The following is a 72,089-nucleotide window of genomic DNA, read 5'->3' as shown; positions in this document are numbered from 1 at the left end:
GTAAAGGAGGTAAATATCTACTTCGACAGCCAAGCGGCAATTAGGGCCTTGGGTCGTGGTTTGTGCAGTCGAAATTAGTCGAAGAACGCCTGATTTTCCTCTCGATTGCATCGGAATACTTCGATATTAGGCTCATTTGGGTTCCCGGCCACAGCGGCAAAGAGTGAAACTGCAGAGACGATGAGATGGCTAGACAGAGGACCCTTGAGATGGCTTCATTACAAAATGGGAGGATTGGAGTTCTCTTGAGAACCTGTGCTCTGATTCTGAAAAGATGGGCCTCGCGTCAACTCAGCGAGCGCTGGGTTTGTCCGCAAACGTACAAAGTAACGAAATCCTTGTGGCCGCGGGTAGATCGGGGGCGTTCGAGAGTACCAACTTCTGAGGTGAACAAAGCCACAGCTATCGAATTTGGTAGGTAACCTCACCGGACACTGTCCGTTAGGTGTACATGCTGTGAGACTTGAGATTGCTTCAAGTCCTTCCTGCAGAAGCTGTCTGGAAGATGAGGTGGAATCATCTCAGCATCATCTTCTCAGTTTCATTTAAGGTTTAAATATCTGAGCTATCACTTTTTCGCTGCACTGGCGGATATTGCGGGACCCAGTCCAAGTCACTTCTTCCTTTTTTCCATCTGTCTGGTTCCAGCCGGAGGCGCTCGGGCGAGCTTCTGAGGCTGACAAAATATCAGCTCTCCAATCTAGCGGGTTTTCTCACAGGACACAATGCGCGAGGAATGCATGCTGTGAGACTTGCAATCATCTCGAGTCCTTTTTGCGCTGGATGTATGGAGGATGAGGTGGAATCATCTCTGCACCTTCTCCTTAGCTGCGCTGCTCTGGCGGGGCTAAGATCCAGGCATCTTGGCTCTTACTTGTTTGCTGTGCCTGCTGATAAAGCTGGCGCTGACATTAAAAATCTGATGAATTTCATCAGCAGCACAAAGCGGTTGACGCAAACATAGTCATCGTTCGTAAGCCGCACGCTCCTAACCATCCCATCACCACCTCTCCCAGCCCTTTCTCTGCATCCCATCGGTCTTCCCCTTTCACCTCACCTCACAATGGTATCACAAAGGACGAATCTTTCTTCGTCCAAGTGCGCTCACTCCCTGGGCAACCATACCAACCTAACCCTAACATAACCTAACCTGGTTCCTCCCCCTCTCCTCCCGAGCACAGATGTAAGCAAAACTGCACACGGCAAACTTTTTTTACCATATTTTTGCTCTTGCGACCACAATTTTACCTCTTCAGTTATTTACACACAATAACTTTAAATAATTTCAATTTCGAAGTTCGAAGGCCCATATCTCGATTTCGGTGGCAAACTTCGACTCACTACTTTTTTACTTCTGGCTCAATCTCCGTAAAAAAAATTGGTTTGGTCTAATACCCAGAAAAAAGTTGATTTTGCCGTATTGTGTAATTCGCTTTCTGCATGCAAGCAGTTGCAAATATTTAAGCTGTCTGTAAGCAGCTTAGTGTGAAATAAGCTAGACTCAGTCATGGAGACGTGATGTGATTTACTTGAAATATCAGCTAATGTAAATATAAATAGACATATTGCGGTTATATTTGTGTACATTTCGCTGATCATTTAGCCCAAGGATGTATGTATGTATGTATGTATGTGCAATTATTTCATAGGATTATTTATGTTATTGGCATTCTTATTCTAGTGAGAAAAATGAGAAAAAGTGAGAAAAGCAAGTTACACCTGGTAGGGTAGCGATTTGGCACGAATAGAAACACAACGAGAAAGTGGCAAAACTCGAAAGTACTTCTCATAAACACCAGTTACAGTCTTTAAGTTCCCCTAACAAAGGATGCGCGTCAATTAAGTATTATACCTACATTTATGCCTGGTAAGTATATTAGGATGGCCCAAAGCAAAGTTCATAAAAACACTGAAAGTCACAAAATTAAAGAAAAAATTTTAGAAATTAAATTCTCAAGGCATCTGTAAAAATAGTTGCATTTTTTTATTTTTGTTTTTTCAATAAGTTGTTAAGGGTTAATAAGCGTTTAATTTTTTGGATATTTGTGAAGACAAATTAGAGTACGGGGTTAAATAATATCGACCTGTAGGCATTTTACACCAAATTCACAGCAAACTATGAAATAACTCAGTCATCTCGTAGAGAGACGTGCGACATTTCATGGCTACCTTTGAGGTTTCGACTGTTTTGTGAGGGATTTTTGTCCAACTGGCTATCCAGAACTGATGAGTTGTTAAGAGAGCCACAAGCAGACATATTCAGGATTACAGGTCACTAGCCTTTGGGAGACCATGCCAGGAAGATGGGGTGGCCGTACAACGATAAATGCAGAATCTGCAATCAAGAAGAATCTAAAGAGACTGTCCTTCACTATCTGTGTGCGAGCCCAAGTCTGGGTGCTCTACGGCATAGAATGCTGGGGGAATTCTCGACGGTTAAATTGAAATTAAAAGCAGTGGTTCTCCAAATGGTGTATTAAAATTGCATCTTTTGTGTTAATTAGACCTGGGATATGTCACTCAGACAACACCTCCAGCACTACCATCATCAGTAAAAATGTGAATGTCTTCTCACGGTATCGCCTTATACGGTACCAGTGTGACAACTTTACTTATTGTCATCAGTTTAGCCGGAGAGAGACCACAATAATCGGGGAGGCGATGGAAAAAGAGCAGCATCGTTCGGTAATTCGCTTTTTGATTTGTGATCGAAAAAAATGGGAGGAGTTCAAAGCAAAGTTGGATGCTCTCTATAAGGCTTCGCCATTTACGATCACAGTTAGATATTGGTTGAACGTGGGTATATTTAAACGTGGGCGAACATTCGTTTTTTATGAGGAGTGACCAGCACGCCTGGCAGACGTGGTTACCGAGGAAATCAGTCAAAAAGTCTACGACATGATTTCCGCTGATCGATTGACGAAAGTACGCAAAATAACAGAGGCCAGGGATGTGTCGACCGGAACGCCAATTCATAGTTTACATGATGAGTTGGCGATGAAAAAATTGTCGGCCCGATGGGTGCCGCGTTTGCACACAAGCAACAACAAGCGGATGCGGCTGTTAACTTTAAGGCAGTGTTTGGAAGAATTTAAGCGAGATCCGAGAGAATTTTGCATCGAATTGTCAACGTTGATGAAACCTGGATTCATCATAATACACCAGGCAACTAACAACTAAGTAACAATCAAAAAAAGGGTTTCTCACGCTGAATCTACTCCAAAGAAGGCGGATACAGTCCTATCGGCCGAAAAGGTCATGGCGACGATTTTGTGGGATGCGAAAGGTGTCATCCTCATTGACTTTTTCGAAAAAGGAAGAACGATCACTGGACTACACTATCACTACAGTGAAATATTGGACCGCTTTCGGAAAAAATGGAGGGAGACACGGCCGCATTTGGCGAAAAAGAAGGTGCTGCTTCACCACGATAACGCACCAGCACTTTCACTCGGAGTTGTCGCCGCCCAACTGCATGAATTGCTGCCGCGCCCCTCGTATTCACCCGCTCTGGCTTCCTGCGATCGTTTCTTGTTTTCAAACATGCAGAAATGGCTCGCGGGAAAACATTTGTTTCAAACGAGGAAGTCATCGCCGAGACAGAGGCGTATTTTGGAAAGTTCGACAAGTCCTATTTCTTGGAGTTTAAAAAAATTGGCGGAGGCTTGGGAGAAGTGTATCTTTCTAAAAGAGGGCTATGATGAAAAATACATTTTTTCTTTGAAAAATTGGTGTCTTCATTTCTAACACGAGTATTAATTGAACCCCCTTCTTTTACGCCATGTATAGGCATTCGTTAACATTGTTCAACCTTCTCCTATTTTGTTGAAGAATTCCTGCTGCTAAACTCGTGCATTATTCTAAGAGGTGTAAATTTATCATAAGCTGCTCTGATTGCGCGGTGAAGTTCCAAGTTTCCGACCGTTCTATAGATGTATATTCTAGGGTTAAGGATCAGCTTGTCATGCAGTGCTTCAAAGCCAATTACACCTCTACCTCCATCTTCCCTAGACAGATTAAATCTGAACACTGAGCTTTTAAGATGATCGCATTTATGTTTCGCATTATTCGTTCCAAGTTGTTCAGTTGAGTTGTTGGCCACTTTACTATACCAACGCTATGCGAAATGAGCTACACAGCTATTGCAAAAGAGTTGATGACTCTGATTTGGTTACTGCCACTCAGATTTGTCTTGCAAAGTACGTGGCGGCGTCTTTTGTACTCGTTTATAAGCACTGCAGCACTGCAAATGCAACGCGTTCCTAAATGTCATTTCTGCATGAAAAGTCGCGCAATATTTGCAGGAAAAATTTTAAGACTGCCATTTAACGATGTCTGATGAAAAGTAAGTATACCTGTAATAGTAATTTTTTAGCTTTTTATGGAAAAATATATTGAAAACACGATAGTTAAACTATATTTCATTATATTTTTCTTTATTTAACGATTATTTTAGTACTTCCGAAGTGAAATTGCTGCTCAGAGTAAGACTGAGCATGGAAGGCGAGTTCTCTTCGGGAAGAAGGAAGAAGTGCGTCCTCTGGAATAAGGTTGCGGAAGAAATAAAAAAAGGTAGTAAAGACATGAAGATCGACAGGAACATCGCCCAGCTAAAGTTTTCAAATCTAGTAATCACATACAATCGTATAAAAAACGAAATAATGCATCTGGTAGGGAAGCAACATCATGGCTTCACTACGAGGAATTTGATGAGCTATACGGTACCAGGCACTCAATCAATGTGCCCACTGAAAATTTACAAAGCTCAGTCGAGCTGCCAATGACGCCATTAACGGAACGGAATCATGTTGAGCGATCAAATTCTCCACCAACTCCAAGTCGTAGAACCGGACAGTTCCGAAGAAATGGAAGTGGACCAATTCATTCGAAAATGAGAAAAAAATAAATCAAAAAAAGATTTTTTTTTCGGTATTTTTCGTTTTAATAATAAACTTCTTATAAAATATGTCCTTCTTTTAAGCTTTACGCGGTTTTTTTTCTTAAATTTAATAAAAAATTATCAGTTTTTGACTCACAGGCATTATCGGCTACTAAAGTTAGTAATAAATCCATTTTACTGCAGATCGCGTTCTTAAATGCAGCAAATTTATTTGCAAAACGTCAGCAAATCTATCAATTGCATGAACTGTCACATTGGCAGTGCTGCCAACACTGCAATTACTGCCCATTTTAATGCGTTTCTGAATATACCCGGTTTTTCTTGGCCAGCATATAACTTTAAGTCATCTATAGTACTTCAAAAAGATGGCTGATAGTAAACTTTCCCACATCGCCATATTTTAAGCCATACCCATAGTCCGTTTTCTTAAGAATATCGCTGATGCGGTTCATGCTTATTATTATTATTAGTTCCCACGCCACTCGCCCCCCCTCCATGGGACGCGGGGGCCCATTTTCACAAAGCACGACAGTCGCTGCGGCCTGCAGATCATGTTGGCACTTTTGTGCTTAGGGGTTTTTTATTTTGTTGCTTGGTTGAGAATTAAAAATATTACTTTTTATATTTCGTTAAAGATTTCACAATTTCCTTGTTATATTGCATGTTTTAAGAATCACTGATTTTTGGATTCTGTGATGAATATGAGGGTATATTTCTAAATTATTAGTATCATTATTGTTATTATTTCGCGAACCTCGCTATTAAAAACTATGCCAAGGAAGAGCATTTCATAATGAACGATCCACTAGTAGGATAGTAAGCAGTTTAAAAAGTCACTAAATTTGAGTTAGCGATGCTTCGAAATTTGATTTTTTTTATTAATTTTGATTTTTGATAAATAAGCAATAAGTAAATTTTTTTTGTTATTTTTACAGGCAATTTGAATTATTTTTTATAATTTTTTTTGCATCCAAAAAAGTTCTTCCTATTCCGACTATAATACAAAGATTTAGTTTTTATTTACGCCAAAACATGTAAAATTAGTCAGCGTAGTGTCTTGCAAATTAATGCTAAATCTAAGGGTGCACTTTGAAGCAAGGACTAAAGCGTTTTTTTTAATATACAAAAAGTTTATATGCATTTCTACTTGTCAAATGATGTACCTTCACTGAGTGACAATTAGCTTATCTTCCAAGTATCCGTAAAACATTACTTCTGCAATTTTTCTACCATACGAATATTCTCATTTGTCCTGAACGCCCTGCGTCCCGCATACATACACACATACACTTACATGCGCACGTTAAAGTACACAATAAATCAATAGCAGTTGGCCTTGAACTGCAACCTTTTGACAAATCGTGACAAACGGTGAGATACTCGAAGGGGTTGGGACATTATTGGGAATTGTTGCTAAAAATGTACAATACCAGAGTATAAAAGTAGTTTGTCATGTCAATGCATTTCCTCGCGATTCGACAAGCAACTGGTGAAGCGTGCAGAAATACAAACTGACAGGATGCAAGGCGGTGGGCGTTTGTACAGTGGCGAGCATAACTGAGTACATGATGAGTTTTCTTTTCTTAAATATTAGTTTGGGGGAAAAGAAATCTTTTGTTTTCTCGGTAGATAGCTGTAGCGATCGATATCTCGTAAAACAATTTAAAGTTTTTGCTCGTTGGCAAGGCGACATTTCGCACTAAAAAAATGCGTTTGCTGTTTGTTCCATTCTGTGTGTTACAGGGTGTTAGAAATGGAAGTCGACCAGAAGAAAATTCAGCACATTTTACAGTTTTTCTTAGATAAAGGGGAAAATGTAAGCCAGGCCGCTAAAATTGTAAATGGTATTTATGGCGCCGATACAATTTTGGTTTCGTCGATTCCGTTCAGACATTTTTGGTGTTAAATAAAGTGTAGAAAACTTCAATAAACTCACAGAAATAATCAAAACTGTGGAAGTGAGCGAAAATTTGTAGTCGTAACACCGCCCAAGAGCTAAAAATTGACCATAAAACAGGTTTAAACCATTTGCGCGAAAACTAATGGATTTCTTTTAAGTCAGATTTAGAATTTCCTTACTTTTTTTTAAACTTAGTTTATTCTTTAACCAAAAACCATGTAAGTAAAACTTTCTAACTGTATTCAAAATTTAGAAAAATTCAACAAATTTTCATCTAAATTTCACATTTTTTAAACAAAATTTTTCGAGTATGCCGAGTATGCAGTTTTATAGACTATTGAATTTTGGTAAGATAAAGTGCAAGATTTAAGCGGCTAAAAAATCGTGTTGAGCGATAAGGTGCAATTTATTCGGTTGGGGAATAAGTTGATAGCGTTTTTATATTTTCTTTTATTTTACAACAATTTCTTCGCTGTTTGGCAAAGGCTAAGTATTTGACAGAACTCTTTCTGCTCTACAAAACTGTGTTAATTGTATTTTTGAGTTATTTAACTTTAGTTTTGAGGCTTAGAAGTGGAATACCCAGGAGACAAAAATCAACATTTTCGACACCTGCTCTTCTTTGCTTATCATTGAGGTCAAAAAGCTGACGAAGCAGCCCGGGACATTTGCGACGTGCATGGGAAAGTTGTCATAGGCGAGTCTACAGCACGGAAATGGTTTGCAAAGTTCAAAAATGGCGACTTTGACGTCGATGACACGTCCCGTAGCGGAAGACCTTCTGAAGTCGATAGAGAACGTCTCAAATCACATTTGAAAGGGAACGATCGCCAGACCAGTCGTGAATTGGCGGAAAATATGAACTGCGATCATAAAACGACTCTCAATCACCTTCATTCAATGGGATTTACCGAAAAATTGGGAGCCTAGGTATCTCACGAGCTCAACGAAGAAACAAAGAAAGTCGCCTTCGAATTACTTCTCAACAACTCGTCCGTCATCAAACAACACGCGGTCGTAAACAGCGCTTTTTGTACCGAATCGTCAAGAGATACGCCAAAGCCGAGATTTAATTCGGATCTTCATCCAAAGAAGATGATGATGAAGATGTTTGGTGGGACTGGAGGGACTGCAGGGTGAACTGGAAAATTTTCGAAAAAAAAAGCCACGATCAACAAGGAGCTCTATAGTGCCTACAGCTACACCTTGTGAATGAGGCTATTCGACTGAAAATACCTGATCGACATGGTCAAACCATATTCCTTCACGACAACGCCAGGCGCCAGGCTTTATGTTGCACAAGTGGTCAAAGCCGTACTCCAACAGCTCCAGTGAGAGGTCCTTCAGCATCGCCGTATTCTCCGGACCTGGCACCGACCTATTATCATCTTTTTCGCTCCCTATCAAACCATATGATAAGGAGAAGTCCTTCGATAACAAAGAATACCTTAAAAAGTGGCTCAACAACTTCTTTGACACCAGACCATGGCATTTTCGGCGGAACGGCATCAACATATTGGTCGAGAGGTAGTAAGAGGTTGTAAAGAGCAACGGCCTAGGGCCTCGACAAGACTTGCCTTGCGTTGGTTTCGTGAATCTATTTGATTTCTGACAGGGTAGGGGGTTAGCCTGCCGCTATCAGTCCTAAGTAGTGGGACTGCCCACCTGTTGTTGCTTAGGAACAACGCCTTCTTACTGCTTGGATCGCCATCTGTGTGTCACACTTTTCTGGCAGAAGGATCGCACTGATGGTTCAGGACTTCGCTAAATTTCGTGAGTCTGCGCTTTTACCGTGGGTGCTCGCTTCTTCTTGCTGGCGCCACTGATGCAATGTGCAACTGTTTGTTTTTCTTTGTTTTTGCTTGTTTTAGCAGCCACAATGCAAATAATGCGCAGACTATTGTGCGGGAGTAAGGATGGAGAGGTTACGTGTTTGGGATTGAGGAGTGGAATTTGAGGAATTATTTAATTTTTTTTTTTTTGGAGAAAGAGTGAAAGTAGGTAAATTTGGAAAAGTGGAATTCGAACCCACAACCTCTGGGAAGCAGGCTAGTGCACTTACGCTAGACTACCGAGGCCGGTGGTCTGATTTACTGATTGCCATAATTATTGTTTTTGTTTAAATTAAAGTCTTCGGTAAAAACGCTACGCACTTATTCCCCAAACCAATTTAAGAGCTCGGTTAATTTTTTTCAATTTTTGCTGCAAATGGTCTGCCGCCTTTTCTTCGACAAGAAATTGATTTTTGAACAATACCCAAAAAAATGTTTTAACTAATATAAAAAAAAAAGCAAAAATACAAAATAAAAAATCATTGTGCACTCAGTTGTGCTCGCTACTGTATGTATCACAACATGAGAGTCATAAAGTTTAAAATCAGCGGAGATGTAAAGAAGAGTAAATGTCGTGTATTTGGCGAAGGAGAAAGAAGAAGCTGTAACTGTTGCTCTTCGACCAAATTAAGTGACACCAGCCGCCCTTTCACTAGGTAATAAATTCTTCAGAAACTGTTGGCTAGCCGTTAATCTCAATGGCATATCGACATACTAATGCAAACAGAGAAATAAGAAAAAGGGACATGAAGAAGCTCAGAGAACTAAAAATAGGTTAGTAGCAAAAATCGTTGTAAAGGGTGATTTTTTAGCTATTATCTTTTTAAACAGTTGGTTTAAACAGGTCACGCACGTTTCGTGTTTTGTTTCATTGTCAAACATCTTCAGTTTGGTCTATAATTTAACCATGAATCGTCTTACAAACGAACAACGCTTGCAAATCATTGAATTTTATTATAAAAATGAAAAGTGAATCACGTACGACAACGGCAAGCGAAAAAGATCGTGGTCGAGAAGCGGCGAGCCGGCCCAAGCCATCGCCAAGCCCGGATTGACCGCCAGGAAGGATTTGCTGTGTGTTTGGTGGGATTGGAAGGGAATTATCCACTATGAGCTGCTCCCCTATGGCCAAACGCTCAATTCGGTCCTCTACTGTGAGCAACTTGACCGTTTGAAGCAGGCGATTGACCAGAAGCGGCCAGAATTGGTCAATAGGAATGGTGTTGTGTTCCACCAGGACAACGCTCGTCCTCACACATCTTTGCTGACCCGCCAGAAGCTACGGGAGCTCGGATGGGATGTCCTATCGCACCCACCATATTGTCCGGACCTGGCACCAAGTGACTATGATCTCTTCTGGTCCATGCAAAACGCCCTCGGTGATACCAAGTTGACCTCAAAAGAGGCTTGCGAAAACTGGTTGTCTGAGTTTTTTGCAAATAAGGAGGGGGGGGGGGTTTATAAAGGGGGGATAATGAAGTTGCCTTCTAAATGACAACAAGTTTGCGAACAAAACGGGGCATATTTGACTTGAATCGGATAATTCTAAGTACGTTAAATAAAGCGTCAAATTTCGATCATAAATACGACATTTCGTTTTTTCCCAACCCAATATGACGATGTCGAGACAAAATAGCCAACATCAGGCAAACTGCAAATTAGCGATTATTCGTTCAAAATCCTGGAATCCTGTTTACCTACTTACACCGTTTTGAGATGACCAATATGGCTCCATATTGACAAAAATACGTATTCAGTTTTAATTTTTTTTTTTTTTTTGGAAACATATGATATCTAGCTATCTAAGAAAGTTTTAGTTTTAGAGGAATGCTCAGTTGCTCAGCTGCCAGTTGCGGCCTCAGAGTCAACTCTGAGTCAGAGGCAAGTCTTTTATCAGACGGAGCTGAGACTATTTACCAGAAAATGTAAACCTCTACTTTCGTCTTCTCAGATTAAATAACCACGTTCTCTCTCTTTCAGCAGAAATTAAGTATCCATTGAAAGTTACACATTGAAAAACGACGGGTAAAGAAGGCCAGGAGTTAAAGGAGAATTGAACAACTTATTTCCCAGGAAAGCACAGGACAGATGGAGCTCCATTTACTCGTGTGCTATTTCAAAAATCCTATGGCCTCAGTATAATAGACGCAAGACTCTGAAAGTTCTGGGGACTCCTCGCCATTCAATTTCCAAACTCGTAGCTGTGTTTACCGGTCATTGGACGATCGGCTCACATGCGAAAAAGCTAGGCTTACCATTTAATCCTCATTGCAGAGCCTGTGGTAACCTTTCAGAGAAGGAGACAGTTGGGCACTTTCTTCGTAAATGTTCGGGTTTGGCAGCTAGACGATTAAGGTCACTGGGTGCTCCTTTCTTCGACAATGCTAGGTTAATGCGCAAACGTGCAAAGTCACTTGATCTTTCTGGTCACGGGTAGATCGGGGGCACTTGAGAGAACTTCTAAGGCGAACAAAGTCGTAGCTCTCGAATTTGGTTGGGATCCTTACCGGACATTGTCGGTTAGGTGTTCATGCGGTGAGACTTGGGATTGCTACAGAGATTCCTTTCTGCAGAACCTATTTGGAGGATGAGATGGAAGCTTATCAGCTGCCTTGCTCTCGTCGATTTAGATTTAGGTATCTGGGCTTTCACTTTTTTGCTGGCGGATATTGCTGGTTCAACTATCACCGAATCTGAATTTTATCAGCAGCTAGGAACGGTTAATATCAACATATGTATTTAGCCACTGTTGATCGTCATCCTCTAACTCAAAGCCGCCTCTTTCTTTTTCCACCTGTTTGGTTCCTTTCCTTCTGTTCCCCCTGCTCTATGTCCAAATGGTCCCCTCGCAGGGGAAGTCACTGATCCTTTGGACAGTAATCTAAATTGTGTTCAAGCATATTGAAGGTTGCATCCATCTCTTCGGAAAAATAGCACCAATCTTTACTAGGTTCCGGATGATAATTGGGGTTTGGGAAATGTCAAATGCGTGAGGCAAGGATCTTAAGACAAAGCTTGAGAAATCTAGTTCAAGTATTTAAGTAAGGGTTTGGCAGCTAGACGATTATGGTCATTGGGTGCTCGCTTCTTCGACAACCTGGAGCAGTGCTTCAACCTAAATCCCATCAATCTTCTCCATTACATCAGCAACTCTGCTTGGCTGTAGATATCTGCTTGTTGGATATCTTAAAACGGTGGCAAAATTGCGCTTTAGTGCTACTCGGGGAGTGCTAGAGTGGTACTTGAACCAGTTCAGCTACCTATCCAGGAGGATGCTGCTGACGTGGAAGTCTCTGTACAGCTATAAATCCGGTAAAACTTAGAGTTGGGGGAATGAATAACTTTCCCCCTCCTATTCTTAACAAATTGTTTCGGCTCATTTTCATTGAAATGGTGGTAATAGGTCTGGTCTATAAGACGGGCTAGTGTTGACTTGATGCAGCACAAAACTCTTCCTTTTCACTAATTATGGTCGGTCGTCCGTTTCAATCAAATCAGTTAGTTAAAGCAGAAGTACAAACTGAGTGTTTGGCCCGATGAGAGCAGCTCATAGTGGATGAATCCCTTTCAATCTTACCAAGCATATCGTTACTCTGTTTCGTAATTCGTATAAGCTGTACTGTAGCAGCTTATGTGCAATAATTTTGAAAATAATTGCAGACCTTTAATACAAATATTTTACTTTTCTACTTTTGAAAATATTTCAAGCGCATTTTTAAAACTAATTAACCTAAATATGTACGCCATATTAAAAATACTCAAAAGTATACAAACCGAAAAATTAATTGCCATAACAAGAAATGCAACAATATTTATTTATCTGTAAATACCAGCGAAATTGACATGCGTTTCAGTTTCAGTATAATTCTATTCAATTAATCATGCCCGAGTTGTTGATTTGTTTGAAAGAAAAAAAAAACAAAAAGTAATATATTTTGCAATTTTAATGAATTAACTCACATGGAATTGCAATATTTATCAATTTGTTTAAGTCAAATATTTGACAAAAGCAATTTGTTTTTGTTTTCATTGATATGCAAATTCCCACAATTGACTAAAGTCATTAAGCTTAATTAATTCGCAATAAATGCAGCCAAATAGACTTCGTGTATTACAGCATAATATTTCATGGCGCTCGCAGAATGTTGAAAACCAAATCGAAACAAGCATTAAAATGATTATAAAAATCATCATAATAATGGAGCGTTAAACATAAATAAAATAATTGGTGACAGAATTTATCTGCAAATTAGTACACAAACCTGAAATTTAGCAGGATAGCTGGCAATGATGCATACGCATGTATGTGTTTGTACATAAATTGTGGTTGGTCGTGTGGCTGACTCGACTGACAATTTAGTATTGCTGAAGGCAGATAAAACGCCCCCACCCCATTGGCACATCGATGGAGTAAATAAGGTCATACCAGGAGCCGACAACATGCGACTACGCGGTGGAGGTCAAAACATCAGGTGAAGTATACAAACGAGCCTACGCTCGCGTATGTAAGTTTCTCGTGGACACTCCATCCGCTGTTAAAACCCATTGAAAGCATAAGCACGAGAGTGCCCCCCTTGCAAAAGTATAATCGCTCACGCAAATTTTCGTTTTTGCTATGTGCATTCACATTAACGTGCACTCTCTCGGCATATTTATGATCTCCAGCGCAGCTTTGTTGGTGCAGCAGCAATCGCTTCCAACGCCTACGCCATAGTCAACATTGTTTTTGCTGTATATTCACTACAGTTCTACTCTCATCGTCAATAGTTTTGTCGCTCGAATTTGTGTCACCTAATTGTTGCAGCAGTAAACAGTTTTCCCTAGGATATAAATGACAAGACAATACTCGTAGAAGGTCATTCCGAATTTTTTTCTGTAGTTTCAAATGCATACCTACATACATACGTACACACATATTATGCTAGTTGTAAAAAACGCAAAATAAAATTTTTGACTGTCAAACTTATGGGGGTTTTCCATGCCTAAATGCGACATCATTACACAAATTTGTAGGACTGGTGATTGAGTCTGTATGTTAGTTATTCAATTTGTGGACTAATAGCTTTCGGATTTACATACATATTTACATACATATTCTCGTTGGATCCAGTGGGGCGCTTCGAATGACTCCTACTCTGGCGCTCAACGCAATGTTAAATGTGGTACCCGTAGACATCGCAGGCAGAATTGCCGCTACACGTATCGCAATCAGACTGAGGGGCTGGAACTATGTATAAGCTCAACCTCACTTATGGGCACTCAAGCATCCTTAGAAACTTCGAGTTCATCCCTCTGTCAACAGACCAGTGTATACCCTCGTTTAGTCCAACCGGAACATTCTCCACTCACATCCCGTCAAGGGAAGAGTAGGCGGAGGGCTACACTTGGGGGTAGGGCCTGGTGAACTTGTTCACGGATGGATCGAAGTTGGGAGGAAAGGTTGGCAGAGGAATCTTTAGCGAGGGGCTCCCCATCAGACTCAAATTCAGGTTACCGGACCACTGCAGTGTGTTCCAGGCAGAGGTAGCCGCAATCAAGGAGGTAGTTGATTGGCTGCTTAAATGCGTACTAACAGTCAAGAAAGTAAATAATTACTCCGACAGCCAAGCGGCAATAAGGGCCCTCGGAGTGCATTCGGAATTGGTCAAGGAATGTTTGACCTCACTTTCGGCTGCGTCCGAATTCTTTGACATCAGCCTCATCTGGGTTCCCGGTCACAGCGACATTGTGGGAACCTGTGAGACGGATGAGCTGGCCAGACAAGGGACATGTGAGGTGGTTTCCCCGCAAAGAAAGAGAATTGGGATCCCCTGACTAAGGTGGGCAAATACACAAACGTGTAAGATCGCGAAATCCTTCTGGCCACGTGTGGACCGAGGGCTCTCCGGTGAGCATCTGAGGTTCACAAAATATCAGCTCTCGAATCTCGTGGGTTCTCTCACAGGACACAATGCGCGAGGAATGCATGCTGTGAGACTTGGAATCATCTCGAGTCCTTTTTGCGCTGGATGTATGGAGGATGAGGTGGAATCATCTCAGCACCTTCTCCTCAGCTGCCCTGCCCTGGCGGGGCTAAGATCCAGGCATCTTGGCTCTTACTTCTTTGCCACGTCTGCTGATATAGGTGGCGCTGACATTAAAAATCTGATGAATTTCATCAGCAGCATAAAGCGGTTGACGCAAACATAGTCATCGTTCGTAATCCGCACGCTCCTAACCATCCCATCACCACCGCTCCCCGCCCACTCCCTGCATGACATCGGTATCACAAAGGACGAATCTTTCTTCGTCCAAGTGTGCTCACTCCCTGGGCCACCATACCAACCTAACCGAACCTAACATATTTGCTTTGTTTGAATGCAATCTATTTATGACAATATTTGTATATATGTACATATACCCCCATTCCAGAAATGTGGAATTATTTCACAGAAGGACACTGTTGAGCTCTTTCTCTGTAAATATCCGGGTTTGACAGCTAGACGATTAAGGCCACTTCGACAGTTAGGGCAGTGCGCTAATCTAAATCCCATCAATCTTCTCCATTACATTAACAACTCTGCTTGGCTGTAGATATTTTCCTCGCTGCAGGTCTTATAATGGTATCAAAACGGCGCTTTAGTGCTACTTGGGTGCTGCCAGTGTGGTGCTTAAACCATTTCATCTAACTACCTACCTACAGTACATATGTACATACAGTTGCGGATATAAAAACACACGGTGGAGAGAATACAGCAGATGTGATCAACATCTGACTGATGCCAGATTTGTTGACGTAACAAGTGATGTGGCAGCCGAGCCCCCGATGACGAGGCAACCCAAGGTTTATATATGAGATTGAGTGATTTACTAGGTTTGCTCTTTAACTATGGTGTAAAAGAAAATTGTGAGGGGAATTTCGGCTGCCACATCACTTGCGAGGTTCGTCAGCTGAATTCTGCACGAACATTTCACATTCAGACGGCAATGAAGTGTGATTGGTTAATTTTTTTCGAAAATCACTAATACAAATTCAGTTTGTTTGTGGCCACATCCCAAGAGACGTCAGCCCATCAGCTGATTCTGGCAAATTCGCTCAGAGCCGAATAGCGGTCTGCTAAAGAGCACAGCTCTAAAAATCTTTTCTTCATGGGGAAAACGAAGTTACTCTCACAATTTTGCTTCGGATGCGCTCAAACACACGATGGAGAGAATAATAAGGTGACGCCGATCGTGGTACCGCTACTTTACTCTCAACGAATTCGGTGACAGAATCACTGTGTGTTTTGATATCGCACTTGTGCAATTTCTTCGCTTGTTGTTTGTGTAATTTCTTCTTCTTCTTGCACTTTTGTTCACACTTTCACATTTCTCTCTTCCAATTTGACGCTACCCTCTCTCTGATGGGCGCATTTGTGTTTCTATAATTCTTGGCAAAAACCTATCATCCTTGAAAAAAATACGCTTACCAAGAAAAAGAGGAAGGTTATGCTGCATTACTTTTTTAAATGAAAATATTTTGATAACATTTGGTTTCTAGTTAATAACTAAGTTTATGTGAAATTGCTTATTTATAAATATTCTGCGTACTTTTAGTTGGTCGTGCAAATATGCAAATTTCATTTATATTTAATTTTATTTGCTAATGAGCCGAGATGAGTAGCATGGGGAACAAATTTTAGAGGTGTGCTCTTTAACATACCGTTATTTAACTATGAGCGAGTTTGAGAGAACCTGCTGATTGGCTGACTTCACTTGGCATGCGTGTACAAAAAAACTGAGAACACAAAAAAAGAAAATAGAAAAACATCAACCAATGACACTTCGCTGCCGGCTGAACAACGATTGATTGGACGAGTGTGTGAATGCATGTGAATTGATCGTTCAACATTCGGCTGACGAATCGCCCAAGTGATATGGCAGCCGAAGTTCCCCCCACAATTTTCTTTCCCATCATAGTTAAAGAGCAGACGTCGTAAATCTATCATCCTTGCATGAGTAGATACTCCTCTCGCTTGAAATATCTAAGTTACATGTAGACTTGAACGTAAGGGTATTTCGTAGTGACTCTGAGTGCATTCTTATATGCGCCTGTTCACTTTCGTGAAGCCCGATGTAGGTAACGTAGACCTGGATGCCACTTAAAAAATTAAATTTAAAATATGTTAAGACAGTTGAGCAACGGAGAACGTAGGTTCGAAACACCAAAATGAGAAAAAAGTTTTTTTTAATTGTGGTCGCCTCTCGGCAGGCAATGGCACATCTCCGGAGTGTATTTCTGCCTTGAAAAATCTCCTCGTAAAAAATATCCTCCGGTTTAAAACTGTATGTCCCTTCATTTGTGAAACAACACCAAGAGGCACACCACAAATAGGAGGAAGAGCTCGGCCGAACACCCAAAAAGGGTGTAAGCGTTTTCTCGAAATTCATCTTCCTTACGGGCAGTAACAGTTAGACTTTGAGTTCATCCCCATTGGATCATTTTACACCCTCGCTGGGTCCGAGTGGTACTTTTTCCATACATATTCCCTCAAGGGAGGAGTGGGCGTGGTGGAATAATGGTGACAGAGCATGACAAACATGTTCACATCAAGCTCAAGTTTAGGATTCCGGACCACTGTAGTGTTTTCTAAGCGGAGGTAGTCGCAATTAAGGAAGCAGTGGATTGGTTGCTTACTTCTGTAACTATTGTAAAGAACGTAAATATCTAATCTGATAGCCAAGCGGCAATTGGGGCTTTGAGCTCGTTGTTTGTGCGTTCGAAATTAGTCGGAGAATGTCTGACTTCCCTCTCGATTGCATCGCAATACTTTTATTATTAGACTCATCTGGGTTCCCGGTCTCAGCGGCATAGAAGGAAACTGCTGGACTGATTAGCTGGCTCGACAGGGGACCCTGGAGACAATGTTATCGCAAAACGAGAGGATTGGGGTTCCCTTGAGAACCTGTGCTGCTTTTGGAAAGATGTGCCTGGAAACGTGCAAAGTCACTAGATCTTTCTGGTCACGAGTAGATGGGGATCGCTCGAGAGAACTTCTAAGACGAACAAAGTCGCAGCTCTCGAATTTGGTAGGAATACTTACCGGACATTGTCCGTTAGGTGTTCATGCGGTGAGACTTGGGATTGCTACAGGGATTCGCTTCTGCAAAAGCTATTTGGAGGATGAGATGGAAGCATATCAGCTGCCCTGTTCTCGTCGATTTAGATTTAGGTATCTGGGCTCTTACTTTTTTGCTACACTGGCGGATATTGGGGGTTTAAATATTACACACCTTCTGAATTTCATCAGTAGCTTGAGACGGTTAATATGAACATATCTATTTAGCCACTCTTGATAGTCATCCTCTAACCCAAAGCTCGCTTCTTCCTTTTTCCACCTGCTGGATTCTTTTCTTTCTGCTTCCCCCACTCTATGTCCAAATGGCTCCCTCGCATGAGAAGTCTAATTTAAATTGCGCTCAAGTATATTGAAGATTGCATCCATCTCTTCGGGAGAATAACATCAATCTTTACTAGGTTCTGGATGATAATTGGGTTTTGGGAAATGTCAAATGCGTGAGGCAAGGATCATAAGACAAAGCTGGAGAAATTGATATTTCACTTTCGCTTTCTATATTTTTCTTCTTCTTTATTTTAGTTTACAGAAAACTACCTTAGATATACACAGTGCACTCGCGATAACTCGAACTAATTAAAACAGGCGCTGTTCGATTTATCGAATTTGTTCGACTTATCAATTGAGTGTGCTATGTGAAAAAAACAGTCATCGATATCGATTTTTCGATCGATTGTTGAAAATGGAAGCCAGTAGAAAATTTCTGTAGTATAGTTTCGTTATACGAATTACATTTTGGTCCATTGGCTGGATCAATGGTGTCACATTCGACGGCATAAACATAGTTAAAATTAAACCATCCTCGGACTTTAATTCGATTTCGTTGGGATGTGATGGGGCATTATCAATTAGAAGAAGAGCCTTCTCAGGTAGTCCCCATCTTTAAAATTTTTTCTTACCTAAATATTAAAGTCATTTAACTTGGTTAAAACAATTGTTTTAATGAATCTGGATTTTACCTGCGGCACGAACGAATTATGAAACCAGTCTTTGAAAATCGCCGAAGTCATCCAGGCTGATTTGGAATTTTTGTACTCCACCGGACAGTTAAAATTTTTGAAAACTCGAGGATTTCTTGCTTTGTCAATAACGAGAAGTTTAAGCTTATGGTTGCCGGTAGCGTTAGTGCAAGCCATAAATTGCCTTATCTTTCTTTTTTATAAGACTTATGGTGGACTTGGCTACCCCATATTCCTTCGCTAGAGAAGTAACACTACGTCCACGTTTAATTTTGTTAAGGACTTCAGCCCTCTCTTTTAATGTTAAACACTTCAACCTTTTACGATCCATTACTCACGTGCACTGATATACTACAAATGACAAATTTAAAGCAATTTGGTCAATGCAAGATGTTGTTCCCAGAAAACTAACGGGATATTAACGCCGAAATATTCATATGGACAATACACTAGTATACATATAATTTATATACATATACTATTACATATGTATCTATGTACAAAATATACATGTTTGAAAAGAATGTGTGTACAAATAAATTTGTTTTTTTGTTCGAGTTATAGCGCTTTTTTATTGTTCCAGTTACAAAGAAGTCAATAGGGGGAAAAATGTGTTCGAGTTAGCATGTCGTTCGACTTAGCGGCTATTCGAGTTACCGCGAGTGCACTGTATATATAACAGGCGCGTACACTCCCTTTTGGGTGTTTGGCCGAGCTCCTCCTCCTAATTTGTGGTGTGCGACTTGATGTTGTTCCACAAATGGAGGGACCTACAGTTTCAAGCCGACTCCGAACGGCAGATATTTTTTTATGAGGAACTTTTCCATGGCACAAATACACTCGCAGGTTTGCCATTGCCTGCCGAGGGGCGACCGCTATTAGAAAAAACTTTTTCTTAATTTTTGATCTTACACCGAGATTCAAACCGACGTTCTCTCTCTGAATTTCGAATGGTAGTCACGCACCAACCCATTCGCCTACGGCGGCCGCCTGCTAAAAAACTACTTACACAGCTATAAAATTAATCAAATACTTTAAAAGGATTAAGTTTAAATTTTATAATTTTAACGCTATCAATAATATTTCAGTTCATGCAGCGAATTATATGTTTTGTTGGTAGGATGAACAAATAAGCAATTATATCTGAGAGAGCGCGGCGAAATATGATTATGAGAGAGATTAGCGGGCACATGGCAATTGATATTCCCGTTAATGATGTTGTAGGGGAAAATTAATGAGAAGTAGATTCTCCTTTTAAGAAGAAGCGCCAATTAAGAAGAAGATATGCCCCTCTCATACAATGACTGTAGGCCGGCAATTTATGTAATGGAGAGCAGCGTTTGGCCAATTCAATTTATATAAAGAAAATCCTACTCAATCCACTTGAAATAATACCTAAAAATTACCCTAAAATTACACTTAGCGAGGTGATTGGCTCAAGTGAAGCAAAGCATCGATTTTATTTTTGTATTTTTATTTATTTATAAAAAAGATTGTTTACATTATTTTAGGTACATTAAGCCTTACGGTGCGAACACATACATACAACAACTATGGATACTCGTTACGAACAGTCCAACAGCTAAACCAACTGAATTTACAAATTGGGGCTGTAGTATTTAGGGTCAATAACATGGGCGACCTCAATTGGATAGCGCTTAGATGGTCCAGGATATTTGCTTTCATAAGCATCTGTAATTTTTTTGAATGTTAGAAATTATATTTTTGTACATAATTTATTTTCACTTACAAATGATCTTCTCAATCGCCGTCTTCCAGTCAAGCAGCTGTTCCGCAGGAGCGGCCTGTGTGAGGGACAAACAGCAGATGGCGGCCAAGAGCAGAGCAAAACACACGATTAATTTGGACATTTTTGGAAAAAAATAATTTTAAATTATCTTCGACTGAAATACGGCCGTACTAGAACCTTTAGCTTGCAAAGTTAGACTGCAAATATTATCAAATACAGGACGCAAGCTTTATTTATACGAACGTGAAACGGCTGAGGAACACTAAAAAATTGTGGATTGCAGGGCGGCTATGTTTGTTTGTGTTGTTGTTCTATTTGTTAATATATTTAATTTCACTTTGTCAGCGGGAGAGTGGGCTGTTTGTGAAAGAAAAAAAATGGCAAAATTCCAAAATTTCGGAATTCTTGTTTTATATGCGCGAAAAACTCGTTTCACGTGCGCAAAAAGAGCAAACGAAGCATTTGAGATATCGCAAAATTTTCGCAAATACTAGGCTTACCGACTACGACGAGTCTTCAAGTAAAGCAGCGGGCAGCGGGCAAGGGCGCAGGCAAGCGGGCAAGCAGATAGGCAGGCACACTCTAGACCAGCTAAAATCAAGAAAAAATACAAATAAAATTAAAACAACAAATATTTATAGTCAACGTAATCCCGTTCGAAATACTCAACATTCGAATATATTTTCATTTATTAAATTCATAAATCAGTCTTAGATTTAGTAATTAACCGATGGGCGTTCTTTTGCAGCGCTCCCTCTAGATGTGTGTGTGTGTGTGTGTGTTCGCATACTCGTGGATGTTCTCAGGTTACCGCTTTGGCTGTGCACAATACATCTTTTCTCCCTTTGCCAAAGCTAACTAGCGCTTAACGCTCTTCAAAAATAACAATAGAAAATAAATTGAATTCAAGTTCAAAGTTGACGTTAGCGCAATCGCGATCGGCTAGCGCACATCTCGGAATTCCCTGCGCACCACTCGCCTGCCTCCTCCAACCCGGCGAAGTCCTGTGTGCGCAGCTATTGCTTTCGTCTGAGCCGCCTCATTTGCATAGGTATGCCGGCCCCTATGCCCCTGTAGTGTCTTTATGTAGTCACATTTTTTTCTTTCTTCTGTTCGCCTAAGTTCTCGTCTAAAATACAACCGGGAATTTCCAACGCTTGTTTTAGGCTACCTGTTATTTTAATCAATAAAAAAAAAATAAATAATTGGCGCGTACACTTCTGTTAGGTGTTTGGCCGAGCTCCTCCTCCTATTTGTGGTGTGCGTCTTGATGTTGTTCCACAAATGGAGGGACCTACAGTTTCAAGCCGACTCCGAACGGCAGATATTTTTATGAGGAGCTTTTTCATGGCAGAAATACACTCGGAGGTTTGCCATTGCCTGCCGAGGGGCGACCGCTATTAGAAAAATGTTTTTATTAATTTTGCTTTCACCGAGATTCGAACCAACGACCTCTCTGTGAATTCCGAATGGTAATCACGCACCAACCCATTCGGCTACGACGGCCGATAATCCGGCCGATAATCAATACCAGCGCATAAAAATTACGAACAGTTGACAAAAAAAAAAACAATAAAAAACAGCAGACTTGTTGGGCCAGCAAGTTCATTGGACCACTTCTACCTAAAAGTTTGCAAATGTTTGTGTATTTATAAGCTTTAAAGCATTTTGCGTGTGTGATAAAAATGGATTGGGAAAAATGCAGGCACACTTCCCGTGTCCAGAAATTCGAAAATACTATTTTAAGAGCGAAATTGAAACATTTTACTAAAAATAAACTATTTGCTAGCGCACAGTTAAATCCCGACTCATCATATTAACACACCATTAGAATTCTTCCACTGATTCGTTTTGAATTCTTAATAAGCGAATAGTTTTGCTTTTTTTGTATCAGCTCTTTTCTCCTTCTTTCTTCTTCATAAATAAAGTTCCACCTCCAGTGACGCATTTAACTTAACGACCAAATTAGATGTGTTCGCTCTGCGGATTAAGTTGCCTATTAGTAAATAATTAATTAAATGGCACACTATTAATTCGATAAAGGCATCAAATGATAGAAAAAAAATAATAGCGCCCGCCTTCGGCAGACAGTGCCAAACCTTCCAGTTCATAAAACTATCTACCTTTCGTAGTCGGCATAAAATTGTGACGTCATTCATATGTGGATGTGCTTTGAGCTATAATTCATATCTACTTTCAAATGCCAATATAATTTTAGTGGTCGGACACTTCAAAGCCATTTGGAAAGCCAGAAATCCAACAAGTAAATGAGAGATGTATTTAATTCGCAAAATTACTAAGTCTATCTAGTTCTAGTCCTATCTTCAGCTCCTGACTATACTAAGAAAATGAAAATGAAATGAAATGAAAATGGAAATTAAAAGAAAATGAAATGAAATAAAATGAAAATGAAACGAAAGTTAGATTAAAATGAAATGAAATGAAATTGAAATAGAATTGAAATGAAAATGAGAGTAAAACGAAATTAAAATTGAACGAAATGAAATGAAAATGAGATTAAAATGAAATGAAATTCAAATGAAAATGAAAATCAAATGAAAAGAAGTGGAAATGAAATGAAATGAAATAAAATGAAATTGAAACAGAATTTAAATGAAAATGAAACGAAAGTTAGATTTAAATGAAGTGAAAAAAATGAAATTGAAATGAAAATGAAGTGAAAATAAAAAGAAATAAAAAGGAAATGAAATGAAAATGAAATGAAATTCAAATGAAAATGAAACGAAAGTTAGATTAAAATAAAATGAAATTGCAACAGAATTGAACTGAAAATGATTTGAATATGAGACTGAAACGAAATTAAAATGGAACGAAGTGAAATGAAATGGAAATTAGATTAAAATTAAAATTAAATGAAAATGAAACGAAAGTTAGATTAAAATGAATTCAAACGAAATGAAAATCAAATGAAATGAAATTGAGATTAAAATAAAATGAAATTGAAATAGAATTGAAGTGTAAATGAAACGAAAGTTAGATTAAAATGAAATGAAACTGAAATTAAATTTAAATGAAAATGAAATGAAAATAAAAAGAAATGAGACTAAAATGAAATTAAAATTGAACGAAATGAAGAGAAAATGAGATTTAAATGAAATGAAAATGAAAAGAAAATTAAATTAAAATGAAATGAAAAGGAAATGAAATAAAATTAAAAAAGAGGTTGTCTGTAAAGTCGGTTTACTGACGATAGTTTAACGTGATAACGTCATAAGAAAATACTGATTGAATGGTTGCATTTTTCAAAAGAAAATTTTAATTTTATTTGTTTGATAGATATTTTGTATGGATATAGAGAATGAGTTAACATTAACATAACATAATATAACATAACATAACATAACACAACACAACACAACACAACATAACATAACATAACATAACATAACATAACATAACATAACATAACATAACATAACATAACATAACATAACATAACATAACATAACATAACATAACATAACATAACATAACATAACATAACATAACATAACATAACATAACATAACATAACATAACATAACATAACATAACATAACATAACATAACATAACATAACATAACATAACATAACATAACATAACATAACATAACATAACATAACATAACATAACATAACATAACATAACATAACATAACATAACATAACATAACATAACATAACATAACATAACATAACATAACATAACATAACATAACATAACATAACATAACATAACATAACATAACATAACATAACATAACATAACATAACATAACATAACATAACATAACATAACATAACATAACATAACATAACATAACATAACATAACATAACATAACATAACATAGCATAACATAACATAACATAACATAACATAACATATCATAAAGCATTCACCAACAGCTTCCATTTGATACCCATAATGTGCATACACGTCCGAAGGTTACCCGGGTCCACGTTTTGACCTATATCTCGAGACCCTATCTACCAATAGGTATTCAAACTATACGGAAATCATCTTCAATACCTACTTAACAATGTGTGTAAGTTTGGTTTAATTCGGTTCAAAGACACGGCGGGTCCACGTTTTGGCATATATTTCGAGACCCTAGTCATCAATAGGTATGAAAATTACCCCGTATTAAAGCACTTATCAACAGCTTTCATTTGATATCCATATTGTACAAACACATTCTAGGGTCCACGTTTTGGTCTCTATCTCGAGACCCTAGTCACGGAGCGGATGGAAATACTCTGAACTAAAGCATTCACCAACAGCTTCCATTTGATACCAATATTGTACATACACATCCGAAGGTTACCCGGGTCCACGTTTTGACCTATATCTCGAGACCCTATCCACCAATAGGTATCCAAACTATACGGAAACCATCTTCAATACCTCCTTAACAATGTGTGTAAGTTTGGTTTAATTCGGTGCAAAGACACGGCGGGTCCACGTTTTGGCATATATTTCCAGACCCTAGTCATCAATAGGTATGAAAATTACCCCGTATTAAAGCACTTATCAACAGCTTTCATTTGATACCCATATTGTACATACACAACCAAAGGTTACCCGGGTCCACGTTTTGTTCTATATCTCGAGACCCCAGTCACGGAGCGGCATGAAAAATACTCTGTACTAAAGCATTCACCAACAGCTTCAATTTGATATCCATATTGTACATACACATCCGAAGGTTACCCGGGTCCACGTTTTGACCTATATCTCGAGCCCTATTTCCAAAATAAAATATAATCCATGTTACTCGTGGATGATGTAGCTTTCGAATGGTGAAAGAATTTTTAAAATCGGTCCAGTAGTTTTGAGCCTATTCATTACAAACAAACAAAGTTTTCCTCTTTATAATATTAGTATAGACAACATATCTTATATGGTATATGGTAAATATTAAAATACATTTTTTCCTTCATATATAATAAAAAAATTAATAATTATAACATTAAAACAACAGGTATTATTAACAAACTTGGTTTTATTTTAAATTCTTCAAGTGAATCAAATTAATAATAATCAATAAGAAGGCATATGCAAATACAAATACGTGAATTTATATATGTACATATGCGCAAGGTAACTACATATGAGCAAGGTAACACTAATGAGCAAGGTAACACTAAAGAGCAAGGTAACACTAATGAGCAAGGTAACACTAAAGAGCAAGGTAACACTAAAGAGCAAGGTAACACTAATGAGCAAGGTAACTACATATGAGCAAGGTAACACTAAAGAGCAAGGTAACTACATATGAGCAAGGTAACACTAAAGAGCAAGGTAACACTAATGAGCAAGGTAACGACACATTTTTTCGTGCGTGCAGCCTGTTAAATCGAATTATAAGACGTTATCACGTCAAAAAAGGAAATGAACTGAAAATGAAATGAAATAAAAATGAAAATGAAACGAAAGTTAGATTAAAATAAAATGAAATTGAAACAGAATTGAACTCAAAATGATATGAAAATGAGACTGAAACGAAATTTAAATGGAACGAAGTTAAATGAAATGGAAATTAGATTAAAATGAAAATTAAATAAAAATGAAGGTGAAATAAAATTAAAATGAAATGAAAAGAAATGAAATGAAAGTGAAATGAAAATAAATAATAAATGAAAGTGAAATGAAGTAAAAATGAAAGGGAAATGGAAACAAAATGAAAATGAAGTGAAATAAAAATAAAATGAATATGAATTTAAAATGAAAATGAAATTAAAATAAAATGAAAATGAGTTTAAAATGAAGTGAGAATGAAAGTGAAATAAAAAAGGGAAATCATTTTAATTTCTATAGTCTTGCTCGGTAGAGTTTTCCCCAACCTTCAATGTTGGGGAATGAATGGAAAAGGTAACGAGGTGCTCAAACCAGACAGATGACGGCGTGATTGAGATATTTATTGAAATTGTCCGATTTTCGTCCGATTTGTTTCATGTTAAGAATAATCTAGTTATTGAACCGAAATGTTTGTGAAACAAATTAATTTGCCCGACGGCACTGGCAGTCGCATTGCGCTAAAAATTCCAATTTATTACCCAATTGGAGGAAAGCTCTTCGAAACGGCTATAATATCACTAAACTGGAAGGATCCAAAGGCCTGGATGTATTGACATCACCCAAGCATGCAGAACTTGCCCCAGTGCCACTCTGCACTTGATTTCTATCGACTTTTACGTTATTTCCATCGCTGCTCAAAGTTCAATCACGTTAAAGGAAGTTGGCCGCTGCAGACAATCTCTCAAGGGACATGGTAGCATTTTTAGACAGTGAACAACGCATTTCTCTGAGCTTCGTAGAGATCTCTCTATCCGCAAACTGGCGTTTGAGGGTCGTGCTAAGACAATCTTTTTAAGCCGGTAGGATTGGAACGAAGGAAAACCTGTAGCGATGCTTGTACCTCTGTCTTCACTGATGGATTGAAGATGGAATTAGAAGTCGGGGCAGGGGTTTTCTCTAAATCAGCCAACTTATCTACTTCCTTTGAACTGCCGAATACTGATGGTGTTTTTCAGGCAAAAGTCTTCGCGATTCCGCTCGGAGAATACTGAGATAATGCATTTTTTGCGAAAGTCAGGCTGTGATCAAAGTAGTGGTGACACAGGATATAAGAATATAGAGGGAACTTAAATTTCTGATGAGCTTGCCAGGAAGAGTCACAGAAATCTCCTACCCGTTCCATCTGACTGTTGTTAAAGGGGAACTACTCAGCTTATTTCTTAGGAAAGTGCAGAAAAGATGGAGATTCATTTACTCGTGTGCTATTTCGAAAATCCTTTAGCCCCAGTACAATAGACGCAGAACTCTGAAAGTTCTTGTGAGTCCACGTCATTGAGTTTCGAAACTCGTCATTGGTCGATCAGCACACATGCGGTAAAGCTAGGCTTACAATTTAATACCGAATGCAGAAGCTGTGGGGACTATTCAGAGAAGGAAACAGTTGGGTATTTTCTCTGTAAATGTCCGGCTTTGACAGCTGGACGATTAAGGTCACTGGGTGCTCGTATCTTCAACAGCCAGGGGCTTCAATCAAAATCCCATCAATCTGCTCAATTGCATCAACAGCTCTGCTTGGCTGCAGATATCTGATTGTTGGAGGTCTCTTAAATGGCACTTTAGTGCTACTTGAGGAGTGCCACAGTGGTAATTCAACCACCGCCGGTCCACCAATTGGGTTTGTAACATATTTATTATATAAATACAGGATGCGCTATGTCTAGACATTCGAAAGAGTCGTATTTATGGTCTGATTTATGATTTATTCCATGTCCAGAATAAATTAAAAAAAAAAGGTTTTGATAAAAACTAGTTGGTTAGATGGCGCTGGAGTCGAAATAATCAAAATCACTGGAAAAAGGTGATTGCGATGAGAGCTGGTAGCAGAATGGAATTACTATCTTTTAGACTTGGACAAATCCTATTAGGCAAATGCAGTTTTGTGGCCCATTAAATTTTGAGAATTTTTTACTGGCGACCTGATTTATAACCTCCAAAAACACTGTAGCTAAATAACTATTACATAACAGTGGAAACTAACGGTAATGGCAGCGGTATTGAAAAAACCTCAAAAACAAAAACTTTTTGTTGTTCTAATTAAATTTGCTTTCAGTTTTTTTCTCTCTCCAGTAAAGAGTTACAACAAATCTAATTGAGATTCTTCAGCATAATTTTTAACATACATACAATAGCCATCGCCACCTAAACTATTCAAGATTGCAAATCATTAAACCTGTCAGGCTACGCATCATTACCCTTTTAATCAGGTACATCATCCTCGCATTCCCATTCAAGAATGTCACTCGCTGTTAATTGTCTGACGTCAACTGGCGTTCAGAATTTGAAATATGAACATCCCACAGACTGCCCAGAGTGAGTGAAATATAGAGAGTGAGTGGCGAAGGTCTAAGGTCTTAATTGTCATTGTTCAAATTGTCAAAGTAAGAGGGGCAACAGGCAGCTGTTAATAATTAGGTAGTTAAAAGGCGCTCGTGCATACCTTAACCCGATCAACAATGTAAGCTGGCGAACTTAATTACTGCTGACCCACCTCTTGAAATGTATACGGCAATTATATGCATATATGTGTGTGTGAACTAATTTTCAATATACTCGTAATGGTACTTTTGAGCACAAAAAGTGTTAATTGGCATTTAATTCGAAATTGTGTGTCAAAATTCCTTTCTTCCAATTGTATTTATTACAGATGACTAGATTAATTTTTATTGAAACCACTTCTCCAGCAGCTTATTGGCAGTTTCAGGTTTTGTTTCAGCAGGTACTCAGACCATAATCGTCTTGAGGATTAGAATCACTGCTCATTTATACGCAAAAAGTTATAGTGGGACGAAATCACTGCGCCGAGGCGGCTAATTGAAATTGCCAATGCCGCTGATAACGCGATTGTCAAGCCTTTCGTAAAGAAAGTTCGCCATTCACAAGGCGGCTAAAGAGACTAACTGATGAATTGTTAAAAAATTGCAGAGAAATGTTTTATCAATTCACGCATGGAATTTGATCATACTAGCGCATGGCTGACCAATCCAAATATGTAAAAAGGTTGATCTTGTGCTCCTTGAGAAACTATAGCGAAATTAATAATCTTAGTGTAGGGCATAAGATTCCATCAAGCACATTTTTCGGAAAGTCTGGATTCCTTCTTTAAACGAATCATTGATCTTCAGCAGTGTGAATTTAGGCCTTGAAAAGCAGATCGACTCACATCCTCTCTTTGTCTATTCTAAAGTCGTTTTATACCTTCTGCTCAAATATGAACGAGACGTTATCAATAAAACGTTCCGCGGATGACATATGGCAAAAATAAATTTTTTGTTTTTTGGTAGGACTGTTATAAGCTTACATGGCAAATTTCAGCGTGATATGTCACATAGTTTGTTTTCTGTGCTACTGTAAACAAGTCAAGCTCGAGTGTGTTCTTCGAATTCTCTTTTATGACTTCAATTGTCTCAAAATGTTTTCCACGGAGCGGCAACTTGAGCTTGGGAAACAGGAAAAAGTCACATGAAGCCATATCAGGCGAATACGGTGCTTGCGGAACTATATTAACATTATTTTGGTTCAAATAATCGCGAACAAGACGTGATGTGTGAGCTGGTGCATTATCGTGATGCAAGAACCATGACTTGTTGTCCTACAATTCCTTCCTAAGACGAATGTCTAAATAATATTCAGCGTTAACCGGTTTTGCGATTTGTGCGATTTTCAAGCACAATTTCCTTTACTTTTCCTATGTTTTCGTCGGTTACTGATGTTGCTGGACGACGTTTATGAGCCAAGTTTTCAACCGATGTACGGCCCTCTTTGAACGATTTGTACCACTGGAAAACACGTGCACGCGATAGAGCAGAGTCCCCATAGGTTGTCTGCAACATTTTTAAGGCGTCTGAAGCCGAAATTTTGTTGGAATAACAAAATTTCAAACAAATTCTTTGTTCAACTTGAATTTCCATCGTTAAATTCGAAGAACACACTCGAGATTGACTTGTTTACAGTAGCACAGAAAACAAACTATGTGACATATCGCGCTGAAATTTGCCATGTAAGCTTATAACAGTTCTACCAAAAAACATAAAATTTATTTTTGCAATATGTCATCCGCGAACCGTTTTATTGATAACGTCTCGTTCATGTTTGAGCAGAAGGTACATCACGAAAAACGTCGCTATAAAATCCTTCAAGTTCATCCGAATTGTGAAGTACCTCTCCTAGTCTTGTATACCAACTGCGGTTATAGATTCACTATTATGCAATTTGTTAAATCTAGTGTTAGATACGTTGATTTGAACCCCAGACTGAATCACTAAAGTACCAGCTTAGCCTACAAGATAATCTCTATACTTTGGCTAAGCATTTAAAGCGGATGAGGCTGGTGTTTAAAGAGGACCGAAATGAGTATCTATAGCAGGTAAGTCCAGCATTAGAGCTTGCTAGCGAAAACAGCTTTTGTGATTTCACACGCAAATATGAAATTACTTTCGCAATGGCGGCCGCTGTAGCCGAATGCGTCGAAAGTGTATAGATTTGAAACCCTGGGCGCAAAACAACAATTGATGGCAAATGTTTTTTTGTAATGGCGTTCGCTCCTCGGCAGGCAATGAAAATGCCCCTATTGGAAAACCCTTTAGTCCATAAATAGGATTTTTAGAAATATTTCGACGTCAGCATCATATGGAGAGAAATATATTCAGGATAGGGGCTCTGTATTACACACCCATACATATAATTGGCGCTTACACTCCTCCGAGCCGAGCTCCTCCTCTTATTTATGGCGTGCGTCTTGATGTTGTTCCACAAATGGAGGACCTACAGTTTCAAGCCGACTCCGAACGGCAAATGGCTTTTATAAGGAGTTTTTTCATGGCAGAAATACACTCGGATGTTCGCCACTGCCTGTTGAGAGGCGACTGACATTAGAAACAACTTTTTCTATCATTTTGCTGTTGCATGAGCACGGGGATTCGAAGGTATGCACTTCTGAATGGTAGTCAGGCATCAACCAAATCGGCTACGGCGGCAGCTATTACCTGTCGAGGAAGTTACCCTACCTTTCAGTGAAAGTCTCATCAAATTCGATGAATCTGCTTCAGGGAATCTGCATGTGCATACAAAAAGTTTTCAGTAATATTTTTTATTATATTCGTCCTCCCTCATTCGGATTTTTTTTCCTTCATAGCAAATATGTTTAATAATATAATTTTTATTATTTATTGCATTTATTTTATAATGCAAATCATATTTTTTTCTTTTTTCTCATTATCTTTAATTCCTATTTCATCTGTTAATTTAGCAGAGGAAATATTTAGAATAAAGTGCAATTAATAAGTTTGCTATTTTTAAAGCAGAACGAAGCGAAACAAGTTCGATATTTGATTGGGGGTTACCAAAATTCGTAACTAATACGTGAAATATGTGCAATATACGAATGCACACAAACCTGTGCACATCTGTGTGTGTGCGTATAAAAATAGACCTTGACGAAATTTCATTGTGGCCACTGTGGCCCATATTTATCTCTGAAGTAGCAATCGCTAAACCTGATTATCGGTTTCTAATGTTGGCATATACGTACATACATACATACACACATACACGTATATGAATTTTTTTTAGTTATCTATTTATATTTGTTTATTTATCTATTTTATTTCTTGTGTTTTTATTCATATTTTGTTTTGGAAATTATTTAACTTAAATATACAGCCGTTGAAAACTACTTAATAACGATGTCCGGTTGTCTCCTACCACTTCGGGTTTTTATTACTGCAACCATGGAAGGGATGCTGGATCTCACTTTGGCCTCTTCCTCATTGTTACACCGAATCCTCGTTCGCAAGGTGCTTAGTACTCACTCCTTTTCGGACCAAAAGTATATTCAATTCTCTCTCACTGAAATCCGTTCGAAAATATCCTCCTATAGGAAACTGAGGAGAACAGACTGGGATGCATATAGCGGAAATCTGCTGAAACTACTCTCTCTCGGAGGGAGCGATCGATGAGCTGATGGTGATCTTCGCCTCAATTTGTAATAGTGCTCTTCTAAGCTCCTGCCCACTTAGAACGCTCCCTATGAAGGAAACACCATCTTGGTAAACAACTGAGTTTTCTGAGCTTAGGGCTTCGTGTCGACGCCTTTTTAATAGGGCTAAAAGAATTAAGTCTCCCTCAGGAGAGGAACCAAATACTTAGGTATGACACCAGATACCAAGCTTAGATGGAATGCTCAAGTTAAAAAGAAAAAAGAAGATTTAGAAATCAGATTTAGAAATATGTGCTGGCTTATGGGCAACCAATCAGCCCCATCCCTATACAATAAAATTCTTTTATATAAGCAGGTGCTTAAACCAATTTCGACCTATGGGATCCAGCTATGGGGCTGCTCAAGCTGAACCAATATAAAATCTATACAAAGATTCCAAAATAAGGTACTACGATGCCCTGTTAATGCACCTTGGTACGTCCGCAACACCGATATCGAACGCGACCTTGGCATCGAATCAGTTGCCACTTCGATCAACATAAAGGCTATTATTATTATTATTTTTTTATTATAAGAAGGCCATTGCGTACTGCGACCAGAGCTGATCTATTGTGAAAGGCCCATTTTTGTAACCCTAGAGTTTTAGGCTTTTTAAAAATTTTAGCACAATTTTGGGTTTGTTGTTCCACAGATTGCATGGAGATACTAGGATACCACCAAGGTGATGAAGTCTCTGTCTGCCCAACGCAGGACATTCACAAAGCACATGCTCTGAGCTTTCTATGTCCATTTCGCAAAAGCGGCAGACATTGTTCTCAGATAGACCAATATTATTTAGATGATACCTCAGGCTGCAGTGACCTGTAACATATCCTGTTAAAAGACGCAGATCTACTCTGCTTAGTGAGAGAAGCTTGTCAATATTCCTTTGTAGGGTCTTGGGAATAGTTTGGTTTGACGCTGACCGGCACAGTTTAGCCAGTGTGCAGCAAATTTTCTTTCTTCCTATTTCCTAAGGAATTCATTAATGTGGCCTTTTGTGAGTCCACAGAAAGGCTCAGGACCAGTAAGTTGCATATTTGCTACTTGTTTTGCAAGGTCATCAGCCATTTCATTTCCCTCATGTCCTTCATGTCCCAGGATCCTGCCTAGTGTTACTATGTTGAGGTTTCCTAACGTGTTGAGAAGGTTTAGGCAATCATTTACCAATTTAGAGGTGATAGTTGTTGATAGAAGGGCTTTTAGAGCCGCTTGGCTGTCTGAAAGTATGTAGATGTGAGTACCTCTCATTTTAATGCTAAGGCATTCTCTCACACATATTTCAATGGCATGTATTTCTGTCTGGAATATTGTTGGAATCGGAATCGATTTTTTGAATTTAGGCCCATTGATTTCTGCCCTGTTCTACCATTTTCCAATTTGGACCCATCAGTAAACCATAGCTGAGAGCCACGTTTGAAAGTGATAGAATTAGTTCTCCAGTCTGTGCGTTCATTAATTATAACTTGGAAGTTCCTGAAGAGAATTGGTTTGGGTGATTGTATAGGTATCATCCTTATGAAGAATGGGACTATGTGGGAAGTCTTCTAAGATCTTTAAATGTCCTTTCATATCCCCACTTTTAAGTTCAGATATACTTTTTAATCTTAAGGCACTCGAGCCAGGTTCCCTTTCAACCAAGATTGGAAGCGGTGGTATGTTCAGGAGCACACCCAATGCATCCGTGGGACATGTTTTCATAGCCCCTGTAATACCAACACATATCAGGCGATGCAGTTTGTTTAATTCGTTTACTGCTTTTCTTTGCTTGACCTTGGGCCACCATGCTAAGGATGTATAAGTGACTATGGGTTTCACAACTGTGGCGAATGTCCAGAAGGTCATTCTAGGGTTTAGTCCCCATGTCTTACCAAAAAGCCTTGTACAGGCAAAGAATGCCCTTGTGGCTTTTGAAGTAACTCTCTCAATATGCGAATTCCACGTAAGTGTTTTGTCAAGACTGACGCCAAGATAGTTCGCTTCTGTCGAGAGTTGAAGTGTTGTTCCATTAAGGGTCGGACATTTGAGATTTATGTTCCTTCTCCTAGTAAACGGTACAAGTGCTGTTTTGGATGGGTTAATGGAGAGCCCTTTTTCCGTGCACCATTTGTTTATTATTGTAAGGGCTTGCTGCTTGCCATCCGAAATGGTTTCCTCAACTACTAGGTCATCAGCGTAGCCCTGAGTGTGAAATCCTAGGTTATTCAGTTTGTGGAGAAGTTCATCTATGACTAGAGTCCACAAAAGAGGAGAGAGTACGCCTCCTTGAGGGCAACCTCTTGTGGCTTTAATAGATTTGATTGTTAACATAAAGGCTAAGACAACAACAGCAAGAACAGTCCTTTGCGCCTTTCAAGCGGATGACTAAAGTAGGTACAATAATTGTGAAAGCTTTACTTTTTTAAAATTTAATCTATGATCTTCTTGATTTGATCCGCAATATGCCTTTAATAATTTGCAAGTGTCTGCTGGCACACAATCGACACTTAACTTTTTTCAATGAAAAAACCAAAACTAGTACATAGATAACTCAATATTTCTCCTATGGCGCATTCTTACTTTTTCACACTTAATTAGTGACATTTTTTTTTGTACTTCGAACCAACTGTTGGCGATAGCACCAAAGTGCGACAATCATCAGAGGGATAATCTGTGCGCTATGAATCGTACGCGTGCAATTATTTATTGACATTTGATATATTTGAGAAAAATGAAAAATTGCGTCAATATTTGTGGCAATATTTTCTTCTTTTTAATTTGGAAAGTAATAAATATGAACGCACGCGTGCCGAATTCTGCGCCCAATTTGATAAATTTTTGTGCATCACCACCAGCTGTTGCGCAACAATCAACCATAAGAACCATAACTTGATAATGATATCATTACGATAATTGCACAGATGCGCTCTGCTTAAAAAATTTAACAACCCAAATGCAACCCAAAAAACAAAAAAATTGCTAACCTACAAATTCACAATTATTTTGATTTACTGAATACTCGCAAAAAGCGAATGCCTGATATTAAATTTCAAAATCTGTCTATGCATCCACCTTTGAAGTCATCGCTTTGTCTTTGGCGCAGATATTTGTTTATGCAGACACGCAAATATGCGTTTGTCAACAATCTGGCAATAAAGTCGCTTCCATGAATCGCACACAAGCGTATGTGATAGCCTTCACACGAGCTTACATACATACATAGGTGTGTGAGTTAGCTGGAAAATCACTGATCCTTATCATCTTGCCTTCTACGAAATCACATATTTGGTCACAATAGTTGTTGCTGCAATATCGTGAGTATTCGTGGCTTAATTGGAAATTGTTGCGGTGTCAATTTATTGAGCGAAATCTGTATTTGTTTGAGGCTTTGTCTGTTAGCGGTGGAAGTAGGCGCAAATTAAATTATGTTGCATTTTAATTACTCTTTAAGCAATTCAAGGCGCAAGTTGTAGTTGCAGAGAATATGTAAGGGTAGGTATGAGGTATTTGAATGGTATGTTTGAGTCTAGTTACTCAGTCAACTCGTGAATACTCAGTCCTTTACTAAAAGAAATAAATGGCTACTTACATTGAATGCTTAGTAAATCAGACAGACATGACCGAAATGGAACAGCGGTCGATCAAAAAGCTTGTTAAGATTTAACAGAGAAGCTATAAGAAAATGGTAGGGGTATTAACTGGTCATGACTTAGTAGGCAGCCACGCTAGAAGGTTAGGGCGCCCGTACTTCGATTTCTGTAAAAGCTGTCTTAATACAGAAGAAGAGCAAACAGTCAGACACACCTTTATGAGAGTGTGAAAGCTTAGCGACAAGAAGGCTCCGCACTCTTGAAATGACATTTCTAACTGATATGGCGGGCATATTGCATCTAAAACTAACGAAACTTTGCTCGTTTATTACAGCAACCGGATGGTTTGAAAACGAACCCATAGGGTAAGGATAAGTTCCAGTGGTATCACAATGGACCTACGAAAGGTCTAAGTGTGTCGTTGTGACAGCCACCCTACCTACCTGCCTACCTACATTGAATTATACCAAAAACTTAGAGGTGGGCGAGAAGAGGTCTAGTAGCCTACTACACCGAGCCGTATATATATATATATTAGGGCGGGTCGATTTAAAAATCGCTCACTGCTCCGTGAAAATCGTATTCTAGGGATCAAAATAAGAAACTTTGCCGAAGGAACCATAACTCTAAAACGAATTCTGATGTCCTCCAATTTGGGTCGAACGAAAAATTCCACTTTGACCCATTTAGAGTGCTCCAATCGAGTCCAAAAGTATGACCGACCCCCACTAACTTTGGACGGCCGATCCACCCATGCCAGTGGCACACCCCTGGAACTCCCCTAGGGGGTTCCCCACACAATCATTTCAAAATATCACCATTTTTGGCCTTTACATGAAAAAATCAGCTAAATGGCTATGTTTTGTCTTTATTTTTATTTATTTATAATAATGTTTATTATTTACTTATAATAATATCTATTTTTTCTCTTAAGAAATTCATTTAGTCAGAACATATGTAAATGAAAAAATTAATTTAAGTGAGTTATAGAAAAGAAAAGTTCGACCCAAATTGGGGGACATCAGAATTCGTTTTTGAGGGATGGTTCCTTCGGCAAAGTTTCTTATTTTGATCCCTAGAATACGATTTTCACAGAGCAATGGGCGATTTTTTTGCCTCCCCTCAAATCGACCCGGCCTAATATATATATATATTTTTTTTTATATGAGTACTAATAACTTTTTAACATTAGAGGCAGGCTTTTGCTTGTCATAATATTGACTGATTGCTGTTCGGCAAAGGGTAAGTATTCATTCGAGTTATTAAATTTTTTATTAGTTTTGAGGCTTAGAAATACCTAGGAATACCCAGGAGGCAAAAATCAAAATGTTCGCCATCTGCTCTTCTTTGCTTTTCATCGAGGTCATTTGCGACGTATGTATGTGGAGTAAGGTGTCATGAGCACGTCTACAGCACGGAAATATTGGGTTGGCAACTAAGTAATTCCAGACTTTTTTAGAAAATCAAAGACAATTTTTTCATGGAACTACCTGTGGGCAAAAAGTAAGGTGAATTTATTTGTCAAACTTCGCGGGATTAAAATTTCGCTCTAGTTATTTTTTTCATGAGTTGGCAGCACTGTTAATAACATCTGGGCCAACTTTCATGTGAATATCATTATCAGTAATATATTTACGCTTGTGTTTACCAAAGGACCAATAATGCATTTTTCGATTTTTACAATGTCTGATTTGATTGAGCAGAGAAGTGCCATCAAATTTTGTTTGCGGAATGAAATTTCGGCTGCGGAAACGTTTAGCATGTTGCAGAAAGCATTTGGTGATTCGACCATGTCGCAGAAAAATGTTTATAAGTGGTACAAAGACTTCAAAGAGGGTCGAGAACGTGTTGATGACTTGGAGCGCTCCGGACGACCATCGACGTCAACAGATGACCAACACGTCAATAAAGTGAAAGAGTTAGTGCTCAAAAATCGTCGGTTGACTGTTAAAGACCTTACTGATATAATCGAAATATCAGAAGGATCTGAAAGACCATTTGGGTCTACGAAAAGTCAAATCTCGTTTGGTACCGAACACTCTCAATTTCTTGGGAAAAAGTCGTCGCGTTGATGTGTTGAAACAATGCTTTCAGACTATCAGCACAAGCTCAAATGCATCATTACGGGAGATGAGGCTTGGATTTATGCTTACGACTCTGAAACAACCGACCAATCAAGCGAACATCGTGCTAAAGGCGAGGCCAGACCGAAAAGAGCACGTCAAAGTCGTTCAAAAATAAAGGTCATGATGACAGTTTTTTTCGATTTTCGTGGTGTGGTGCACTATGAATTCCTTCCACCAGGCCAAACTGTTAATAAGGAATATTATTTGAGCGTTATGCGTCGTTCACGTCAAGCAATTCGTCTGAAAAGATCAGAATTATGGGCCAACAACTCTTGGGTTTTGCATCACTATAATGCACCGTCTCACACTGCACTCGTTCTTCGAGACCATTTCGCCAAAAATTCCACGCATATCGTTCCGCAACCACCGTATTCGCCTGATTTGGCTCCGTGTGACTTCTGGCTATTCCCAAAACTCAAGAGACCACTCCGGGGAACGCATTTCTAGTCGATTGAGGAGATAAAAGCTGAATCGAAGAAGGTGCTGATGTCAATACCGGAAATGGACTATTTGGCATGTTTCGGGGATTGGAAAAATCGTTGGCATAAGTGTATTTCATCGAGAGGGGATTATTTTGAAGGGGATGAAAGAATAAATAAAGATTTTTCATTTTACAGCCAAAGTCACTGATGAATAATTGGCCGTTTTTTTTCAGACGTACCTGAGCAGCCCCAGTAGTTACGCCAGTAGCGTTAGTGTTACGTCAGGGGATTGATGAAATGAAAAAAATACTTTTTTTTGAAAATAAAGAATTTGTCTACTGACTAAAAACGATTTTCAATTGATACCGATTGTTTTTCTTCAATCTTCAATGCCTTCAATTTTCACGCCTCTAGACCTGAAAGGTGCCTTAAGTGGGCATGTGAAGAGGTAGTTAGTGTCATGTGGGGTATCTTCAAATGTCAGATGTTATCAACGTTGAGTCTGTCGGCTCGATTAAAGTTAGTAGGAACCAGATAAGTAACAGTAACAAGAGAAGATTTGGAATATACACGGCGCTGCGAACCGAGCACGCGTTGCTGTGATTGCTTAGCTGCAGCTGAAATGTAATTTGCTTATATATCTACTCCTTATTATGCATAGCGAAGCGATTCAGAAATTTTTTTTTTATATACCTGACGAGTCTTGTCGAAGCCCTATGCTCCCGAGAGGAGTGAACAAGTAAAACAAAAAAAAAAATAAAAAACCTGACGAGCAAAAAAAAAAAACAAAAAAAAAATTACTTGTTTCATATATTAAAATTTGAAAGTACTTAAATTATAATAAATTTGCCTATAATTGCTGTAGCGCCACCGAGTATTGCGTAGTGCGAAAATTCATGCCTCTGAAGTAAGTGCCAGCCACACATACCGTCAGCGTCTAAATAAAGTGTACATCAGATTTTGTTAAATTTTGACTATTTGTTTATTTATTTTATAATTTCAATTCGTCGTTTATAAAAATATGGTTCATACCAAAATAAAACCCATATAAACTAAGGTTTCGAACTTAACACAAAATTTATAAAAATTCTGCAAATGTTCAGCAAAATTTCACAATTTTTACTATTTCAGGCACGCAGTTTTGTAGATTATTCAATTTTGGTATACCAAAATACAAAATTCAAGTATTTAAAAAATTGCGTTGATTTTTGACAATTTTTTCTGCTGACGGTATAGGATGTTTTTTCCATATAAGAAAAGTGTGCCGAATAGAGAAAATACGCAAGACCGCTTCCTAAAAAAATTGTCAAAAATTAGTGCAATTTTGAATGTACTCAAAACTTGCACTTTATTATGCCAAAATTGAATGATCTATAAAACTAGATAACCGAAATTTTTCTAAAAATTCTAAGTAAAAATTCAGAAATTCTGATGAAAATTTGTCGAATTTTTACAAGTTTTATATTATACAAAGTTCGAAACTTTAGTTTATATGGCTTTTGTTGTAGTTGAACTTTACTTAAAAAAAAAGAATAGAAATTTGAAAATTTGAAAAATGTGTGGTGCACACTTTATTTTGACGCTGACTATATACATTCAGCTTCCGCTTAGGTAGACACAATGAAATTTGTCTTAATTTATTTAATTTATTCACAACACACAAGGGGCTGTTGTAAGTTTCTCGAGAGTGATCTCCAAAAGTAACTTTGCTGTTAAAAAGTTCCGACAATGCAATTTCGGGTGAACCTTAAGCGTTTATTAATTACTAGCAAACCCGGCCCCCTTCGCTGGGCACACTAAAATAGAATAGATATGGTTTAGAACAGAAAATATATGATTTTCATATTATTTATTTCTTTATTCTTTATTCAAGCGCTTTGGCATAAACAATATTTTTTGTTTTTCTATTTGTTTTTGAGTAAATATAAAATATAAATTGAAAATCAGGAAAAAAAGAAGATTGTTTTTAAATTTCAAATCAACGCATATGAATAAGCAATCGTCTTTTTTCCTGATCATCCAAGAATTTTTCGTTTCAATTTATATGTTTTATTAAGCATTGCAGCTTTTTTAACCATTATCCATTTATATTTTTCAAAAAAAAAACGAAAAAAATTTTTTTTCCCACGAACACATAATTTCATTCGGATTTCACATTAAATTCTCAAATTTCGTAAGAAATTATTCACTGTTCCAAAATCCACTCCAAAAAAATTCACAAACAATTTTTACATGTTGCACTTACGTTTTTTCCTTATGGCATCCAAATCAGAAAGAAATATAGACCCATTGTAACTCACACTGTCAATTTGACAGTTCAGTTCCGCCCCAAGCGTTAAAAAAGTAAGCGACATTATGGCTGGTTCAAAAGAACGCTGTACCCGTTGCCAGTGCTCCGAATTACAACCAAACTTTACGAAACCCATTTTCAATACTTATTTAACAATGTGCGTAAGTTTGGTTTAATTCGGTGCAAAGACACGGCGGGTCCACGTTTAGGCATATATTTCGAGACCCTAGTCATCAATAGGTATGAAAATTACCCCGTATTGAAGCACTTATCAACAGCTTTCATTGGATACCCATATTGTACATACACAACCAAAGGTTACCCGGGTCCACGTTTTGACCCCAGTCACGGAGCGGCAATAAAAATACTCTGTACTAAAGCATTCGCCAACAGCTTCAATTTGATACCTATATTGTACAAACACATTCTAGGCTCCACGTTTTGGTCTCTATCTCGAGACCCTAGTCACGGAGTGGCATGAAAAATACTCTGAACTAAAGCATTCACCAACAGCTTCCATTTGATATCCATATTGTACATACACGTCCGAAGGTTACCCGGGTCCACGTTTTCACCTATATCTCCCTATATCCCAATAGGTATACAAACTATACGGAAACCATCTTCAATACCTCCTTAACAATGTGTGTAAGTTTGGTTTAATTCGGTGCAAAGACACGGCGGGTCCACGTTTTGGCATGTATTTCCAGACCCTAGTCATCAATAGGTATGAAAATTACCCCGTATTAAAGCACTTATCAACAGCTTTCATTTGATACCCATATTGTACATACACAACCAAAGGTTACCCGGGTCCACGTTTTGACCTATATCTCGAGACCCCAGTCACGGAGCGGCATGAAAAATACTCTGTACTAAAGCATTCACCAACAGCTTCAATTTGATACCCATATTGTGCATACACATTCGAAGGTTACCCGGGTCCACGTTTTGACCTATATCTCGAGCCCTATCCACCAATAGGTATCCAAACTATACGGAAACCATCTTCAATACCTTCTTAACAATGTGTGTAAGTTTGGTTTAATTCGGTGCAGACACGGCCGGTTAGCGAACACACACAAAAAGTTGACTTAATTTTATATAAGATTTTTTTGAGTTTGTGTCCGAAAAATCCAAATATCTTACGGAACCCTATTTTTTTCCAAAATAAAATGTAATCCATGTTACTCGTGGATGATGTAGCTTTCGAATGGTGAAAGAATTTTTAAAATCGGTCCAGTAGTTTTTGAGCCTATTCGTTACAAACAAACAAACAAACAAACAAACAAAGTTTTCCTCTTTATAATATTAGTATAGATATAATGGCCAAAAACAATGCGTCGGGTGTAATACGAATGTGAAAACTAACTGAGCAGCAGCGCTGAAGGCAAGCGAAGTAATAACAGTAAAAGGGATGGCAAGGAAAATGTCAAGCACTCATAAATGTAGCGGAAAAAATTTTAAATTTCATTTTATACTCTTATATTTATTACATATTCTTGTACATGCACATACACACATGCAAACATGTGTATGTATGAGTATGTATGGATGCATGCTGGAATGGCTCAAGCAAAAATTTGTTTCTTCCTGATGCTCTTCCATAAATTTTTGCTTTTGCCAAAACACTGAGACATTATTTGTTTTTTTTTGTATACCCTATGATCAAAAAGTATCGGGACGGCGATGTTGACTGATTGCCAAGGCGTGTAGTGCAGCATGAGTACCTTCCATCGGGCCAGACGGTCAATAAAGAATATTATTTATCCGTTTTGAAGCGTTTGAGAGATGCTGTACGTCGGAACGTGGGCGAACGGCCGGAAATGTGGGCAAACAGTTCTTGGATTTTGCACGAGGACAACGCGCCATCGCACCGAGCCCAAATGGTGCTGGATTATTTGAACAAACACCAAGTAAATACCATCGTGCAAGCACCGTATTCACCTGATATGGCCCCGTGCGACTTCTTTTTGTTTCCCAAGTGGAAGTTTCTACTTCGTGGAAGGAGATTTCAGTCGATAGCGGAGATCAAAGAGAATGCGACAAAGCAGCTGAAGGCCGGCCATCCCTTCGTCGGCCTACCAGGGCTGCATGGAGGACTGGGTTAAACGTTGGCACATGTGTGTGTTGCTTCAGAGGGGTCATATTTTGAAGGAGATGAAATAAATTTGCCTGAAATTTAACTCTGTTTTGTTTTATTTGAACATTCCCGGTACTTTGTGATCATAGGGTATTTGTCCGTGCCACCAATGCTTTGAGTTTGAATTTGAGGAATTCAATATTTCCATGAAAAGTGCATTTTTTCGCAAATTGTGTAAAACTGTTTACTATTTATTTAAAAAATAAGAATTTAAATCATTTTTATAGGGATCCCGAAAAAGCTTCAACTCTCTGGGTAAAAAAAATAAATTATTAAATATCAACAATAAATTCCTTAAACTGGCATTTGCTATCAAAGGATTAATGGATGCTTATCAGTATGGGTTTGTTGGTGGGTTTGGAAAAATCCCTTATTTTTGCGTAAAATTTTTGAGCAAATGGCTTAAAACTGTTTTATCGTCGATTTTGAGCTGCTGGGCGATGTTACGACTACTAACTTTTGCTCAACTGCGATTATTTCTTTGATTTTGGCGACATTGTCGACATTTTCCACACTTTATTTAACATCAAAAATGCCTGAACGGAATCGTGGAAACTAAAATTGCACGTAGCTGTTGCAGTATCGGCACCTTAAACACCATAAACCCCATTCACACTTTCAGCCGCTCAGAACTGGCTTGCAATTTCGTCTTTATCAAAGAAAAACTATGAAATGTGCTGAATTTTCTCCTTGTTTACTTCCATTGTTTACACCCTGTGGGTAGGTAGGTAGGTATAGGGGTAGTCGGTTGACACACCTAGGCCTGCTGTAGGCCCTTTGTGATACCACCAGGGCTGTCCCCTCTCCTCACTCTACATTGTCTTCATTGAACCAAACTGTGGCTTTAATATATCTGCCAAGGCTTGTTATTTTTATATTGGCTACTTCTGCCGAGTTATTCAGGGAACTTTTTCCTAAAATATCTAACCTTCTTCTATCTCCAGCCATGCACCCGCATAGAAAGTGTTCTATAGTCTCTTCTTCTTAGATGTCGTTACAGCTTCTGCAATAGTCGTTATAGGGCGCTCCCAGTATGTTGGCATGCCTGCCAATCAGACAATGCCCTGTTAGGACCCCGAGAAGATTTTTCATATTTTTCTTGTTTAGTTTCAACAGTCGATTTGTGCGACCCATGTTCCATTCGGTCACGTCATCTTACTTGTTGCATAGGTCAGGGACTGAGTCTACAGTTGGCAGCTCTCATAGTGTGTTAATCTATAAGCATCTTACAAGTTGCTAAAGTTATAGGTATGTTCGCTTGGATGGATCGGTAATGTGGTATCCAATCTCGCCAGTTCATCTGCTTTGAAGTTGTCTTCTAAGTCTCTATGACCCGGCACCCAGAGCAGGTTTATTACAATGTACTGTAATAGGTCTGTCAGAACGCCGATACATTCTTTTACTACCTTCGATTTAATATTTGGTGATTTTAAAGCTTTCAGGGCTGATTGGCTATCTGAATATATATCTATGTCTCTTGTGGTGAGGGCACTTTTATTTAGGGCTAGGAGGCCTTCCCTGATAGCCAGAATTTCTGCAGTGATCCGGTAACCGGAATGATATGCTGGCATTCATTCCTTCAGAGTTAAGATCATTTAGCTTGGAACGATCAGTATGGATTCTGATTCCGCTTCTATTGTCCACACCCTGTAACTCACAATTGAATGGAATAACCAAAAAAAAGAATGCAAAAGAATTTTTTTATTGTGAAATGTCTCCTTGACAATCAGCATAAACATTAAATTGTTCGGCTGGTACTTTACGAGATATCGATCACTACAGCCATCTACGGAATAAATAAGGCATTTCTTTTTCCTCAAACTAATATTAATTTGACGATCACTGTACTCACAGGTGTCGGAAAACGGAAAGACAAAAAGGTTCTTCTTCAGCATGAGTATCAATATCGTGTGAACTACGATCTCAAAAAAAAAAAGTTTTACAAAATGGCGGACATTCAAAGATGATAAACCGTTTTTTGACCGTTTTTGTTGACTTCAAAGGTCCGACAAATATACTAAAAATTTCTTTTTTCGATTGATCGTAGTTCGCACGATCAATTCTATGTCATTTAAATTTCATAAAAATCGGTTCGATCAAAAAGTTGTCAGCCTTCAAAACATGGTCTTCCAAAAACAGGTATGTCCCGGGCGACACGGATTCCAGAACTCACAGGTGTCTGAAATCAAAAACGACAAAAAAAGTTCTTCTTCAGTATAAATGTCGTTATCGTGTGAACTACAATCTCAAAAAAAAATTACAAAATGGCGGACGTTCAAAGGTGAAAATCTGTTTTGTCACCTTCTTTGTTGACTTCAAAGGTCCGACAAATATAAATACTAAAATTTTGTTTTTGAATTGATCGTAGTTCGCACGATAACGTAATCAATTCTACGTCATATAAATGTTATTTCCTTAAAATCGGTTCAGTAGAATCGGCTATATCTGTCTCTATTGTCCATGTGAAGACTATTGTTTCAAGGCTTAACACTTTTTTAACGAGCCTGACCAAAAAAATTTTTATTTTTAAACAAGAGATCAAAAAATAAAATACTGGAAAGAAAAATAGAAAATGTTTTTTTGTTTCTGTTTTACACGCTTTTAAAGAAACACCCAAAAAACACCATTTTAAATGAGGCGAGGGCCTTAAACTTTTTATTTCGTCCCACTAAACAGTCTATGGGGACTCCTACGTAGGTATAATGGAAAAAATTGGTTGCAAAATCTCCCCATACTCGTCCTGAATATCGAGAAAGTAATTTGTTTCGCCAATCGACCCAAAATGCATTTGAAAATGGAAGAAAGACGCCATGCAGCGATTTAGGTCTTATAAACAGTTGTGACAGCCACGCCAAAAAACACACCTCAAATGGCTATAAATAGCGCCTTTGATTCCCACTTATTGGAGTAATAAAGAAATTTTACGATTAATAAAAAACGTACAGCAGAAAATTTACACTGCGTATCGCTCTTTATAAAAAGTACGCTTTTTCCTGGCATGCAGAGTGCACACAAAGAAAAAAGGGAATCATACATTTAGGCGCGTAAAAGCCGAGTAAATGAAAAAGCAAAGTTTCTACGTAAATTACCAAAACATTTATAGCGTTACAGTGTTCAGCCTGGCCAAGGTGGGCGAGGAGTGAGTGAGCACAGCATGTTACACTTTACATATACTTTTAGGCGCTTAGCCAATGTAGCCTGCAGCTTGTATACAAATTTGATATTTTGTATTGGATTTATCAGTGAGTGGTTTTATTTTTTAACACGTGCTGCATTTGTGATTATGTGGATGGCAGTCATTTATGCACAGGAAAAGTTTTTACCAAAGCGAATCGAGGAAAACGAGAAAAACGGGGGGAAAGCAGGGCAAAAAGCAGGAAAAGGGAGCAATAGGAAAAAAGTGTTGTTTATGTACTTTCTTTTTTTCGTGGTTTTTTTCTTGTACTTTGATTGTTTTTTGTTTCCATATCTTTTTTTTGTTTGCTTTCCTTTTTTATTTAGCCAAGTTTGCCACCAGTTTCCCAATTTCATTCACCAGGTCGTAAACAACTGCCTTGCGTGTGTTGGTGTATGTGGTGGTACGCCCTACTGTAAATATTCACACGACTACTGTGTTCCGCATTACGTTTTTTAGACACCAGCAAATTGCGGAAAAGTACCGCAATCCCGTTTTGGTACAATGACAAGTTAATATTTCAGGCAATCGGTGTCATGTAAAGATTTCACCTTGTACATACATCTCCATGTATACATATATACACACACATACATACATACACACACATTTTTGTATTTAGTATATTATATTATAAAATTGAGCTTCAAGTAAAAGTTTAGTCATAAATTTGCTTCCTTAATATCTAATAATTATGACCGTCGCGGTGACTGAGTAGGGTTTTTTTTAATAACATTGCACTGTAATTCAGTCAGTTTGAGAGAGAATATCAAGACGTAGGCACAACACAAATAGGTTGAGCAGCTTGTTCAACCACCTGGCCAAGGAAGTTTTGTTGTTGGGAAGTGTAAGTATAAGCGGGTTAATCGCTAGATTTGGGTATCTAAATGAGAGACAACTGATTTGATGGTATACTCACTTCAAATTTTTAAAAGCCCCCATACTTATATTGACAAGGTTTGACTACTTTTTTTTGAAGTGAAACTTCTTAGGCGTCGATGGACGAGCGAGAAGGGAGAGTAAAATTTCAAGGCCATGCAACGTTTTGGGCATTTTCGTTCCGCGAGAGAGAAAAAAGATATTATATAACGTAAAGGAAACGGAGAGAGAGAGCTATACTTTATATATATCTTATATACACTTTAGGCTACTTTTTTCTGAGTTTTTCCTCGTGGTTGCTAATTTCTAGTGAGAAATAACACTGCCTACTTTTTGGCGCTTGTTTGTTGGTGCAAACTTGTAGGAAATATATTTTTGGTGCCTACTTTTTGGCGTTGTATTTCCTTAGTACTTACTTTTTGACATTATATTTCCTTGGTGCCTATAGTTTGGGGGTTTTTTGGCTTCAATTTTTTGGTGTTTTTTAGTGCCTACTTTTTGACGCTTATTTGCGTTTCCTGGCTAGTGGTTATGCGTACTATAAAGAGCTTTCCATTCCGGCGTCGGATTTATTGGTATTGCCTTGCGGTAATTTGTGCCGTTGCTGGGGTCCTGGAATCGCTGCGTTTTGGCGGGTGATAAACGCTTGGAGTAGAGCGCGTTATTGCCACGGTTTGTATTCGGCGTTTACCTACACCGATCGACCCTTCTCCGTTTTTTGTAAATTTTGTCTATTTGTATTCTCTGCAAATGTTGTGAATTTATTTAGATATATATTCTTTCTTTCTCTCTATCTCTCATTCTCCCTCGGGTCTCTCCCTCTTTCTTTGTATGCCTTGAAAGTTTCACTTCTGTTATGAGTTCTACGCTACACGCACTTTTTTAAATTAAATTATTTTTTTATACAAATTTAGTAACGTCTGTCACATTTTTCACCAAAAAGTTGACAGTACAACCGTCAGGCGACGCTCTAAATCAACCGATTTGAATTCTGTTCTTTTCTTCGTTAAGTTGCCACATCTGTGATGAAACTCCCACCAAAATGTTATGGACCTTGCTTGACATATGTAAAAATTACGCCGTCTTGAGTAACTCACCCTCAGCACGTGCTATCGATTTTTCACAGCTTTAGAAATGGATTTGATTATGAAATAATTTGTTTCTGCCAAATTTTGCATTAAAAATGGGTTAATTGGTGCGGAATCCTTAGAAATGATGAGAAACTGTTTCGGTAATGATACTTTGAAGAAAACGGCCGCTTATAAGTGGTATAAATACTTCAAAAGAGATCGTGAACCCATCGAGGATGACGAACGTAGTGGCCGGCCAACGATAACAAAACCTGATGAAAACATAATGAAGTAAAAAAAGGTTAATCTATAACGACAAATTAACCCTTAAATATCTGGCAGAAGACTTCAAAATTTTTTATGGATCCATTCAGCTCATTGCGATTAATAATTTGAGCCTGCGCCGTATTGCTGCAAAGTTGTTCCCAAAGGAATTTCATGCAAAAAAGGGAACGCATTAATATCGCCAAAGACATGATTTCCACGGCTGAACCCTACTTAAAATTCATCAAACGCATCATTACTGGAGACGACACACGGGACACATGAGTACGATACGCAATCCAGACATCAGACGAGTGATTGGAGAGCTTCGAATGAACGAAGACTAAACAAAACACTGCGTTATTAGTCAAGAAGAAAGCGTTGCTCACGGTTTTTATGGAGTATTTTTTTTTTGCCAGAATGTCAGGCAGTTAAGAAGGATTATTATTTGGATGTCACGAGACGCTTATGTCAAGTAAAGTGGCAAAAAAGAAAGGATTTTTGGGGAAACAATTCGTGGATTTTGTATCATAACAAAGCACCTTCCCACAGCGCCATCATTATCCGTGAATTTTTAGCCAAGATCGAAACGAACACCATACAACACCCATCGAATTCACCTGATATGGCTCTTTGCGTTTTTCTCTGTCTGATCGAGTCAAAAAACCACTACGGGTAACGTGTTTTTAACAGCCGAAAGGGAGTAATGGAAAAATCGAAGATGGTTCTGATGGCTATACCGAAAATAGAGTTCAACAAATGTTTCCAAAGCTGGATCAAACGCTTCCATAAGTGCTTTGCAGTTGATGGGGAGCACTTTGAAGGCGATATTATCACTTTTGAGGAATAAGTCTGTATTTTTAATTTTCAGAATATATTCCGAGAACTTTTTGATCAATGTAGTCGGTTTATGCATACATTTGTTTTTCGCTTCAATACGCACAATGCGGTGTGTTGTCTTCATTGCTCTGGTGCAAGGGAAATCATCCTCTACTCACCATCTTAAATGATGCTGGAGTCTACGCACAAGCGTTTGTGGATGATGTTGTCTGTTTATTAAGAGGCCTTTATTAACATCTGTCGCTTATGAACATCTATATAAAAGTACATAAAACTATGGATATGATTGGCAATTGCTGCTATGCAAATGGGCTGTCGGCAAATCCTACCAAAAATTTTATTGCCCTCTTTACTAGTAGAATGAAGCTTGATGGACTCGTTCTGCATAAGCTAAAAGGACTCACAATCCAGCTATCAAAAGAAATCAAATATCTTGGAGTAGTTCTCGATAGTAAACTCTTTTGGAAGTCGCACGTTGAAACAAAGACAAAGCACTGACAGCCTTCTGGCAGTGCAAAGGTGTCTTTGGGAAAACGTGGGGTCTTTCTCCTAGGAAGATCCTATGGATCTGCAAAGCTATGATAAGACCTATTATCACCTATGCATCAGTCGTCTGAACAAGTTGACTCTCTCTCTCTCGTGGGCGTCAGGAGGACCTTATCGAGACTACAACGCACTATCGCCATCTGCTGCACCAAACCTTTTCCGACTACTTCAGGCCCGGCATTGATGCTCTGGTTAGTCTACCGCTACTTGATGTTTTCATCCAAGGAGAGGCCTTGAAGGCTACCTGCAGGCTGAAACACAATGTGAATTGGTACGGCCCCTGACCAGCATTGGACACCAGACAAGGCATGAACTTCCATCCAATGATCACCTCCATTCCCTTTGACTTCCCGCCACCCAGAGTCATACTTGACAAGAGATACAGTGTGGTGCTACCAGAGGCTCAATTGTGATCAAACTCTGAAAATGAGTTTGGCAAACACTGTTCTCGCATTTTGACGGATGGCCCCTGGACCGATCACGGTTCCAGCTCTGGTGTCAACGTGGAATCAAGCGGGACAAAACTACAACTTGCTCTTAGAATGCACGCATCTGAGTTTCAAGCGGAGGTGTATGCTATTCAAGAAGTGATTAACTTTGTTGTGGAAAACAGATAGAGAGGCAGATCTGTATGTGAATGTAGCGACAGCAAAGCCTTAGACAGCCCTTCAACCACTTCAATGCTAGGTAAATCCTGTAAGTTCCAGGCTGAAGTACATATGTCAGTAGACATAATATTCTGATGCTAACATTGGTCCCGATACACGCGGGTAAAGAGATCTCTGACGCTTTAGCTAGGATGGGCTCTAATGTCACCTTCTTTGGCCCGGAGCCCTTTCTGTCACTCCCTTCCTCAACCATTAAAGCCACGGTTCGATTGGCAAGTTGAGAGGACGAAATTAATGTTACCTGTCATGTCCGAGCGACTGTCGCAGATCTTCCTGTTGCTAAGTAGAAGGGACTGTAGCCAGCTGGTTGGACTGATGACAGTCGGACAGTGCATTTTATCCAGCCTGCAGAGAGAAGGATGAGACGGCTGATCACTTTCTCTGCATCTACCCGGCCTTCGCTCGGTTCAGCCTTGAGGTCTTTGGCGGCAGTGTTGTGTTAAGAAGCGACTATCTTGGCTCCTTGGCACCAAAAGATCTACACAGATTTTTTCGGATTACGAGTAAATTTGAAGAAAATTAAAAAGGGAACCCGAGTGCAGTACAATGCACTTAATATTGTCTGAATGCTGTACTTGCTAGTTTGTCCCAAACAAAAAAATAACAATGCAGAAACGGCGAATGCAGTTCAGTCAAATCTATTTATGTCAAACTCTATGTAATCAACGGCGCGCCGTATGCTAACATACTGACGTTTACTTGGTGCGCCTTTTGCTTTACTTGCGATGCTGAGGTGAGCAGAGGCGAGCGCGCTATCGAACTATATAGAAAATGATATTATGATTTGAGCTTTCTTTTAACAGTTTTGCGTTTCGTGCAGAAAAAAAGGAATAATTCGATACATTATTCAGTACCACTACAGACAAGGTGAAAAGTCGCAATAGACGGTCTAAAATATGTGTGACACTTATGGATCCAATAAAGTGGCGTATGACACATCAAAGTTTTGGTACCGATGGCACTACGAAAGTCGAAGATGAGGTACGATCTGGTAGTGTCGTTATCGAAAAGAGTGATGAAATTCTAGAGTCGGTAGTAACAGTTCGACATGTAAGTAAATATTTCATGACCCAAGAACTGAAGGTTAGACAGAAAACTGTTTGGAATCATTGCATTATGCTAGTATCAAGAAGGTGGCGCCCTATGCATAAGTGGCACACAAAAGGAAGAAATATAACCCTTTTGCCTGAATTGAGTTATGAGATTCTAAGGCGGGAAAGAAACGAAGTCAACCCGATATTAAAAATCGTAATCTATTGATGGTGAGCGCAATTCCAGTTTTATTTGAGAAGACAAATTGTAAAACGATATCCGCAGACCGCAATGAACACCAAACAGTAGCCATGAGAAGCTTTTAAACATCTCAACATATGAACGAGAATTTCACAAAGCGAAAATATGGATTTTTGTTTGTTTAGGTAAGCGTTCAATTCGAAATAAGCTTCATTTTTTTCAGAAAGGCAGCTTACACAACTCCACCATTTTCGTAGTGAATTTAAATTGCTTGTATCTGGCACTCGAAAAAAGTGGCACTCATTTTAGTAAATTTTAAATTTTCTACTTAAAATCTCTTAAAATAGCAAGCATTGAACTGTGGTAGCAAAATACTGCTAAAAACGAAACTCGAACTGGAAAGACCTTGTCGAGTTCATAAGTGAGATTTCAATTTGCATTGGCCTAATTAAGATTGTAATTTATTTTGATAACATTATTCGCACATACATACATACCTTACATTTCAATCAAATTAAGCCTGGTGGGTGAGCCGGTTTGGAAAGCAAAGTCTAAAAAGTATTTTATTATGGTAATTTTATACTCGTAAGATGCAAGCAAAGTTTGAAAGAGCGCAAACATTTTGAAGAAACGGTTAAACACATTTACCTGAAAAGTTAGCGAAGGCACGCCAATTCTCAACAAATTTTTAAATAATGGAGTTTTATGTTCTCTTAACTTACTTCACTCACAAACTTTGAGGAAATCGTAATTTTTTGTTTTTTTTTGCTCAAAAAGTGTCACTTCACCTAAAGGCGCTAACCCTTTTATACTTGGCGGTTAATGTATATTAACAAAATATTTTTTTACATTTGACAGAAGGCAATTAAGGTATTTATTTAATATATGGAAAATAACAATAAATTATTATTTTACAATAAAAAAGGAGCACTAGCTGCCAGGGCTTACGGCTCAAGATGTGTATTAAATGCCGAAAAGTTGTTGAATGATTAAGGTATTTATTGTGTTTCAAACTAAAGCGTTTGCAGGCAGAATTTGGAAGAATTTGTTAGTGGATATAAGCGCACGAGAGTATAAAATACGAATAACCGACAGAAAGAATTGACAGACCAGATTCATATCAGACGATAGTGGCTACCAAGTGGCTACCTATGACGGCCTAAAGATAACTCAATTGCACTGGATCGGGAGTGTACTCGTAACAATATTCCTTAAATTGTTCCTTTAGACATCCAGATAGATGTAGCATCTTCCAAGCTGAGATCTGCGCTATAGACAAAGCGGCAAAGATAATAGGTCTAATGGACTAACCTCCGGCAATCCTTACCATTTTTGTTGACAGTCAAGCAGTGATCAAGGCACTCAGGCCTCAGTGCGCATCAACTCGAGAACGCAGGAGCTTGCTCTCGCTCATCCAAAAACACAACATCCCCACTTTGTTGGCTCCTCGGTCACTCTGGAGTGGAAGGAAATGAATGTTCAGAAGAGTGTGCAAGGAAAGGCGCTGAGCTTGAGCTTCAGCGAGTGGAAGACGACACAAGCATGCCTCTAACTGAACTGTGCATTGCGATTGATTTGAGCGTAATCGCGGAAACCAATAGATGTGTTCTGAGACAACTAACAGCAGCGTTTCCTAAGCGCTCTGGACAAAACTGAATGTTAAAAGAACAAAATGTCTGCTTGGATTCAACAGATCAATTACCAGCGTCTTCACAGATGTTATACCGGGTCACTGCACTATTGGCACCCGAGACGGTAGAATGGGTTTACCTCACAATGACTGCTGCAGGAGCTGCGGATATGAAAAGAAATTGAGTTAGTAGAACTCCTCCTCTTTGAATGTCCTGCACTTCAAAGAAGCCGTGCGAAATATCTTGGCGATTATTTATTTGAGGACCGGTAAAATTTGCAAAATGTCTCACTGGAGGGAGTTACCTTCTTGAAAAGAAACTTAAACCACTTAAGCAACTAAGTTAGGGGAAGGAAATGCAGGTATCACAATGGGCCTTAGCGCCACCGAGTGTCTTGTCTCAAACAAGCAACCTGCCTAACCTAACCTAAGCCCACTTGAATTTTGTATCAAATGCAAAGGTGTGTCGCATACTGCACAAACAATGCAACATCTGGATGCCAGACTTGTCTTTAAGTCTCGAGTTGGAAATCATATGGACGGAATTAAAGCAGTCGCTCAGGTGAGTGTATCTAAGCTTTGAGGAGAAGCCGTCGACAACGACGCGATAGTGTGGGAATTTGTCGGTGGTTTCTTAAAAAAAATTTTCCTGGGAATTCGGAGCTGTTTCCCTGCAAGCCTCAGATGGTTCAACAGCTGGTGGCTGCCGACCACTAAGCACTTGTGTTATGTACTCAGAAGTTATTATGGCTAAGCGATTCGGCCGTAGCCGAATGGGTTGGTGCATGATTACCATTCGCAATTCACAGAGAGAACGTTGGTTCGAATCTCGGTGAAACTCCAAAATAAAGAAAAACATTTTTCTAATAGTGGTCGCCCCTCGGCAGGCAATGGCAAACCTCCGAGTGTATTTCTGCCATGAAAAAGCTCCTCATAAAAATATCTGCCGTTCGGAGTCGGCTTGAAACATTTGGTCCCTCTATTTGTGGAACAACATCAAGACGCACACCACAAATAGGAGGAGGAGCTCGGCCAAACACCTAACAGAAGTGTATGCGCCAATTATATATATATATATTCCATATCAAGTGATTGAAGTATTTTGGGTATTGTCGACAATTATTCTGAAAGTTTGTGTATTTGTATACTTCAGTATAATAAGAAGTGGGTTGAAAAAATTGTTTAAAATTATTTTATAATGTTCTTATTTATGCTACTTTGAAAATTTTGGTATAGGTGACCTGGTCTACGAAAAGGTACCTTACGTGCGAAAACAAGTTTTCGAGAAAACTGCAGTTAAAGTTCAAACTTCTAAAAACCCTTGTAACTTTTTGAAGTGAAAACTTCTTTAGAATCGTTGGGAGTGATTTGAGACTCGATGAAACGAAAAAGCGACACTCTTGGCTACGAAGCGTTATATGTTGATATGTATGTGTGTGGCTGTGTACTGCTGAGCCTCGCTAGTATAGTGAGTATTGTAGTATGTATACTACACTGCCTATTACTTGCTTTGGTGTTTAGTTCAAGCGTCATATGTGTTTATATGTATGCTAGTACGTATATGAGCGCGCCTGCGTATTACGGAGCCACGGTGAGCGAGAAAGCATTATGTATACCTATACTACACTACCTAATACTTGCTTAGACCAAGCGTCCTACGAATGTTTGTGTGTATGTTAGTACGTCTGTGTAATATACGCGGTACGACGCTCATAATAGCAACCGCGTGTGCTGTATTGCGTCCGTATTTTTATATTCGTAAATATTTTCATTTTTAAATATTTACCGCAATTATGCCGAAAAATAATGCAGAAAAGTGTCGTGAATATCGACAGAAAAAAAAAACAAACAGAAAATAAAACTAAAAACCAGGTTGAGCAATGGAAAAACAGTTTTAATTGTGCCAATTTATATTTCACCGAATCAATCAATAAATAGCATCACGAAATTCATTCACGAAAATTTAATAAAGTATACTCCAGAAGTATCGCGGATACTTAGATAAGATTACGATAAAGTTCCAATGATTTTAAGTGGCGATTTTAACGTAAATTTTGCATTGGACACAGCGGTTCCTTTAATTGACTTTCTCAATACAACATTCAATTTAAAAATGTGTAACAATTGCACTGAATCGACAACACGATCAAAAACAACAATTGACGCAGTATTTCAAAGATATGTTGACAACATCGAAACCAAAGCATTTGTATCATATTTTAGCTATCATAAGCCACTCGTACCATTTGTTGAAATTGAAAACATTGAGGATGAATAATAATAAAATGAAGAAAATAAAATATGAACTTTATAGAAATATTATAATGAACCTCTAATTATCCCGCTCCTAATGCTGCTTTCGTCTCATTCTCTCTCAGTTTGTTTTACGGAAGGTTTCACTTCTATCGCGTCTAACCATTAGACTGGTATTTTTCTTAAATATTATATTAATATTTTTCAATCCGGTTTGGTCTTAGTATCAAAAAAATCACAGAAGCAGTGAAAAACGTTTTTGTAATATATATATAAATAAATAAGAAAAAGTTAATGCAAATCGCAGAAATCGTTTTAAAAAATAAGTTAGCTTTTTTACCGACATCCATGCCAAAAAAAACTTATAAGACCCGGTGACAAAAATTTTTCGAAGTACTGAATACGATTCTGGTGTCAAATTTATTTAATTTAAGTTTTCCAAATAGCAACAATAACTATAAATAAGTGACACATGTTTGTAAAGGTTTTTAAAGCCACTGACTACGCATATGATGTCAAATTGACAATTTTACAGTTGACAGCTGCGTTACGTCTCCTTATTTTACTTCGTGGCTTTTCTGTTACTACCTTTGTGTAATCATTTCTGTTAGTCTTTTGATCACAAAGTAGTGAAGAATGAGTGTTGATGAGGAGTTTAGTGCCGTTTACAGTAAATATTTTCCTAAAAGCGATGAAGACGATGATGTTAGTTCGAATAGCGATGATGATGGTGAACTATATTTGACTCATTCAGAAGATGATATGGAAAAAGCTTTCGTTAAGATAGATTTATCTACTGTGGATGAAGAGGAACAGGAGCTGGTAACCAAATTTCTCTCTAACAATTGTTGTACTAACAAATGCCAAACAATTGTACCACGAAAAATGATCGAGAGTACGCGAAACAACTGTTTAGAGTTATCAAAAAATGAGCTCGATTTATTAATACTAAGTCATATCGAAGCCGGAATGATGTGTAATGAAGAATTAGAAAGTGTTTATTCCAATCTTGCCCAACGAAAGAAATATGGTCAAAGAAAGGATGTAGAAGTAAGGAGACATAAGATCGAATTTACCTTTTAAAAAGTACCTGTTTGTCGTTCGTTTTTCCTTTTTGTGCATGCATGTAGGATAAGACGTTACAAAAACTTAGTGAATCATTTTCGAATACACGGTGCAACATTACGAGTGCATGGACTAGCAAATAAACCATCTACAAATCCGAAGGCGTTTAAGTCAGCTGACATTCAAAAAGCTGTCAAATTTATTGAGTATACAGCCGATCTATTGGCACTTCCCGTTATTCTAATTTGTATCATGACAAAAAAATCAGTCTTTTTCGTATTTGTACTTTTCTTTTTTTTACTTTTAACAAACTTTTAAACAAATTATGACTTTCTGGCTTTCACCATTTTCAAGAGCCTTTCATACACTATTCGAATCAACAAAAAAGTGAAAAATGATTTTTTGACACGTAAGGTACCTTTTCATAGACCAAGTCACATAGAGTATTTAAGGCCCTCCTCGCCTTATTTGAAATGGTGTTTTTTAGGTGCTTCTTTAAAAGCGTGTAAAACGAACACGAAAAAAGATTTTTGATTTTTGTTTAGAGTATATTATTTCCTGATGGTAAAAAATAAAAAAATTTTTTTGGTCATACGAGGTTCATTCAAAAAGTTGTTAGCCTTCAAAGAATGGTCTTCACATGGACAATGGACACGGGTATAGCCGATTCTACTGAACCGATTTCGATGAAATAAAATTTAAATGACATAGAAGTGATGTCGTTATTGTGTGAATTACGATCATTCGAAAAAATAAATTTTTAGTATTTTTTTCGGACCTTTAAAGTCAACAAAGAGGTTCAAAAACGGTTTTTCGTGTTTGAACGTCCACCATTTTGTCAAATTTTTCTTTTTTCTTTTTAAACTCGTAGTTCACACAATAACGACATTCATACTGAAGAAAAACCTTTTTGTCTTTTTGATTTCAGACACCTGTGAGTTCCGAAATCCATGTCGCCAGCGACATACCTTTTTTTGTAAGACCATTTTTGAAGGCTCACAACTTTTTGAACGCACCTCGTATGACCAAAAATTTTGAATAAATTAAAAAATCAAATTTTCCAAACAAAAATAAAAAATCAATTTTTATTTACGTTTTACACGCTTTTAAAGAAGCACCCAAAAAAACACCATTTCAAATGAGACAAGGGCTTTAATGTGAAATATCTTTGGTTCTTTTTAACATTTTTATATATTATATTTCTGTTTTTAATTTTTTAAAAGAAGATATACTTTACAAAATGGGGTCTCTTTTTTTTGCTTTTTAATTTTTTTGTTTGCTATTTTTTTTTATTTTGTTGCCATTCTAAAAAAATATAACTCGAAAATTTATGGCTATTCCATTATGAAACTTTCAGGGACTACTGAGCTCAGTTTCAGCTATTAATGAAAAATATCAGAAAAAAATATGAAGGGACTATTGTGAAAAATAATGAAAAAGAATTTAAGTTATTCGATTTTCTTGCAAAAAAACAAACTTTAAAGGTATATTTTGCAAAAAAAAGATATATTTTTAAGTGTTAAAAAAAACTCAAGATATTTCACTTTAAAAACCTCAATACCTAAATATAGTACAAGTAACATAATATGGAATAAATTTTAAATTCTTAGGTGCGCAACTAAGTTCTCGCTGTTGCTTTGATGAAAATACAACTTTATTCTGAAAAAAATGGCTACCACTTTTTCCCATCTTTCTGGTAGATCTCGTATACCGTCGTGGTAAAACTGTTCATCTCCTGAGGCTATCCACTAGGGCGGGTCGATTTAAAAATCACTCATTGCTCTGTGAAAATCGTATTCAAGGGATCAAAATAAGAAATTTTGCCGAAGGAACCATACCTCTAAAATTTGGGTCGAACGAAAAATCCCACTTTGACCCATTTAGAGTGCTCCAATCGAGTCCAAATGTATGACCGACCCCCACTAACTTTGGACGGCCGATCCACCCATGCCAGTGGCACACCTCCTGGAACTCCCCTGTGGGCTCCCCATACAATCATTTCAAAATATCACCATTTTTGGCCTTTACATGAGAAAAGAAACTAAAAAGTTCCACCCAAATTGGGGGACATCAGAATTCGTTTTAGAGGTATGGTTTCTTCGGCAAAGTTTCTTATTTTGATCCCTAGAATATGATTTTCACAGAGCAATGGGCGATTTTTTTGCCTCCCCACAAATCGACCCGGCCTACTATCCACGGATCAAGCCATTTTTTGATGTCTTCATATGAATGGAACTGCTGGTCAGCTAGACCATATGCCATCGTTCGTAACAGGTGAAAATCGGACGGCGCAATGTCTGGAGAATATGGCGGGTGGGGTAGGATTTCCCATTTCAGTGTTTCCAGGTAAGTTTTAACGGGCTTGGCAACGTAAGGCCGAGCGTTGTCATGCTGTAGCATCACTTTTTCATGCCTCTTTTCATGCCGCGTATTTCGGCCGCTTCTCGGGTAGTGCTCGACTCAATCGCATCAATTGAAGTCGATACCGATCCCAGTGATGGTTTCGCTTGGTTTTAATAGTTCATAATAAATAACACCAACTTGGTCCCACAAAATACATACCATAACCTTCGTAGCGTGAATATTCGGCCGAGGCGATGTCGTAGAAGCATGACCGGGCCGGGTAGTCCTCATGACTTTCTTTTCTTTGGATTGCTGTAATGAATCCATTTTTCATCATCCGTCACGATGCGTCCTTTTTTGCCGCTGAAGCAGTTGTTCACAGGCGAAAAAACGACGTTCAACATCCCTTGGTTTCAACTCATAAGGAACCCAAGTCCCCTGTTTCTGAATCCTTCCCAAAACATGCAATCGCTTGGAAATGGATTGGCGGGTGACTCCTAATACTGAAGCAAGCCCTTCTTGCGCTTGACACGGATCCTCATTGAGCAATGCCTCCAATTCAGCATCTTCGAAGGTTTTTGGCTTTCGTTCACGGGGACGGTCATCAACATTAAAATACCGTCTTTGAAGCGACGGAACCAATCTCGGCACATTGTTTCACTTAAAGCAGCGTCTCGATAAACTTCTTGTAGCTCTCGATGCGCTTCAGCCACCATTTTTTTCGAATGAAAGAGGAAAATCAACACTTCCCGCAAATGACGATTATTCGGCATAAAATCAGACATTTTCACAAAACCAAAAGTTTATGATACCAAAACAAAATCACTAATGTGTCGAAGCGGTTTGTTTACCATATTTCTAAGCTTGGTTTATGACGTTTAGGTTATGTTAGAATCGACTAGCACACACTACTGGCGGCATCTATTGACAAACAGCGGGAACTTAGTTGCGTACGTAATATTAAATTTTTTTTTCACAAGTTCTTCAATTTACTTCTCCAGCCTACAAGTAAACCAATTTTCAAAAAAATGAATGGAAATGTTCCAAATACTTGGCACACCTGGATCACTAATCACTCAGCTAGAAAACCAAAAGCAAATTTTTGCGAGAAAATGATGGTAGAATAGTTTTTTTTTTGATAACACCAGACCGAAAAAAGTCGCTTCGAAATAAATGAGTTTTAAGTTTGAGGTACCGGAGCGCGCGGACCGCCCTCTACCAAGTTAATGGGCTGTAGAACTATAATGTTGGGAATTTCCGCATGTCTATTTTTAAAAGATTATACTTTCGAAATATCGAAAAAGCAAAAACCCGAGTTTGTGAAATTTCTAGACCACCAGCATTTTATTACCTTGATCTCACAAATAAGTGAGCTAAATGACTCAGCAATAGAGCAGATTGTGCAAACATAGCCTTGAACCCGATACAGTAATAAAAAATTTAATAGCATAATAATCAAAAAATATTTGCAAGTGAAATAATAAGCCAGTTTTTTTAATTTTTACTCAGGTAAAAGATTATTATTCCACTCATATAAATGGAAATCGATCGCTCCTAAATACTTTCCTTTGCAACTTTAACCCAGTTCCACGCATTCGTATCATTCGTAATCAAATTAGTTGCCTTTGTTGATAAACAAAAAGCAATAAAACTTCAAGTTTTGAATTTCGAAATTCCTCAACAAAACAAACCAACAGCCAGCAGCGTCACCGAGTAAACCAGTTCGGCAGAGCTTTGATATCCGATGGAACGATTAGTTTTTGTGGTTCTTTCAATTTAAATTTCTTTTGTATAGTTCTCGTTCTGGCATTTGACAGGTTTTTATGCAAATTCGATTTTGAATAATTCATAGACGTTTGATTTTCTACAACGATAACTTACCTTACTAAGAAATGTGAAATGTTGGCGCCATCAATTGTGAACTGTCGAAAAAAGAAATTGAAAACAAAAATTAAGATGAGAATTCGAATATTCAAAATTGAAGCAGATTTAAATGATTGGCTATTTAGTAGATGTAGATTAGATGAATTTGAGTGATAATAAATTAAACTGGTCATTAAGAGCGAATTTTTTGTGTGCCACTAAAATATACGTGTGTGTGTGTGTATATGTACGTGTGCGCTATGTTAGCTGTGTCGTTCGCGTAAATATTATAAATTTTGTGTGCTCAGCGTGAAATTGTAAATGTAAAATTTATGCGGATTCAGTGTTAGTTTTTGCAAAGTTTTTTTTTTATGTTTTTTTTTTATGTGTTTTTTTTTTGGTGCAGACAACCAAAGTGAAATATATTATGCAAATGTGGAGGGGTACACGTGTGCAGGGAGATACAACGACGCCCATACAAATTCGGGCAGCTGTTAAGCTCGCACTTAAGGGGTTAGGGGTAGTCAGAGGTCCGAAAAAATGATGATTTTCAAAAATTTTTTTTGGTAGTCAATTGCTTTGTTTTACAAAAGTAAAAACATAGCATTAATACATCAGATTTTGACTTGACTTTAGCACAATTTCAAATAATTTCGCTGTTTGTGTGGCGCCCGTTTGTCCAGAAGTCCCTTGCGGTGACCATCAAAAGTCCTTGGAGATTCATCTACAAGCAATCGGACAAGAGAAATTAGTTTTTTTAATAGATAATCTTGTGCCTGATCGAAGTCTTTTTTATTTTTTTTACAAAATTAACAATATGGCGGCCTCAGGAAATATTTGTCAGATTTTCGAGAAAAGAACCGACAAATAATCTATATATATAAAAAGAAGTTACATTTCCTTGGTAATCTTATAACTCAAGAACGGGCTCACCTATCCAAACCAAATTTTTAGGCTTTGTTTGGACTATTCAGTAGATGGTTTGTGTTTTAAAATTTTAAGAATCGGATACCAGGGTCTCGAGAAATAGGCCAAAACGTGAACCCGGGTAACCCTAGGATGTGTTTGTACAATATGGGAAGCAAATGGAAGCTGTTGATGATTCTATAGTATAGAGTATTTTTGATACCGCTCCGTGACTAGGGTCTCGAGATATCGCCCAAAACGTGAACCCGGGTAACCCTAGGATGTGTTTGTAAAATATGGGTAGCAAATGGAAGCTGTTGATGATTCTATAGTATAGAGTATTTTTGATACCGCTCCGTGACTAGGGTCTCGAGATATCGCCCAAAATGTGGACCCCGATAACTTAAGGGTGTGTTCGTACAATATGGGTAGCAAATGGAAGCTGCTGATGATTCTATAGTATAGAGTATTTTTTATACCGTTGATGCCGCTCCGTGACTAGGGTCTCGAGATATCGCCCAAAATGTGGACCCCGATAACTTAAGGATGTGTTCGTACAATATGGGTAGTTGATGATTTCTATAGTATAGAGTATTTTTCATACCGTTCCGTGACTAGGGTTTCGAGATATAATCCAAAACGTGGACCCGGGTAAGCCTAGGATGTGTTTGTACAATATGGGTAGCAAATGGAAGCTGCTGATGATTCTATAGTACCTATAGAGTATTTTTAATGCCCCTCCGTAACTAGGGTCTCGAGATAAAGACCAAAACGTGGACCTGGATAACCCTAGGATGTGTTTGAACCACATGAGTATCCATTTCGGCAAAAATGTAAAGCACTTATGGATTTAATTGTGAAATTATATGTATTTGGGGAGGTGCGTTGCCATATGTACTCCATCGAATGGCAGAAAAGGGGATTGCCGCACGCACATATACTAATTTGGCTGGTACATAAAATAACTCCGGATCAAATCGATAGCCTTATATCAGCTGAAATTCCTAACCACACTGCTGATCCTGGGTTATTTCAAGTTGTCGTTATATATTACATTTCCTTGGTAATCTTATAACTCAAGAACCGCCGAACCGATTGACACAAAAATTTTAGAATTCTTTTCTATCTTTGAGCAGGTGGTTTGTGTGAAGTTTGATTGAAATCGGTGCAGCCGTTCCTGAGTTATGATATTTTATGTGAGTAATGGTTTCCTCTCATACGAAATGCCTGTATGGGAAAAACAATAACAAATACACAGCCGCTTATGAGCGTTTCTGTTGTACTGTTGTGGTTGTAAGTGTATTATGTTAATATTAATTTTGGGCGAAAATATAATAAAAACTGGAGCATTCAAGGAACTGGAAAAACATTTTTAACTTTATTTATTTTAGCATAATTTATTTATCGTAAAAAAATGAAATGGAAATTAAAGAATCAAAGTTTAATTACAAGTTTTTATCGGCTCTTTCACCTTACCTGTATATAGGTGACCACCACAATCAAATTTTAAAAAAGTACAGAAAAGGCTATTGTGACATCTTTAGAAAGTATGTTGAATGAAAAAAATCAACTAATTCAACTGTTTAAACATTTTACGAGTTCTATAAAGAAAACTTAATATGAAAAATTTCTTGCGATATAAAAAAACATTTTATGTATGGTGGTGCGAAGCCCACTGGGTGATGCTAGTTGTTTATAAAAACCGAAATTTTTGAATCAAAAAATCCTTCTTTATGTTTTTCAAAAGCAGTATAAATTTTATTGTCTTGAGAAAAACACATTTAGTGTTTTGCTATCGGCGCCGGAGGGCCCGAGCACCCTTTGTTGGTTGTTGAATAACTCGAAAAGTGTTTGTCGGATTCCCTTCAAATTTTTCCACAATATTTTTAAGATATTATACGTTAAGAAAATGCAAAAAAGAAAAAAAAATTTTTTTGAAAATTCTGACTATCTTTAACCCCTTAAAGTGTCATAGGGCATAGTTGGCAGAATACTCAGTTTGTTGGGTATGTTTTTAGTGTAAACAGATGTATTTTAATATCACAAATAATCTTAAAAAATGATCAAAAATCAACGCGAATTTTGAACACCTTGAACATTACTCTTTTCTAGAAATTCGTATTAAAATGTGAGAAATTTTTATGGAAACTTTTGAATATTTAATGGACTATATTTGCAAAAAAAATCCCAAGTTGGGGAATAAGTTCGTAGAGTTTTTACAAAAGAGTTTTATTTAACCAAAAAACAATAATTGTATCCATAAGTTAATCAATTATATAAGGTGAAGTCCAAAATAAACAAGACTGGCGTCATAAAAATGTTTTTGACATTCGGTTCAGTGGAAGCGAAGTTATTGCGTCTAAAGTGTCAGTATGTTTGCGTCATCGGTACAAAAAGTAGTTTCGAACAAAGAGCTAATATCAAATTTGGTTTAAAAATCGGTGAAACGTTTAACGAAACATTTGAATTGATAAAAAAAGTATATGGCGATGATTGTCTATCTCGTGCCTGAGTTCATGAGTGGTTTAGACGTTTCAAAAATGGTTGTGAGAACATAAACGACAATGAATATACGGGCCGCTCAAAATCAGTAATCACCGAAAACTCCATCGAAATTGTTCGTAAATTCATCAAAAATGAACCTAAATCATAGTTCAAATTCATGGAATCAGAGTTGAATATCTCCAAAACATCGATATATCGCATTTTAACTGATTATTTGGGCTTACGAAAGGTCTGTTCACGTTTCATTCCGCTCAAGTTAACTGAAGACCAAAAATTGCTCAGAATTCAATATTCGAAAGACATCATTAAAGAGGCGAGAAAAGACGAGAACTTCCTTAATAACATTGTAACTGGTGATGAAACGTAGTATTTCCAACATGAGCCTGAAACGAAGCGTCAAAGTGCCGAATGGAAGGCCCCAGACGAGCCACCACCTAAAAAATCGCGTTTGGGGAAGTGAAAAATCAAGTCGATACTCATTTGGTTTTACGATTCCAAGGGAATTGTCCGCAATTATTTCATGCCAATGGGCCAAGCCGTCAATGCAATTTTCCATCTTGGCGTTTTGAAGCATTTGTTGCATCGCATTCGTCGAATTGGCCCTGAATACCGCGAAGGAGGAAGCTGGAGCTTATTGCATGGTATAAATCTAAAATCACTAGATATTAGAAGGACTATTCTCTCCATTACTTTCCTCTTCGATTTGATAAATGGGGTTATTGACTCCCCATCGCTACTCGAGAAAATCAATTTCAATATTCCTCAGCGAAGTTTACGGAATCATGATTTTTTCCGGTTAGGGATGGCACGAGCTAATTATGCTTCCAATGCTCCGATTTCTAGAACTCTGGGTGATTTTAATTCGCTTTCAAATCATACTGGCCTGGATTTCTGTTCCACAAAGAATCACTTCAAATTGGTTCTAAATGAATTGTTGAACTAAATTCTTAGTATTAATCTAATCTTCTTCTGTAAATTATAAAAAATGTATTCTTTTTCTTTCACTCATTACAATTGAAACTAGTTAATTATAAGTTTAATTTTACTTTGATTAATTTATTCAGCATTAATCTGTTTTCATAGTCTGTAAGAAATACTGTATTTTTAGACTATTAATTAATTAAATAAATAAATAAATAATTCACCATCTCATCGATCCACTCTTGTGACTGATGTTTTGACTAGAAATCGCATTTTAATCATCAATCGCCCACTTAACTATTTGGGGAATTGCATTTGGCCATGAAAGGAAAACGTGTTGTGTCCGTAGTGACCATCCAAAGGTTTGCACCGAAATCGAGAAGGACATTCCGGATTCCGGTCAAATACCTGAAACAATCTTTAGATCGCGTAAGAAAGTCTAACGAAGCCAGACACGACTATTTTAAATAAATAAACTCGCAGGTTCCGGAGCAAAGCTCCTGTCGTTTCTATTTTAGCTCAGTCTAGTTTATTTTGGACTTCATCTTGTATATTCGGCGTTGCTCGTTACACCCTCCTCCCACCTTTTGACCAATTTCTTGATACCGTTCCGCCAAAAATCGCCTGGACAGGTTGGTCTAGTGTCAAAGAAGTTGTTGAGCCAGTTTTTAAGCACGTATTTTTTCTCGAAGGTAACGGCCGCACTTTATATGGTTTGACAAGGAGTGGAAAAGTTGGCAATCGGTCAGTGCAAAGTCCGGAGAATATGGCGGATGCTGAAGAACCTCCCATTCGAGCTCTTCGAGTGCGGCTTTGACGACTTGTGCGAAATGGGGCCTGGCTTTGTCGTGAAGGAATATGGCTTGGCCATGTCGATCAGGTAGTTTCAGTCGAATAGCTTCATTCCCGCGATGTAGCTGGGCACTGTGAGTTCTTTGTTGATCGTGGGATTCTTTTCGATCATTTTACAGTGCACCATGCCCTCTCGACTTTAGCGTATCTCCCACTCCTTTCTTTGCTTCATATTGAGGAATAGGCACGGTACAAAAAACGTTGTTTATGACGGCGTGTTGCTCGATGACGGACGAGATGCTGAGAAGCAATTTGAAGACGACTTTTTTTGTTTTCTTTTCTGTTGAGCTCGTGAGGCACCGAGGCTCCCAGGCTCCCAATTTTTCGATAAACCCCATTGAATGAAGGTGATTGAGAGTCGTTTTATGATCGCAGCTCATTTTTCCCGCCAATTCACGACTGGTTTGGCGATCGTTCCCCTTAAAAAGTGATTTGAGACGTTCTTCATCGAATTCAGAAGGTCTTCCGCTGCGGGATATATCATCGACGTCAAAGTTGCCATTTTTGGAACGTTGTAAACTATTTCCATGCTGTAGACTCGCCTCTTCTCCATACACGTCGCAAATGTCCCGGGCTGCTTCGACAGCTGTGTGACCTTGATGAAAAGCAAAGAAGAACAGATGGCGAAAATGTTGATTTTTGTCTCCTGGTTATTTCATTTGTAAGCCTCAAAAAAAGCCAAAACAATTGCAATTAACATAGTTTTGTAGAGCAGAAAGACTTCTATCGAATGATAGCTTACCCTTTGCCAAACAGCAAACAAATCGTTGCAAAATAATAGAAAATATAAGAACGCTATGAACAGCCATTGTATATACTTAGTTATAAGGCATGCAGCAATTGCATGTAGAACTATTCTAAATGAGCTGGCAAAGTGGTGGTTTCTGGTTTTGCACCAGAGCCATTTCCGGAAACTGCATCGCGGATAAGCTGGCAAGAAGGGGAGGCTGATCTTAAATCAATCAACTCTCAATCCAAATAAAATCACAAAAATGTGTGCCTTCTTTTACATACAACAAGACGTAGAAGCTGTTCAATGATACCTGGCACTTTCCATCGTGGCAACATTCCACTTATAAAACTGAATGTGTGGGGTTTTTAGTTATACTCCATGCCACTCTAAATTGAAAGCAGAAAATATAAAAAAATTATCACGCTTTTTTCCCCTACGAATTATATGCACAACATTCAAATTCAACCCCTTTCTCTCACATAAGGGTTATCTAATAACAAAAAAAGCAGTAAAATTAAGCAATCGGATAAAAAAACGTTGAAGCAAAAACAGATTTTTTTTGTTTATGGCAATGGGCGTGAATTCCTGATAGTAAAAGATAAGTGGAATTTAATTAAGTTATCGCATAGATAAGAGGATAAAGAGAAAATCATTTCAAAGCCTTGGCGCACGAATGTATATTTAAAAAAAAGTTTTTATCGGAATCCAATTTATTTAATGAGGTTAACTAATGTGTGTCTGTATGTATATTTATGCGTCAGTCGACCGCGAGATATTTTAATAACAACCGCGGAATGTCAACCATTTTTCGTTATCATTTTGTTTATTATGTTTTCTGTTTTTTTTGTTTTTGCATAAATTCCTATAGCGATCGTTAATCGCCCCCGTAAAAATAATAGTAAACGCGGATATTTTTTTACTTGGAATTCGCATGCGATAATTCATTGGAAGCTCAGGAAAATATTTATTTTTTATTTTATTTAATTTCATTTTATAAAAGCTTATCCAGCAGAAAAAATATGACTCAAACTAAAACTAAAGCAGGAAAAAGAGGATATTTTTTCATGCAAGGTAAGGAAATATTAAATAATGCAAAAATAAGTAGCAGAAATGCTTGACAAAGTGATGACAAACGCAGAAAAAAGATCGCAGTTTGTGATTGCTAATAAAGGCGGCCACTTGATTGATATTGTATTCAAAAAAAGTGCATGTAGCTTGTACACATAACAGAAGTGAAACTTTCAAAGCAGACAAAGAAAGAGGGAGAGACCCGAGAGAGAATGGAAGAGAGAGAGAGAGAAAGAATGTATATCTAAATAAATTCACAACATTTGCAGAGAATACAAATAGACAAAATTTACAAAAAACGGAGAATCGCGTCGATCGGTGTAGGTAAACGCCGAATACAAACCGTGGCAATAACGCGCTCTACTCCAAGCGTTTATCACCCGCCAAAACGCAGCGATTCCAGGACCCCAGCAACGGCACAAATTACCGCAAGGCAATACCAATAAATCCGACGCCGGAATGGAAAGCTCTTTATAGTACGCATAACCACTAGCCAGGAAACGCAAATAAGCGTCAAAAAGTAGGCACAAAAAAAAAAAAGCCAAAAAAATTGTGACCAAAAAACGCCCCAAACAGTAGGCACCAAGGAAATATAACACCAAAAAGTAGGCACCGAAAATATATTTCCTACAAGTTTGCACCAATAAACAAGCGCCAAAATGTAGGCAGTGTTATTTCTCACTAGAAACTAGCAACCACAAGCAAAAACTCAGGGAAAATAGCCTAAAGTGTATCTAAGATACATATATATAACGTATAGCTCTCTCTCTCCTTTTCGTCTAAGTTATATCTTTGTTCTCCCTCGCGGAACGAAAATGCCCAAAACGTTGCATGTCCTTGAAATTTTACTGTCCATTCTCGCTCGTCCATCGACGCCTAAGAAGTTTGAATTAAAAAAAAAAATTAAATCGACGCGATTTTTGAGCGACTCTAAACTTTGTCTTTATTGCCCTACAATTGAATGGACTTTCCAGCACAAAACATTTTTTGAGATTCTAATTTAACTTTTTAGGAAATTTGTGAAATTCTTGAGAATTTTCTATTAAATTGGGGTCTTTGTTTTTTGAACTGAGGTTGATTTGAAGTGTTTCAAATAAAGTTGACCAAATAAACTTTCAAGTGAAAATACCGCGAATATTCTTAAAATATGAACTGACTTAATTATGCGACTATAACTGTAAATTAGTAAAAATGTATAAGTTATTTTGCCACAGACTCTGGTAATGCGGTGGAAATTCATTGCTACTTTAAAGCTTACTGCAGAAGGTCCCTTTGCCACTTCGTATAAGTTGTTACCAGCTTTTATTGTCTGTTTGTTTGCGAAAAGCATTTCAAGCTACTCAAGACGACAATCAGTGAATGCCATGTAGAACATTTTATGGCACATTTAAGCGACAAAAGACAAGTGTTTAGGACGCAGCAGAATTTTTTCATCACATTTTATTTTTATTCTGCCGCTCTATTCGACCATATGGACGAGTCATGCAAGTCGGTGTTGCTTAGTAGTAATTTATGGTGCGTTGCACTATTGTAGAGGAATAAAAAACAAATAAAAATGTATACATACATACATAAAAAAGTCGAATTTTATGAGCGTGATTCCGAGAAAAATTGATTTAACCAAATACTTATAAAGTTCAAATGTAAGAAAAAATGCTCGAACCTCGTAACATTTAAGCTGCTCATTCACATTGGAAAACCACTTGAGCAGATAGCGTATTTTAGATTTTTTTTTTGTTTTTGTAATTTTTAATTTACAAAATACTACAATGTCTGGCTGGCACTCTGCGCCGACATTCCCCGCAAATAAGCCATGAACTAAGACATCGCATTGTTAGAAGTGCAAGTGAATGCATTTGGCTTGTCAGCTACTTTTCATTAATCATATTTACAGGTATTTAGGCGCCAACTGAAATTGTTTTTCAAGGCGATAAAAATAATGCCATTATGGCGCATTGACTCGACTAAAAAGTCTGTCGCAAATGTACGATTAATAAAAATTGTAAAAAGAAAGCAAAACATAGCTTCATAATAGATTTACAATGAAAGTTTTCCTCTCCACTTTAGATAGCAGCGAAATTTCTTAAAAAATCATTAAACGTAAGTATTTCCACCTAATGGCCATAGGGGTACATAAATAAATGTACCCTAAGTACAAGTAAGTATGCGCAAGTGCAGGTAAGTCTATGAAAAATGAAAGCTCTCCCTACGTACGTGCTGTCTAAGCTCATACTTTGAATTAGATGCTGCAGTCTCCAGCGCCAAGTGTCAAGTGCAATCAAGTGTACGACACATTCATTTGGGCATGAAGGTGTGTGGGTGCGTACATGGTTAGGTGATTTAACTATCTGCTCAGTGGAGGTGGAATTGGAATTTCAAGGCAAGGGAGTGACTTGCTAGTGGTGAGGTGTGTGTGCGTCGTCATCCCAAACATCTCCACATACGAGACATTCCAGTGTGAGGCGTAGACACATTGAAGCTCAACAAATATGCGTCATTTGAAAGTAGTTTAAGTATATGTAAAAAGGTATGCAGTGTTAGGAAAAAGGAAAGACGCGAACTGTTTCATATAACTTTTAATATATTAGGCTGGGGAATAAGTTCGTAGCGTTTTTACCAAAGAATTTTATTAAAAAAAAAATACAATAATTATATAAATAAATTAATCAATTATAGTTCGCCGTTGCTGTTCACAACCCAACTCTTCTCTACTCTCGACCAATTTGTTGATGTCGTTCCGCCAAAAATCGCCTGGAATGGTGTCAAAGAAATTGTTGAGCAAGTTTTTAAGGATCTCTCGACCAATTTGTTAATACCGTTCCGCCAAAAATCGCCTGGACTGGTGTCAAAGAAGTTGTTGAACCAGTTTTTAAAAACATTTTTGTTATCGAAGCTAACGCACTTCATATGGTTTGACAATGAGCGGAAAAGATGGTAATCAGTCAGTGCAAGATCCGTAGAATACGGCGGATGCTGAAAGACCTCCCATTCGAGTTCTTGGAGTGCGGTTTTGACGATTTGTGCCACATGGGGTCTGGAATTGTTGTTAATGAGTATGATTAGACCTTGTCGATCAAGTCTTTTCAGTCGAATAGTCTCACTCACGCGATGTATCTAGGCAATGTAGATTTCCTTGTTTACCGTGTCATTCTTTTTAAGCATTTCCCAGTGCACCATGCACTCCCAGTCTCACCAAACACATATCACGATTTTCTTTGGATGAAGAGCCGGTTTTACTCTGGGCTGCGGCGTATCTTTAGGAGCCCCCCACTCCTTTTTTTGCTTCATATGGATGTATGGGCACCATTTCCCTAAGAAGCGATTTGAAGGCGACTTTCTTTGGTTTCTCGTTGAGCTCGTGAAGCACCCAGGCTCCCAGTTTTTCGGTAAATCCCATTGAATGAAGATGATTGAAAAATGTTTCATGATCGCTGTTAATTTTTTCCGCCAATTCACAACTGGTTTGGCCAAGAAAAGTGATTTGAGACGTTCCCTATCGAACTCAGAAGGTCTTCTCCTGCGGGATGTGTCATCGACGTCAAAGTCGCCTTTTTTGAACTTTGCAAACCATTTCCGACCTGTAGACTCGCCTAGGTCTGGACCTTCTGCACTCGCGTCGAAAATGTCTCGGGCTGCTTCGACAACTTTTTGACCTCGATGAAAAGCAAAGAAGAACAGATGTCGAAAATGTTGATTTTTCCCTCTTCGGTATTCCATTTCTAAGCCTCAAAACTAGTAAAAAATTAAATAACTCAAACATACAATGGACGTAGTTTTGAAGAGCAGGAAGAGTGCTATCGAATGAATACTTGTTTTATTCCTTGTTCACTCTTCTCGGAAGCATAGGGCCTCGACAAGACTCAGTCTTGCGTTGGTTTCGTTAATCTGTGTTTTGATTTCTGACAGGGTCGGTGATTAGCCTGCCGCTACCAGTCCTAAGTGGTGAAAATGCCCACGAGTCGTTGCTTAAGAACAACGCCTCCTTACTGCTTGTAGCGCCATCTGTGTTTCACATTTTTCCGGCAGAAGGATCACACAGGTGGTAGAGGACTCCGCTAAATTTCGTATGCCTGCGGCATTACCGCGGTCGCCCGCTTCCTCTTGCTGGCGCCACTGATGCAATGTGTAACTGGTGTTTTTCTTTGTCTTTTGCTTGTTTTAGCTGCCACAACACAAATAGTGCGCATACTATTGTGCGAGAGTAAGGATAAAAAGGATAAGAAAGGAATGTCGAAGCAGACTTAAAAGCGATGAGCGTTCGTAATTGGAGAAATGAGGCAAGAGAGAGATTGAATTGGAGGAGGATTGTTGATGAAGCTATGGTCCACCACAGACTGTGAAGCTAAGAGAGAAAGAGAGAGAGAGAGAGAGGGGGAGACAAATCTAGCACACCATGAATAAAGACTGTCAATCTCAGCGTGAAGACTCAACATATCTTCTGCGGAATTTATTAACTAATATAGTAAATTTTCAAGTCATCAGCGTATAACAGAAACTGAGCATAAGAAAAGCAAGAACTAATGTCATTAACGAACAATAGTAAAAGGAGCGGACCTAGAATATTGCCGTGATAGACGTCGGACATTGCACGGAAGGGTTCGCTTTTAACTTTCATCTGTCCATTTTCTTTTTTTTTCTCTGACTTACTTACGTTGATCTATTCTGCCACACTTCGTTTTACACTTAAATTTGTTATCTACTATTTCTCCTCAATAATCTATATTACTGTTTGAT

At 38.2% G+C, this 72,089-nt stretch overlaps 1 protein-coding gene across 1 annotated transcript; it reads right to left on the bottom strand.

Annotated features, from left to right (window-relative positions):
- Positions 1–20,187: 20,187 nt before the first annotated feature.
- On the bottom strand, positions 20,188–20,668 carry LOC128868534 (uncharacterized). Its single transcript, XM_054110727.1, has 2 exons — positions 20,437–20,668; positions 20,188–20,378 (listed from the first exon to the last, which is right to left on the bottom strand). The coding sequence occupies exons 1-2, from the start codon at positions 20,555–20,557 to the stop codon at positions 20,284–20,286; spliced, it is 216 nt and encodes a 71-aa protein (XP_053966702.1). The 5' UTR covers positions 20,558–20,668; the 3' UTR covers positions 20,188–20,283.
- Between the last annotated feature and the right edge of the window lie 51,421 nt (positions 20,669–72,089).

This window comes from Anastrepha ludens, chromosome 6 (assembly GCF_028408465.1).
Source record: "Anastrepha ludens isolate Willacy chromosome 6, idAnaLude1.1, whole genome shotgun sequence".
Lineage (NCBI taxonomy): Eukaryota > Metazoa > Arthropoda > Insecta > Diptera > Tephritidae > Anastrepha > Anastrepha ludens.
This window is presented reverse-complemented; position numbering and strand designations above follow the sequence as displayed.

What these genes read in the sequence shown, in the direction of transcription:
- LOC128868534 (XM_054110727.1), bottom strand. Translation starts at nt 20,557, where the DNA reads ATGTCCAAATTAATCGTGTGTTTTGCTCTGCTCTTGGCCGCCATCTGC. An exon ending in GGCGATTGAGAAGATCATTT is followed by an intron (nt 20,379 to 20,436) that starts GTAAGTGAAAAT and finishes AAAAAATTACAG; the next exon opens with ATGCTTATGAAAGCAAATAT.